General features: G+C 44.0%; 1 protein-coding gene across 3 annotated transcripts; it reads left to right on the forward strand.

Annotated features, from left to right (window-relative positions):
* The first annotated feature begins 28,239 nt into the window (after positions 1 to 28,239).
* On the forward strand, positions 28,240 to 60,722 carry LOC140458894 (sialic acid-binding Ig-like lectin 13). 3 transcript variants are annotated; one of them, XM_072553638.1, is made up of 11 exons: positions 28,240 to 28,378; positions 28,593 to 28,674; positions 40,946 to 41,299; positions 42,698 to 42,991; positions 43,520 to 43,801; positions 46,299 to 46,580; positions 49,096 to 49,377; positions 53,536 to 53,632; positions 54,473 to 54,533; positions 57,212 to 57,319; positions 58,374 to 60,722. In XM_072553638.1, exons 2-11 carry the CDS (start codon positions 28,635 to 28,637, stop codon positions 58,479 to 58,481), a joined length of 1,908 nt encoding a protein of 635 aa, XP_072409739.1. In that variant the 5' UTR covers positions 28,240 to 28,378; positions 28,593 to 28,634; the 3' UTR covers positions 58,482 to 60,722. The 3 variants fall into 3 exon arrangements, with proteins under 3 accessions (XP_072409739.1, XP_072409740.1, XP_072409741.1); XM_072553639.1 differs by having other exon boundaries at positions 49,141 to 49,377; XM_072553640.1 differs by having other exon boundaries at positions 46,344 to 46,580.
* Positions 60,723 to 60,948: the final 226 nt, after the last annotated feature.

The following is a 60,948-nucleotide window of genomic DNA, read 5'->3' on the forward strand; positions in this document are numbered from 1 at the left end:
TGAGAATTAATCTCATGGCTACTCATTTGGACCAGGGCTCTAACCCCCTAAGCCATACGCTGTACATTAGCTACGGTATTAGGTATAAGGAGAGGTTAGATAAACAGACATTATTTTCATTAAAGTGTCAGACCCTGAGGGGTGACCTGATAGAAGTCTATACAATTATGAGTGGCATGGATAGAGTGGGTAGTTGGTGCCTTTTTCCCAGAGTGGAAATGCCAAAGACTAGGGGGTCAGATGTTTAAGGTGAGAGGGGGAAAGTTTAAAGATGATGTTCGAGGCAGGTTTTTTATTACACATAAGGTGGTAGGTGCCTGGAACACACTGCCAGGGAAGCTGTAAAAGCAGATATGATGACAATGTTTCTGAGGCATTTAGACAGGCACATGGACAGACAACAAATAGAGGCAGATAGGATTAGTTTAGAATGGCATCGTGGTCAGCACAGACAGTTGGGCCATAGGTCCTGTTCCTGTGCTGTTCTGTTCTATGTTTGATGTACTACTGGGTATTTCTGAGTGGTGCTATGTGTTGAAAGATTGAGGTGGGGTTCAGTTCAAAATTTAGATTGTAATTTCATTAATTTAAGATGAACAAAATGGAGCTCATGCAGAAAGTGGCAAGGGGTTGGTCACTGACAGCACATTCACTGTTCCCAAAACCACAACTGTCACTTTACTGGTGGTTTCTTTCCCCAGGTTTTCACAACAAATGGCTACCAATCAATCAAAGTCGAAAGCAACTATGAGGCAGACTGAAATGTTAGTGGTTACAAGAAAGGAGAAGTCTTTTTATTTACATGTGGAGCATCACTGACACTTTTTTTTTGTCATGATTCGGAGATGCCGGTGTTGGACTGGGGTGTACAAAGTTAAAAATCACACGACACCAGGTTATAGTCCAACAGGTTTAATTGGAAGCACTAGCTTTCGGAGCGACGCTCCTTCATCAGGTGGTTGTGGAGGGCTCGATCGTAACACAGAATTTATAGCAGAAATTTGCATTGTGATGTAACTGAAATTATACATTGAAGAATTGATTGTCTGTTAAGCCTTTCATCTGTTAGAATACAGTGATAGTTTCACTTCTTTCATATAGACAATATGTTGTGCTATCACCATTGTTAACAGCTAACCCGAGAATGCAACTTTAAAAAAAAGGGTTTTGTGATTTACACATCAAAGAAGTGAAACTATCACTGTATTCTAACAGATGAAAGGCTTAACAGACAATCAATTCTTCAATGTATAATTTCAGTTACATCACACTGCAAATTTTTGCTATAAATTCTATGTTATGATCGAGCCCTCCACAACCACTTGATGAAGGAGTGTCGCTCCGAAAGCTAGTGTGCTTCCAATTAAACCTGTTGGACTATAACCTGGTGTTGTGTGATTTTTAACCTTTTTTTGTATTAGACTCGAAGACAGTGAGTATAGAGAGTTGTTTTTTGGGTATTGTGGTCAGTTGGATTAAATAGGGTATGCTTTCTTGTTAAAAAAAATGTTATTTCTGCAGCTGTGAGTTTTCTGGGTGTGGAAAATGTCACTCGGGGTGTTGTACAGAAAATGAGCAAGGCAAAGCTTTTGGAATTGGCAAGCACACTGAAGTTGAAGTTGCTTGCGTCTGTGAGGAAAGTGCTGATAAATCCAGCAATAACGCTGCATTGCCAACTGCCAAGAATGTAATCAGAATCATTAGAGATTGTTAAAATTCGATTTGCAAATGAAGAAGCTTGATTTAGAGGCAAGGGAAAAAGAAAAAGGAAGAACAGCCCTGGCAGGTGAAAGGGAGGGAAGTGAGGGAGGAAGACAAAGTCTTTGAACTTCAAAAGTTGGCAATAAAAGAGAAAAAAGGAGAAAGTGAGGACTGCAGATGCTGGAGATCAGAGCTGAAAATGTGTTGCTGGAAAAGCGCAGCATCTCAGGCAGCATCCAAGGAACAGGAGAATCGACGTTTCGGGCATAAGCCCTTCTTCAGGAATGAGGAAAAAGTGTGTCCAGCAGGCTTAGATAAAAGGTAGGGAGGAGGGACTTGGGGGAGGGGTGTTGGAAATAAAAGAGAAAAGTCAAGTTAAAAAAGAAAAGGCAGAAATTAGGAGTGGTGATGAAGGCAGTGATGAAGAGCTAACCATCGTGGCCAAAGACCCGGTGGGGCTCAGTTTAAATGTGTACAAGTGTTACCAAGATTTGATGGGAAGGACATCAAAGCCTTTTTCGGTTCATTTGACGAAGTGGCTAAATGAATGAAATGGCCGGTGACCATGTGGACTTTGTTGATTCAAACAAAATTGGTAGGTAGATCCAGTGATGTATTTACATCATTATCAGAAGACATATCTAGGGAGTATGATGAGGTGAAAAAAGCCATCTTAAGCGCATGTGAACATCTGCCTACAGATAGCATTTTAGGAATCTAAAGAGGGAATCTTGTCAAATGTACATTGAGTTTGATAGAATCAAAAAAGTAACTTTGACAGGTGAATGAGGGCATTGAAAATAGACCAAATATATGGTGCTCTTGGAAACAAATGAGAACTGCGGATGCTGGAGAGTCAGAGTCAAAGGGTGACATTGAAAAAGCACAGCAGGTCAGGCAGCATCCGTGGAGCAGGAGAGTCGATGATTCGGGCATAAGCCCTTCTTCGGGAATGTGGAGGGGGCAGAGAGTTGAGAGAGAAATAAGAGGTGGGGGTGGGGGTGGGGCTGGGAGGGAAGCTTGGTGGGAAGGTGATAGGTGATAGGTGGCATTGTGATAGGGAACTGAGGAGGGTGGAGTGGATAGGTGAGAAGGAAGATGGATAGATAGGACAGTCAAGAGGGTGATGCCGAGTTGGAGGGTTGGATCTGAGATGAGGTGAGGGGAGGGGAGATTTGGAAACTTGTGAAATCGATGCTGATGCCATGTGGTTGGAGGGTCCCAAGGTGGAGTTCTTATTTATTACCTCCTGAAGCAGTGAGAACTCATGTGGAAGAGCAGAGAGTTAAAACTACAAGATTAGCAGTGAAGATGGTGGATGCTTATGAGTTATTTTATAATTCAAAGTTTAGCTTTCAACATCAAGTTCAATCTGTGAGGGATAGAAATTGGGGAAAAGAGAAATCCTCAGGTAGCAACAGAAAAAGAGGTCTCATTGAAGGTAATAGAGATAGCCACAGGGTGAAAAGGAAACCATGAAGGTGAAAGAGAATTTTTTTTAAAAAACTTGGGTGTTTTCACTGAAATGCAGTAGGACACTTGAAGTTGCAGTGTTGGTGGTTTAAGAAAAATACTGGGAAGTTGGATATGGCAAAACAGGATAACCCAGTGAGATTATTAAAGTGGAAAGGAGAGCGAATGGAAGCTAAAGATCTGCAAAAGAATGTATAGTCTGGTCGAGGATTGATTATTAAGAAAGTACGAGTTATCTTTAAAGAATTCACTTGTGTAAGGTTCAATCGTGTACCAGGAAGAGTAGGTAAAGAAATTAAATTTTTAAGAGATACAGGAGCAAGTCAATTCTTTAAAGGTGAGAGGTGAGAAGGCGTGTACTTGGGAAGGATATTGCCAGAAAAGGTGAGGTTGGAGTGTCTGGTGAAACGTGGTAAAGTAGGAGTAATAGAGAAATTCTCTGTTCCAGATAGACAGTGTATCCTCAGGAATGAAATAGCTGAATCACAGGTGGGAGTCATGTCGATTATGGTTGAAAGGCCAGTGTAAAATCAGCCAACTGTGGTGTGACAGAAAGTCTATCCTGAGATCTTTCTTGACTGCATGGGAAGAAGGTCATAAAGCCACAGATTGAAACAAGATGAGAAACCAAAGAATGAAGATGAGGAAGTTAGAGTTCAATTAGCAGAAAATGAGTGTTCAGATGAGTAAGAACAACCAAAAACAGGTGGAAATCAAAGTGGATATTTCAAATTCTGAGTGGTTACTTGAATTACAACAAAATATTTTTTAAAAAGTGTCTGGAACATATACAGAAGAAGAATTTGAATGTATCCCAGAGTTTTACTATCCTAAAAATGAAGTCTTTATGAGGAAATAGAATCTATTACACATTCAGACATGAGTTCATTAAATTGTGTTACCAGCGAGTGAGAGAAAAGAGGTGTTCCAGGTAGCATATGAATTTTCTAGCAGGTGGCCCTTTGGGAGCAAGGAAAACTTAAGCCAAAATACAAAAAAAACCCATTTTTATTGGCCTAGACTGCATAAAGATGTGCTTGAGTTTTGCCAGACATGTCACACATGTGAGCTTATAGAAAAACATCAGGCAATGATAAAACCAGCACTGTTAATACCTAATCCAGCATTTGTGGAACCTGTTTGGAAGAGATATAACTGATTGCGTAAGACCACTCCCTAAAACAAAGAAGTGGGAACCAGTATTTGTTGACTGTAATAGATGTGTCTACGAGATTTCCAGAGGCCATTCCATGATGCAACATTATGGCTGAAAGGAGTGTGGAAGAGTTGTTCAATTTATTACTAGATGTGGACTAACCACAGACAGACAATCTGATTTAGGGGTCACATTTTACATCAAAGTTATTCAAAAAAGTTATGGATACCATCCAGAATCACAAGGGGTATTAGAACAGGGGTATCAAACTTTAAAGATCACGTCGAGAGCTTATAATCATGACTATCCGTAGAATTGGGGTAAACAAATTCCATCTTACATTTTCTAATGAAGGATGCACTGGTTGAATCAATTAAACTCAGTAGTTTTTTTGACATGAGATGAGAGAACCTCTGAAATAAATTAAAGAAAAATGGGCAAATCAGAGTTTAGAGAGAACATATTTAGAGTATGTGTCAAATTTTAGGGAAAGGCTAAGAAAAGTGGATGAGATGGCTCGACAGCATTTGAAAGGAGCACAGCATGAAATGAAACAGGAAGTAGACCAGAAATCAAAAATTTGTAGTATTGCAAGAACAGATAAACTGTCAGTATTGGTACCAGTGGTAGGTGGACTTTTAAAAACAACATTTAGTGGGCCTTATCAATATGAAAGGAAATTGATTGATATAAATTATTTGATAAAAATGCCACAGAATGTGTCATGTAAATATGCTCAAAAGTATTTGAATGGGGAAGAAAAGCAAAAGGAGAATTTGGCACTGTTATGGACCAAGTCAGACCCCCTCAAAACATTTCAGGAAAGTAGCCCAGACTCTAACTTGTAACATGGATATCCCAGGAGTAATTTAGATGACCACTTTATACAAAACAGAATTTATTTACAAGATTACCAAATGAAACACAAACGAAAGAGAATAGAATATAGAATAACTTAACCTATCTGAAAAGCCAGCAAATTGTCCCAACTTAATGATGCTGTTCCAAGTACTTTCAACAATCCCCATAAAAACCTCTTGGCCAAAAAAGTGATAAAATCCAACACAGGGTCTTACAGGAGAGATGTCAGAAAGAGAGAGAGAGAGAGAGAGACGATCAGCATGGATCTGCTTGTTTGGGTCCAGCAGCTTCACAGCACTGCCTGCCTGCTAAAACCAAACCAAACCAGAGTAAAGCTGAGCGGGGAGAACTGGCCACTCCCCTCTCAGTGTACAAGTGTTTTTTTTAACTTAAAGGCTTTTTCAAGCAGATCAACCCCAGACATTTCCGAACTTATGTCTTTATGACTTCTGGAAAAACTGAACAAGGCCACCATAACCTAGTTAAAGAAACAGCATCATCACATGGGCGGCACGGTGGCTCAGTGGTTAGCACTGCTGCCTCACAGCACCAGGGGCCCGGGTTCGATTCCAACCTCAGGTGACCATCTGTGTGGAGTTTGCACATTCTCCATGTGTCTGTGCAGGTTTCATCTGGGTGCTCCAGTTTCCTCCCATAGTCCAAAGATGTGTAGGTTAGGTAGATTAATAAATGTAGGGTAGGGGGAATGGGTCTGAGTGGATTACTCTTTGGAGGGTCGGTAGGTTCTTGTTGGGCTGAAGGGCCTGTTTCCACACTGTATATGGATTCTATGATATATACATCTTGCCACTACCACCCTCCCCCCCCCCCCCCACCAAAAAAAAATGAACCATCCATATTCAAAGATGGCTTAATTTTAAAATCCCTCAGTCTTAAATTGTTAGTACACTACAACACTCATATACATAACATTAGGCAATGCTTGAATATACTTAAGCTGTTTCTCACTCGGCATTTGGCTACCATGGGTTTACTCATCCTCATTCTCTTCCTCACTAAGCTTACCTTCATCAGCCTTCATCTCCATCCTTTTAAACTGACTTTCCTATCTAAGTGCCAATTTCTAAAGTTTAAACTCCTCTCTCTCTCCTTTTCTCTCTCATTCTCTTGCTCTTTCTCTTTCTTTTTCTTTTTGTTCTGCTAAGGCGATTCCACCCTTTTCTTTTTGTACTGATGTGGCCTTTCGTTAATTTTCTCTATCCCCTGCTTTTAGTCCTAATTCAAACATTTCTCATTTTTTTCATGTTTTTAAAATTCCTTTTTCCCTTTCTATGTCTTTTGTCTCTAACTCAAGCTGCTTCATTTTTAATTGGACTTCTACCCATCTCTAAAGCTTCTGATGGCATTTCCAACAAATTTAAATGCTCAGTTATTGCTGCAATTATCTCTCCTTTCCTTATGGAAGAAGGCAGCTCCAACTCCAGATTGTCTGCTAATTTCCACCTTTTGCAAAGTCCCCAAAGTCCCCCAGAAAATGCTTGCTGACTGAAAGAGCCATTGCTAACCCAAGCACTGTTTAAACCAATTGAATTCAACACACAGAACAAAAGACATTAACACCTAACATGCACTGACTTCGAGTCCAGCAACCCAACCAGAACTATAGAACAAATCCCAGATGAGCCCCCAGTCTGTTATGGACCAGGCCAAACCCACTCAAAACATTTCAAGAAAGTAGCCTGGACCCTAACTTTGCTAGTTCTTTTAGCAGGTATTCCAGGAGTAATACAGCTGGTCAAACCACTTTGATTTAAACAAAACGTAATTTATTTGCAAGATTACTGAATGTAAAACAGACAGAAATGAACAGAATATAGAAGAACTTAACCATCCGAAAATCCAACAGATTGTCACAATTTAGTGATGCTGTTCCAAATACTTGCAATAATCCCCATAAACACCCCCTGACAGAAAAAAGGCAAAATCAAACACAGGTTCTTACAGGAGAGATGTCAGAGAGGGGTAGGATCAGCATGGATATGCTTGTCTGGTTCCAGCAGCTTCACAACCGCCTGCCTGTTAACACCAACCCAAACCAGAGAAAAGCTGAGCTGGGGGAACTGACCACTGCCCTTTCATTGGACAGGTTTTTTTTTAAACTTAAAAGCTTCTTCAAGTAGATCAACCCTTGATATTTTGGAACCCAGTATTTTTACGATCTTCTGAAAATAAAACAAGGACGACATAATCTTGTTAAAGGAGCAGCATTGTCACCGTACTTGTTACAATTCGTAGTGAATTTGATATTCCTCCAATTAAACTGGATAATGAGGTAGTTCTCAAAACTTTGGATAAATTGTTGAGTAACCCTCCAGACAAAAATCAAAATGACCTGAAAGAGTTATTACAGTCACAGTTGGGAATAAGCTAGGAAGTACCAGTTTAGTTATGCATGATGTCGATATAGGAACGATATAGGAAGTGCTGTTCAAGCTAAACGACATCGTCACAGACTTAACTTGCTAAAATTGACACAGCTTCAAAAATAAACTTAAAGCATGGTCAAAGACAATATAATCAAAGTCAGTTGCAGTGAATGGAACTCACTGATAGTGTTGGTGCCAAAATCAGATGTGTTGATTATCGCAAAGTCAGTGCAGTTACAAAATCTGATTTGTATCCTTTTGTGGCTGGAAGGCTGCATTGAGAAGTTGGGACAAGCAACTTATATATCGAAACTGGGCTTAGTCAGAGGATAACAGCAGGTAACCTTATCTGAGAGAGCAAAGGAAATCTCAGCTTTCATGACACTGAATAGACTTTAACAGTTTAAAGGTATGTCATTTGGTTTGAAAAGTATGCCAGCTACATTTCAAGGACTAACCAGTAAAGTAATTTTGGGATTGCTCAATTGTGTGATGTGCAGATGAGCTGGTGATTTCTGTATTTGTATCATCTATATCTACAGGTGAGGTGCTGGAAGGCTAGAGGGTGGCTAATGTGGTGCCATTATTGAAGAAAGGTGCTAAGAAAACGCCAGAGAGCTATAGACCAGTGAGCCTGACATCAGTAATGGGTAAAATGTTGGTGGAGGTTCTGAGGAACAGGATTTACAGAGGAAACTCGATTATCTGAATACCAATTATCCGAAAATCAGATTATCCGAAGGAAATCTCGAAGTCCCGATAGAAACATGACATCAAAGACATGTTTCCAACAGTGATCGTGTCTTTTGTTTACAGTGATTAAACAGGCACCCTCTCCAAATGACTGTCTGCCCGCCCTCTCTCTCTTTCACCCAACACTTTTCCCCCAACACAGGGGTGTACCCAAACCCCACCCCCGCCTTCCCAAGATAACCTCTCCAATATTGTCCTGTACAGGGAAAAGGTGGAACCTGTCAAAAGGTTACAGTGCTACTTGGAGACTAATCCCACAAAGGCAGCAGTAGCAGTCTTGTTGTTGGTGTCCAGTCCAGCTTCCCCGGAGAGGGGACGGGTGTGTACAGGGATGGGGGGCAGGCGAGGGGAGGTGTTGGACGGGAGCGGGCGAGGGGGGGTGGTGATGGGAGGTATTGGATGGGGGCAGGAGCGGGCGAGGGGAGGTGTTGGACATGGGCGGGAGCGGGCAAGGGGGCAGGTGGGCAAAGGGAGGTATTGGACTAGGTCAGGAGCGGGCGAGGTGGGGGCGCAAGGGGAGGTGTTTGGACGGGGTCGGGAGCGGGGGGGGAGCAGTGTTGCACAGGAGTGGGGGGGGTGGGGTTGGATGGGGTTTGGTGCAGGCCGCGGTATTGAACTGGGTTCGGTGCAGGGGCCCAGTGGGCAGTGTTACACTGAGGGGGGGAGCGGTATTGAACTGGGTTCAGGGCGGGGACCCAGTGGGCAGTGTTACACTGAGGAGGGGAGGGGGAGCGGTATTGCACTGGGTTTGGAGCAGGGACCCAGTGAGCAGTGTTACACTGGAGGGGGGGGGGGGGTGGGGGGCACGGTATTGCACTGGGTTCGGGGCGGGGTTGGAGGCGGGGGTGCGCTGGTTTGGGGGCGGAGCGGTCAGTGGGCAGTATTGCACTGGGTTGGGGGACGGGGTTGGATGGGTTTTGGGGACGGGGTTGGGGGTGGGGCAGCCTGTGTTGGGGGCGGGGGTGCGTTGCACGGGGTTGGGAGTGGGGGGCTGGGGTTTGACGGGGTTGGGGTCTGGGGGGGCTGCCGGTGTTGGGAGCTGGGGTGGGGAGAGGGGAGGGTACGGCCTCTCGCGCTATGTGCTTCTTCAGTCTCCTGAATGGGGAGCAGATTTTTTAAACTCCGAGCTCCAGAGGAATGGCATTTAATCAATTATCCAAATGAAATAGTGCCCGCCCATCATGTTCGGATAATCGAGGTTCCCCTTTACATGTATTTGGAAAGGCGTGGATTGATTGGGGATAGTCGATGTGCCTTTCTATATGGCAAACTATGTCTCACTAACTTGATTGAGTTTTTTGAAGAAGTGACAAAGAAGATTAATGAAAGCAGAGCAGTGTACATTGTGGATGTCACTAATGCATTCGGCAAGGTTTCGTGCTGGTCCACTACTTTTTGTAATAATATATAAATGATTTGGATGTGAATATAAGAGATGTGATTAGCAAGTGTGCAGATGAAACCAAAATTGGAAATGTAGTGGATCGTGAAGAGTACAATGGGACCTTGGTCAGTTAGGCGACTGGGCCAAGGTTTGGCAGATGGAATTTAGTTTAGGTGAGTGTGACGTACTGCATTTTGGAAAGGTAAATCAGGACAGGACTAATACACTTAATGGTAAGGTCCTGGGGAATGTTGCCGAACAAAGTAACCTTTGAGTACAGCTTCAGGATACTGAAGAGGGCACTTGGTTGCTTCTATTAGTCAGTGCATTCAGTAGGAGTTGGGAGGTCATGTTGCGGCTATACAGGACTTGGCTAGGCCACTTTTGGAATACTGTGTTCAATTCTGGTCACCCTGCTATAGGAAAGATGTTGTGAAACGTGAAAGGATTCAGAAAATATTTGAAGGGATGTTGCCTGGATCGGAAAGTTTGAGGAGAGGCTGAGAAGGGTGGAGCTATTTTCCCTGGAGCATTGGAGGCTGAGGGATGATCTTAGACAAGTTTATATAATCATGAGGGGTGAATAGTCAAGGCCCTTTCACAAAGTAATGGAGTCCAAACCTAGCGGGCATAAGTTTAAGGTGAGAGGGAAAAGATTTGAAAGAAAGACCAAGGGACAAATTTTTCACTCAGAGGGTGGTGCTTGTATGGAATGAGCTGTCAGAGGAAGTGGTGGAGGTGGGGACAATTGCAACATTAAAAAGAGTATATGTATAGGAAGGGTTCAGAGTGATATGGGCCAAATGCTGACAAATGGGACGAGATTAATGTAGAATATCTGGTTTGCATGGACAAGTCAGACCAAAGGGTCTGTTTCTATGCTGTATATCTCTATGACTCTATAACTGAATGCATTCACACACATGCAGTGTAACCCTGCTTTAGAATTCATACTTTCTGCCTTCATCTACATATTAACTGACTAATTTATACTTTAGTTCTGCCTGCCTCTCCCAGTATCCCAGTATTTTATGCATACATGTAATTCATGTGAATATTCTCTCCTGGTCTCCACACCCCTGTTCAATGAGTATTAACCCTCCCAAGCAGCACAAGCAAAATGCCCAACAAAGAAATCACCCCTGGCTCAGTTTTAGATGCAGTCCATCAGGCTTCGACAGATACCATCTCCCTCAGAGCCAGTCCCAGTGTCACAGCAATCTAAAACCCAACCTCCTGCATCATCTTTCCAAGTACACAGTTATCTTTCTCACCTTCTACTTGCACTTAACACTGGGAGCAATTTTGAAGTTCCTTCTGTGTTCCTCTGTTCATTTTTTCTCAGGATCACCAAATTCTGACTGTAGGACCTCATCTCCTTTCCTATCGAAATAGTTTGTACTACACTGTTTGTGACAATGTGGACCATGTAAGGTGTTCACAGATTCCCAACCTGCCTGCTTATCCCTAATCTGTACTATGACCAGCTCTATGAATGTGCTATCCACATTGTTCTCTGCCTCATAGACAGCTCAGTGACTGTAGCTGCTGCTTGAGCTCTGAAACCCAGAGACTGAGTTTGTGCAGTCACTGTAACTTCCTGTACTTTGGCTTGTCCAGACCAGAGGGAAGGTCCATGACTCACTGTACACCACAGGATGGGGCATTGTCTTGGATCACAGAGTGTATCCAAGTGGATCTTTGGATTTGATTAAATGTAGTTAAGAGAAGGCTGGGCAACAGAAATTTACTTAAATATAAGCATTTATTGAGTAATAATAAAAGATGATAAACTCCTCAATCACTGGCTGATCATGGGTGTGCAGGAGACAAATCTCTTTCTGGTGTAAAAAAAAAAGAAACCTTATAGCAGAACAAGCTGTGCAGATCTCTCCCACAGTGAAATATTTGTGGGAGCCTGAGAAAATTCCAGTTATCAGTATTTCTGACAATTTCATCAACCATGAAAGTGGATTCTTATTTTTACTCAAAAGCGAGCATGAGAGGTACAGTTAGTAAGTTTGCAAATGACACCAAAATTGGAGGTGTAGTGGACTGTGAAGAGGGTTACCTCAGATTACAACAGGATGTTGACCAGATGGACCAATGGGCTGTGAAGTGGCAGATGGAGTTTAATTCAGATAAATGCAAGGTGCTGCATTTTGGGAAAGTAAAACTTAACAGGACTTACACACTTAATGGTAAGGTCCTAGGGAGTGTTGCTGAACAAAGGGACCTTGGAGTGGAGGTTCATAGCTCCTTGAAAGTGGACTTGCAGGTAAATAGGATAGTGAAGAAGGCGTTTGGTATGCTTTCCTTTATTGGTCAGAGTATTGAGTACAGGAGTTGGGAGGTCATGTTGTGGCTGTACAGGACATTGGTTAGGCCACTGTTGGAATATTGTGTGCAATTCTGGTCTCCTTTCTATCGGAAAGATGTGAAACTTGAAAGTTTTCAGAAAAGGTTTACAAGGATGTTGCCAGGGTTGAAGGATTTGAGCTATAGGGAGAAGCTGAACAGGCTGGGCTGTTTTTCCTGGAGCGTCAGAGGCTGAGGGGTGACCTTATAGAAGTTTATAAAAGTATAAGGGGCATGGATAGGATAAATAGGCAAAGTCTTTTCCCTGGTGTCGAGGAGTCCAGAACTAGAGGGGCGTAGGTTTAGGGTGAGAGGGGAAAGGTATAAAAGGGACCTAAGGGGCAACTTTTTCACACAGAGGGTGGTACGTGAATGGAATGAGCTGCCAGAGGATGTGGCGGAGGCTGGTACAATTGCAACATTTAAGAGGCATTTGGATGGGTATATGAATAGGAAGGGTTTGGAGGGATATGGGCCAGGTGCTGGCAGGTGGGACTAGATTGGGTTGGGATGTCTGGTCGGCATGGATGGGTTGGACCAAAGGGTTTGTTTCCCTGCTGTACATCTCTATGACTCTATGACTGTATAACTGACTTTCCATCTGTCTGAAGTCTGATCTGTATGTACTCCATTATTTTATGGTGGCTCCCATTGACAGGAAACTCATTTCATCCTTTGATTTTGGATACTGAGCCCTTGGATGCTTTCCCTCTTTGGCATTTAAAGTAATGCCATCTCTTTTGAGCCAGATGCTGGTTGTCATGTAAATGTTTCTGTTTGGGGTTAAGATGGTATCATTTAATTCCAGATTGTAGCTTAGTTGTTGATTGGAACCAGGTGGATGTCATTGATAATGTGATACTTCTTCTGGGCTGTTAACCTGGGCTAGTCAGGGAGCCCTGGCTGACAGATGAAATCAGGGGATTCAGGGGATTCAGAGAATTCCACGATTTCATGGACTGACTCTGAGCTGGCCAGTCACTGCATGTGTACTGTGTACATATCAATGAAGGGTGAGTTGGTGACAGGATATCAGCCTTGCTGCAGTTATTTCAATTTTTCCAGTTTATTTAAACAGTACAGTCTGATTACAACAAACAACCTTTTTTCAAAAAGCTGGTGAAAGTCATGAATGATAATGTAGTAATATGGTGATTTAAATCAAAACTTTTACACCATTGGTGCAGCTTGTGGAATAGAGTGATACTTGTGGGGTGAAATATACTGACACAAATTAATACTTCCACAAAACCCATGAATCAAGCATGAGGTTGTGTAGCTTTCCACTGAATGATGGCTGTGAACTGTTGAACAATTATGATGTATCGCTAACCAGAAATGTGAAGTTTGGCTACAGGGTGTTACTTGTTTTTATTCATGTTGATGAATTCAATTGTGAAGAAAATAAGGTGCTGCATCTTCCCGTCTGATGTTGTTTCCAATCAGGGAACAGTGGCCATCTTTCATGTTTCCAGGCAGTTGGGTCCAATGATAAAACCATTGCAATTCTTGACTGCGATCCTTGGAGTGAAAGGCTATCGACCTGTTTCTTGTTATGAAACAAGACTCTGACTCATGAATGCTTTGCCAAATGTGAAGGGTAACTGTGTCAATATGGAATCTGTGTACAGGAACCTTCCCATGCTGTCAGCTCACTTGTGGTATTAACTTTCCACTTTTGTGCCAGTCCAAATGGGGAGAGAAATCTCAGTATTTAACACTGGAGGGCCTGTAGATCCACTCCTTCCATCCCTGATACACGTCTACTGGACACACAAGAAACTCCCCAAGGTTATACAGCAGATGGAAGGGAAACCCGGACGCAAGAGAAACCTATTTCAGGATCGCAGGAAGTCACATGAACTGAAGAAAAGCATGATCAAGTTAATGCAGAAATTTGCTGAAGTGAAATTAGTTATAGTTGCGCCAGCTGAAGAAGGAACTTTAAAGGGAGGTGGCTCTTCACTGAGTGGAGAGTCGATAAGTTGTTACTGATGCAAATAGGAATGAACCTTTCTTTCTGAACTTAACAGGGATGATATCAAATAGTTCTTATATAATGTAACACTTTTTTTTCTCTTCTGTGAAATACATTTGTATGTTGCTTGCTGAAAGTACCTTGTCAGCTTCATGTGAATGCGTTCAGTGACTGACCACCATGGCAAACAAAAAGAGGAAAATAAATCTGATTGTCAATCAAAATAGGATTCCTTCTGGAACCTGACCTGTATAGTAATTCTATCACCTGCACCACAACAAATGATCGAAGAGAAAGACTGACCACCCTTCCGAAATTTTCAGTGTCTGCAGACGAAAGAACGATAGACCGTCAGAGTTGGCTCCTTCAAACAGTACATCCAGGAGCACCTCTAAAAGAAAAAAGGAAAAGATTTTGTGGAGCTTTACAGGGAAAAGGTGTGGATGGGCCAGAGAGTGGGATCAATTGAATTACTCAACCAGAAGGACAGAACATGGCCTGATCGGTTGTAACAGTGCTGTAACAGTCTGGAGTCCTGTGGGTTTGAACTCCTCTGTAGATCAGAGACACACAGCGAATATCGGTACAAGGCCCGCTTCGAATGAACTGATCCTTCCGATGTTTTGCCTCTTGACGGTGCTTGTTTTGGTGGTGAGGCTGGACAGAAAAATTCACTTTTCCAGTGAATAATAGTTATTGATCCTCTGAGCTGGATTGTGATCTTTGCTTTGTCTGTCCAACCGTTCTTCACTCTTTTTGGGCTCTATCACCACCTATTGTTTACTCCTTACCCCCTTGCCTCACTGTATCTTCTCCATATAAGTTGGCATTTTCCCATCTACTATCAGTTCCAAGGAAGGGTCACTTGACTGGAAACGTTAACTCTGATTTCTTTTCACATATGCCACCAGACCTGTTGAGCTTTTCTGGCAATTTCTGTTTTTGTTTGTGATTTACAGCATCCATAAAACTTTTGGTGGTTATTTAGGAAGTGTAGTGTTTGACTGTGCACCATCAGCTTTGCTGATTTCTAGTCGTGACAATTTCTAAATAAATGCAAATCATGGATCATAGAATCACACAGAACAGGCCCTTCAGGCCATAGTCTCAATATCTTTGAAAATACTCGAGTAGAGCTTCGTGAGTACCTCTTTCCCACACTCGGCCAATCTGATCTCCTCCTGTTCTGACCTATTGTTCATCCCGAGATTTAGAGAGACATTCCAGAACTTGAGACCCAGGTAGCAGAAGGCTGCTGGACCGATGGAAATCAGGGAATGGACAAGGACTTGGAGGCTGCAGCAATGTCAGAGTATTGTAAGAGTGACATCGGAGGACACGAGGAGACTGTAGGGGTGTGGTATGAGAACAGGAGGAGACTGTAGGGGTGTGGTATGAGGACACGAGGAGACTGTAGGGGTGTGGTATGAGGACACGAGGAGCTTGTAGGGGTGTGGTATGAGAACACGAGGAACTTGTAGGGGTGTGGTATGAGAACACGAGGAACTTGTAGGGGTGTGGTATGAGAACACGAGGAACTTGTAGGGGTTTGGTATGAGGACACGAGGAGCTTGTAGGGGTGTGGTATGAGGACACGAGGAACTTGTAGGGGTGTGGTATGAGGACACGAGGAGACTGTAGGGGCGTGGTATGAGAACACAAGGAACTTGTAGGGGTGTGGTATGAGAACACGAGGAGACTGTAGGGGTGTGGTATGAGAACACGAGAAGACTGTAGGGGTGTGGTATGAGAACACAAGGAACTTGTAGGGGTATGGTATGAAAACACGAGGAGACTGTAGGGGTTTGATAGGAGAACACAATGAGCCTGTAGGGGTTTGGTATGAGAACAACAAGGAGCCTGTAGGAGTATGGTAGGAGAACACAAGGAGGTTGTAGGGTGTGGTGTAAGAACACGAGGAGCCTATAGGAGTGTGGTATGAGAACACATGGAGCCTGTAGGGGTGTGGTATGAGAACACATGGAGCCTGTAGGGGTGTGGTATGAGAACACGAGGAGACTGTAGGGGTGTGGTATGAGGAGACGAGGAGCCTGTAGGGGTGTGGTATGAGAACAACAAGGAGCTTGTAGGGGTGTGGTATGAGAACACGAGGAGACTGTAGGGGTGTGGTATGAGGAGACGAGGAGACTGTAGGGGTGTGGTATGAGAACACGAGGAGACTGTAGGGGTGTGGTATGAGGAGACGAGGAGACTGTAGGGGTGTGGTATGAGGAGACAAGGAGACTGTAGGGGTGTGGTATGAGAACACATGGAGCCTGTAGGAGTGTGGTATGAGAAATCCAAAGGCGTCAATTTTTTGAATCTGACTGTAAAGGCTAGAAATCTCATCATCAACAAAATTAGGTTAGGTGGATTGGCCATGCTAAATTGCTGATTGTGTCCATTGATGTGCAGGCTGGGTGGATTTACCATGGGAAATGCAGGGTTACATGGATAGCGTCAGAGGGTGATTCTGGGTGTGCTGGTCTTTGTAAGGTCAATGTGGACCCAATGGGGCCAAATAGTCTGCTTCCACTATGTCGGAATTCTATGTATCTATGAAACATGATGTTGGTCATGGAAGTGCGTTCCTGTCACTCCATTACTTACCCTTGAGCTGATCTATTACTTGCATGGGGAATAACTGCCCACATGTCTGCCTGAGTGGAATGGCCTCTTCCTGTGCTGCAGCCCCTGCGTGTTTGATAACTAAATGTCAAGATGATTCAAGTCAGGAAATGAGGAAATTGTGAGAAAACAGCGCCATAGCTATCACTGCAAACAAACTGTAAACTGCTGGAAAGATCTTTGATGTTATTTCTGTGTAGACTAGACAGTCATTGTCATGGCTCACAGGAACAGGAAGAGGCTCATTCAGTCCCCACCTTGAGCGTGTTTGCAGGAACAGGAGGAAGCCATTCAGCCCCAGGAGCCTGTTATTTCGGAACAGGTGGACATGATTTATCCTGTCACACTGAAACGGAAGGAGACCATTCAGCCCATTGACCCTGTTACATTGGAATGGGAGGAGACCATTCAGCCCAAAAACACTGTCCCACTGGAATCGGCCATTCAGTCCATCAACACTGTTACACTGGAGTGGGAGGAGACCTTTCAGCCCATTGAACCTGTTACATTGGAATAGGAGGAGACCCGGCAAAAGTGAGGACTGCAGATGCTGAAAACCAGAGTTTAGATCAGAGTGGTGCTGGAAAAGCACAGCAGGTCAGGCAGCATCCGAGGAGCAGGAAAATTGCTGTTTCAGGCAAAAGCCCTTCATCAGAAATGCCCTTCAGCCCTTCAGTCCCCTCCTTGAGCGTGTTTGCAGGAACAGGAGGAAGCCATTCAGCCCCAGGAGCCTGTTATTTCGGAACAGGTGGACGCCATTCATCCTGTCACACTGAAACGGAAGGAGACCATTCAGCCCATTGACCCTATTACACTGGAATGGGAGGAGACCATTCAGCCCAAAAGCACTGTTGCACTGGAATAGGAAGAGATCATTCAGCCACTTTGAACTATGTCAATAGCTGCCCAGGTCTGCAGAGTAAAATTGCCAGGGTCATGCACCACATTCACAGGTTGTTTATTGTAAGGCTGTGTATTCAGCCACTTTGACACTCTGTACCTATTTCCTGAAGCCACACACAGTAATATGTCAATCCTTTTGAATTAATATACAGCGTGAACAGCACAGGATGAAGTCATTCAGCCCAAGCAGAGTGTGTTGCCAGTTACTCTCCAGGTGAGCAGTCGAACAACAGTCGTTGCTCCAATGCGTCTCGATAATCAGTGCCATGACCAACATCACCCTTTGTTGATGTTGTGACTGTACAAAGACTGATTCCAATCACTGATGTATTTGAAATGTTTCTACTTCATACTGACCTCTGGACTAAAGGCAGATCATCTTTCTAGATATAGAATGAAGGAAGTGCAGAGACGCGAAGCTTGGGACTGAAAACAGGAAATACTGGAGAAAGTTTGTGAGAAGACTTGTAGCTCGGGTGCTCGTTGTTGTGGTTCTTATCGCCGAGCTGGGAATTTGTGTTGCAGACGTTTCGTCCCCTGTCTAGATGACATCCTCAGAGGCATGGCACACATCCACAGATTCAATCAATAAGCACATCAACCTGGACCCAATATACCGATCACTGCAGCAGACAGCTGGAACTGACAACCGGAAGCGGCAGATACAAATCACTCTCAATGCCGGAGGAAACATCACAGAAGCGCTTCACAGGAGGCTCCCAAGCACTGAGGATGTCACGTAGACAGGGGACGAAACGTCTGCAACACAAATTCCCAGCTCGGCGAACAGAACCACAACAATACTGGAGAAACTCAGCTGGTCTGGCAGCATCTATAGACAAAGAAAAATAGAGTTATCTTTTAAGTCCAATCTGAATGTTCTTCTGAAGTAAAAGAGGTTGATAAATGACAGTTGTTACGTTGTTGACAGAGGGAGAGGACGACCAAGTGGGACAGATGGTGATTGTGCCTGGAGGGAAAAACCAAGGGATTGTTAACAATGGGGAAAGAGGGATTGAAATGTAAACCAGGTGTCAATGATGGATGTGAATAGGAGAGAATTGGTCTGCCGTACTGGGAGGAAAACCAACAAAGCACTAACAAAACCTGCGAGCTGTGTAATCCAAATGGTGGACTGACGTTGTTGAACTCAGTGCAGAAAGCTGCAAAGAGCTCAATGGAAGATGAGGTGTTGTTCCTCTAACGTGCATTGTGCTTCGCTGGAACGAAGAAGCAGTCTTGAGCATGGGGCTCAACTTTGTGCTCAGTAACATGAGAGCTTGCTCTCTGTCGTACATATTGATCAAACCACCCTCCCCCATCACCAACATGTGTCCAAGCGGAGAGGACCCATTTTCTCCTCTCACTTGTAACCATTTTATATCTCAATCCTTCCTTTACCACCATTAGCACTGCCTCTGTCTTTTGCTCTGGGAACCTTCACCATCTCTTCCATTCATCATTCTTTCCCCTCTGTCAACAACATGAAAAGCACAATTTTTCATTCTCTTTCAGTCCGAAGGAAATGATATTGTACTCAAACTGTTAATTTTTTTTCTCTCTCCAGACCTGTTGGGTTTCTCCAGCACTTTTTGATTTGATTTATAATTTACAGCATTGACAAAATTTGTTTTAAATTTAAGCTTCTGATTGCACTGTGGCAGTGAAAAGCTCTGTAAAAGTACAATTTTCTCAGAGGTTTCATTTTATCATTGCTTGCAACAGTCTTTGGAGCGCCTATCATCTCAGAGGGATTAGGGTAGCCTATGAGAACATTGTGTAAACGTTGCTGTGATCTATTGAGTTCTGTTGGACAAGAGAACTCAATACCAACTTCTTTCTTTTCACAGATTAAGGGGGAGAAGCTGATGAAATCTGGCAGTGGCCAGTGAGCAGGACATCTTATTATAATTCAGCTCCCTGAATTATAATCTCCCAGATCTTCCAACTCTAACGCCAATGCTATATTCTCTTCCAGCTCCTGCCCCATCATTATTCTCTCTAACCTCCTCCAGCTCCAACGCATCTCTATAATCACCTCCAGCCTTGAAATCCCTTCCTATCTCTGTGACATCCTCCAGCCCCTACATTTCCTTATTTTGTAACCTCTTTCAACCCCTACAATCTTCCTGATCTCTGTAATCTCCTCTAGCCCCTACACTCCTCCATATCTCTGGACCCTCCTCTAGCCCCTTCAACTCTCCCTATTGCTGTAACCTCCTTTAGCCTCTTCAACCCGCCAGGTCTTTGTGATCTCCACCGGCCCCTATACCCCTCACTATCTCGAACTTTCTCCAGGCTCTCCACTCCCCCCCGTCCACTCCTGATCGTTGTGATGTTGTCCAACTCCCTGAAATCTCTGTGGTCCGCCATTTCCAGCCTCTTGCTGATTCCCCAATTCCCACTGTGCCCCACGAATGACTGTGCTTTCAGCTATTGGGACCCAAAGCTCTTTAACTTATTTCCCTGAAACTTGAGCATGAACATTAGGTTTGAATTCAAGAAGTTGAATTCTGTTCAGTGTGAGGTTATTTTGATGACAGCTCAGCAGTGTTCAAAATAGAAAGTGAACAGTCAGCTCTCTCACTTCCTGTCCAATCTCACTATTTTAGCAACTCTGAAAAAGTGAAATTACTGAAAGATAAAGAGAAAGCATTGCCAAAAGTGAATAAAAGTGTCAAGCTTTCAGAATTTGCCTGTTTGCGTCTCATCCGATGTGAAACTAAAACTCATAATATCAAAGAATGAAAAGGTAGAGGAGCCCATTTTGCCCATTGTCCTTAGTTGTACTGTCCAAACAGACTCACACCTCTACTCTGTTTGTATTTCTCCGACTCCCCCTTTTAGTAGTTCACATGGAATCTGCTTCCATTGCTCTTTCAGGCAGCAGGTCCCAGATCACAACACTTCACTGCTTCAAAATACAAATTCTCCTCCTTTCCACCCAATCCCACCTGGTTCTTTTCCCAACTCTCTTCAATCTGTGTCTCTTTGATGACTGACAGTTCTTCCCCTGGAAATTGTATCTCCCTTATTGATTCAATGGAAAGTTCCGGTGATTTTGAACTCAATTCAATCTCCCCTCCACCTTCCCTTCTCCAGTGAGAACAATCGCAGCTTATCCAAGCTCTCCACATTGAGTCAAGCCCCTCATCTCTGCAAGAATTCTCATGTATCTTTTCCACACCCTCTCTAAAGCCTTCACATCTTTGCTAAACTGCAGTGCCCTGAACGATATTCCAGATGAGGCTGAACCAGTGTTTATCAAGGTTACACTGACTTTCTTGCTCTTGTACTTTATGCTGTGTTTATAAAGTCCAGGATCCTGTCAACTATATTTGCCATTTTCTCAACTGCAAATTGGAGATATATTTGAACAGGAAGCATTTTCAGGGCTATGGGAAAGGGATATAGAGATGGGACTAACTGGAGAAGCCTTTCAAAGAGCCAACGCAGAGACAATAGATAGAATGGCCTCCTCCGGCTCTATAATATTCTAAAATTTGATTTTCTTATCATCAACTCTTTGTCTCTTCTGTTGAAATTAGAAAGATTGCAGAGGAGCAAGGATGTGTTCCTCATGAGATTTTAGAGTGTGGTTTGCTTCACACTTTAACCGAATATCATGAGACCATCTGTAAATATCAATAACTTAAAACAGAGGCTTATCTGACACATGCAGAGCTCAGGCTAGAGGTCCCGTGCCTGTGCGTTTCATAGTGCCTGCTGAGATAGGGTCAGTACAGAGCTTTCGGATATCAGACGCTCGAGGTTACTAGTCCCATTGACAATACCACTGTGCCGTCACCTCCTAGGGGTATTGTCACTAGACTAGAAAATCCAGTGATTATTTTAATGTTCTGGGAACATGGATTTGAATCTCAGCATGGGAGATAGTGAAATCTGAATCAATGAAAATTTGGAATTAAAAGCGAGCCAAATGGCAATCGTGTAACCATTGTTGATTGTCATGAAAACCCATCTAGTTCGCTCATATCCTTTCGGGATGAACATCTGCCAACCTGACTTAGTCGGGCCGACATGTGGCTCCAGGCCCACATGCAAAGGTGTTGCTAAGGCCAGTCAGAGGGCACACTTAACTGCCCTCTGACTGGCCTTACCAAGTCAGTCAGTCCAAGTGGCAGCTAAGGGTGGGCACTAAATGCTGGCCCAGGTAGCATTGAGAAATAGTTCGCTAAGACCATAAGGCATAGGAGCAGAAAGTAGGCCATTTGGCCATCATGTCTGCCCAGCCAGTCGATCATGGCTGATAGGTTTTTCAACCCGACATTCCCACTTTCTCCCTGTGATCTTAGATCCCGTTGGCAATCAAGAACTTATCTATCTCTGTTTTAAGTATACTCAATGACCTGAACTCCACAGCCTCCTGTGGCAGTGAATTCCACAATTCCTCACTCTCTGGCTAAGGAAGTTTCTCCTAATCTCCATTCTAAAGTGTCTTCCCCTTCCTCTAAGACTATGTCCTCAGGTCCTAGTCTCTCCTTCCAATGGAAATATCGTCCCAATGTCCACTCTGTTCAGGCCATTCAGCATTCTGTAAGTTTCAATCAGATTCTCCCTTATCCTCCTAAACTCCATTGAATATAGTCCCAGAATCCACAAATGTTCCTCATGTGTTAAGCTTTTCATTCCTGGGATCATTTTCGTGGAACTCATCTGAACCCGCTCCAGGGCCAATACATCCTTCCTGACGCATGGAGCCCAAAATTGCTCACAATTCTCTGAATGCGGTCTGGCCAGAGCCTTATAATGCCCCAGAAGTACATCCCTGATTTTGTATTCTGGTCCTTTTGAGATGAATGACAGCATCATATTTGCCTTCCTAAATACGGACTCAACATGCAAGTTTACCTTAAGAGAAATCTGGACTACGATTCCCAAGTCCCTTTGCACTTCAGATTTATGAATTTTCTCCCTATTTAGAAAATACTCCATGCCTGTATTCTTCCTACCCAAGTGCAAGACCTCACACTTTCCCACGTGTATTTCATCTGCCACTTCTTTGCCCACTCTCCTGACCTGTCTAAACCTTGCTGCAGCCTTCTCACCTTCTTATTACTATCTGCCCCTCCACCTATCTTTGCACTATCTGCAAACGTAGCCAGAATGCCCTCAGTTCCTTCATCCAGATCAATAATGTGTAAAGAGAAATGTGGTGGTCTCAATGCTGAGCCTTGCGGAACACCACTTGTCACCAGCTTTCATCCTGAAAAGGGCCCTTTTATCCCCACTCTATCCCTTCTGTCAGACAGCAAATCTTCAGTCTGTGCTAGTTCCTTGCCTGTGACGCTATGGGACCTTTTCTTACCGCACCTTATCAAAGGCCTTCTGGAAGTCCAGATAGATAACATCCGTTGTCTCTCCTTCGACTAACCTTCTCATTATCGCCGCAAAGAATTCTTACAGATTTGTCAGGCATGACCTCCCCTTGATGAAACCATGACTTTGCCCTATTTTACCATGCACTTCCCAGTGTTTAGAAATCTCATCCTTCACAATGGACTCCAAAATCTTACCAATGACTGAAGTCAGGCTAATCAGCTTATTATTTACAATCTTTTGCCTTACTCCCTTCTTAAACAGGAGTATTACATTGGTGATCTTCCAGTCCTTTAATCGGGGGGCGGGGGGGCGGAGGGGGTGTTACATTAGCGATTTTTCAGTTTGATAATGTTGCATCAGTATGGGTTTGTTTTGAAATAATCCCTTGGACAATGATAACCCAAAGAGATTCCTCAGACATTCAGGATGAAAAAAGATTCCTGAAACAATGGGGATCCAAAGAGATTACAGTGAGGATCATGATTGCTCATCTGTTGATTCCAAGGAAGAAGCATCAATCCTGCTGGCTTGCTCTACCATTACTGCTACTATGAATATACTCTTAATATGCTTGATCGTCTATTCTGTGTTCATGTTGTATTCACTCTTTTGTCTCCTGACAGTGCTAATGGTATCAGAATGGTCTTGGTGGCAAAGAGGAATTAAATTCATTTTCTGGTAAATACTGACAGTTCTCGCCGCAGCTAACACAATATTGGAAAGTCAGCACTCCACACAAGGTGACAACACAGGAAGGTTCCTGTGCACAGATTCCGTATCTTTATGGTTACCCTTCTAATCGGGAGTCAGAATCTGGTTAACAACGTGAAGTGGGGAATATTGTCAACAGTCTTTCACTACAAGAATCACAATGGTGAGTTTGGCATGGTTCTGCCATCGGACTCGGCTCTGTGTAGACCTGAACGATGGAGACTGTTCCCTGATTATCAACAACATCAGATAGGGCGATGCAAGACAATTATTATTTCAGAGGAGAATTTAACACCTGGAATGATTTTAGCTACTGAATAGCTACAGTTACTTCCTTGCAACCTGGCTTCACATTTCTGGCAAGTGCAGTACTATAATTACGAACAATTCACATCCACCACTTAATGGGAAATAACACGAACCATGACATTGATATGAACATACCACACAATATTAACAATCCCAAATGTAATTCTCAATAACCTGGTGATAGCTTCCAGTACAGTCCTGGAACAACCTCTAATACTTTAATATCAGTGATTGAATATCTTGGCTGCCTCCATTTTTATTTTTTGTTCTTTCATGGATGCGGTTGTCACCGGCTGGACATTAATTGCCCATCCGTAATGGTTCATAGGGAAATTAGGAATCAACCATATTGCTGTAGGTGTGGATTCACAGGTTGGCCGAACTGGAGAAGGATGACAGATTTCCCTCCCTAAGGGACATGAGTGAACCAGTTGAGTTTTTGCACCAATCAACGGTGGTAGCATTGTGGACATTTGGCCAGCTTTTTTATCCCAGACTTTCAGTGAATTCAAGTTTTACTTGATATTCAAACCCACCTCAGAACATTATCCTTAGTCCTCAATTCCTATCAGGTTATCCACTTCCAACCATCACAGCTTAATAACACAGTGTCTGGTTAACATTAACCTGGTGATAGGTTCTAGTTCCATCCTAAAATAATCTCTAATGCTTCTTTTAATATCAATGATTAAATGCATTGTCTATGTCCAACCATGTTATCAACTTATTCGCTTCCATCGATCTCTCTAATCCTGTTTAAAGTTTAACATTGAGATAGAAGAAAGGCCAAGGTAACATCCCTGTTTAAGAAGAGAGGAAGGCAGAGGTTGGAACTATAAGCTGGTTAGCCTGACCCCGGTTGTTGGTATGATTGTAGATCCATTCTTAAGGATGAGATTGTGAAGTTCTTGGGTGTGCATGATAAAGTCGGGGCAGAGTCAGCACAGCTTCATCAAGGGGAGGTCATGTCTGACAAATCTGTTAGAATTCCTTGAGGAGGTCATGAACACGTGGGACAAAGGAGAACCAGTGAACATCATCTATTTGGATTTCCAAAAGGCCTTTGTCAAAGTGCTGCACAGGAGGCTGTTCAATAAGATAAGAGCCCATGGTGTGAGGGGCAAGGTACTGGCATAGACAAAGGATTGAGTGACTGACAGAAGGCGGAGAGTTGGGATAAAGGCACCTTTGCCAGGATAGTGGCCTGTGACTAGTGAAGTTCTGCAGGAGTCAGAGTTGCGACCACAATTATTCATGACCTACACTACCAATCTGAATGAAGGAACTGAGGGCATTGTTGCTCAGTTTGCAGATGACAGAAGAATAGGCAGAGGGATAGGTCCTATTGTGGAAATGGGAGGCTGCCGAAGGATCGATAAAGAGGTGGCAGATGGAATACACTAACAAAATGTAAGGTTATACACTTTGATAGAAAGAATAACGATGTAGACTATTTTCTAAACGGGAAAAAGACTTCAGAAATCTGAAGCATAAAGGGATTTAGGAGTCCTAGTTCAGGATTCTTTAAAGGTTAATATGCAGATTCACTTGGCAGTTAGGATGGAAAATGAATTGTTAGCATTCTTTTCAAGAGGTTGAGAATACAAAAGCAGAGGTGTACTGCCAAGGCTATATAAGGTTCTGGTTAGGCGCAGTTGGAATATTGTGAGCAGTTTTTGGCTCAGATTGAAGGAAGGATTCGCTGGCTTTGGAGAGGGTCCAGAGGAGGTTTAGAAGAATATTCCTGGGATGAAGGGCTTGTCATATGAGAAACAGTTGAGGACTCTGGGTCTGTAATAAGTAGTGTTTAGAAGGATGAAGGAGAATCTGATTGAAACTCACAGAATACTGAGAGGCCTGGATAGAGTTGACATGGTGAAGATATTTCCATTTCTAGAAGATATTAGGACCCAAGGTAATAACCTCAGAATGAAAGGATGAATCTTCGGAACTGAGATGAGGGAGACTTTCTGCAGCCAGAGGGTGATTAATCCATGGAACTCATTGCCACAGAGGCAACGATGGCCAAGCCACCAAGTGCATTTAAGACAGAAATAGATAGGTTCTTGATGAGTAAGAGGATCAAGGGTTACAGCGAGAAGGCAAGAGGATGGGATTGAGAAACATAGCAGCCGTAATCAAATGGTGGATCAGACTCAATAGTCTAATTCTGCTCCTATATCTTATTGTAATATCGAACTTGCATTTCTCCAGCACCTTTCTCCACCTCAGAATATCTCAATAAACTTTGCAGACAACAAAGTCATTCTTCGTATGCCATAATGTAGCAGTCACAGCAACCAACTGCTGCACAGCAAGATCCCACAAACAACAACAGCTGCTCATAACGGTTGGATGCTAGGTGGGGGATAATTTCAAACAATTTGTGTCCTACTGTGGACAAGAGTTAATTTGTAACTGACTTTAAGAATCTAATGAGCCAGTTTATACCCAAGCTGTGAACTGCTGTTTCACCCTGACCAGGTGCAGTCCTTACTGTTTTCAGCTTCACATCTATTTACTCGATCAATTCGAGACTGTCAGAGCGAATGTGAACTAAGGGTCAGAGACAGACCCTTCCCAATGTATATGTTCTTACCCTGATATGGAGCTACACAGATTCGTGCTGTCGGCAGGCAGAAATAGGGTATTCAGTCCATCTGCTCCATGCCAATGTTTATGCTTGTCACAGTGTTATCAGATACAGGATACTGATTTTTAAATTTCATCACTCTGTTTGACATCTTGCGTGTCCCTGCACTCAAAGTGTTTGGAAACGGGACTAAAACAGTGACATGAAATGGCTACAGCAATCACTTGAAGCCAATGTCAATTCAACAAAAGGCAGTCTGAGATGAAAGCGACATTCTATCCCAGGGCAATTCAAGTAGTCAGGCAGGTCATCCCTTGCAGGTATGCAAAGTTCCTCACTGTCTATTTCATATCCATCATGAGAAGAATCTTCGCTTGTTGGAGATGAAATATCACTTACAAATACTAAACCTACAAAAACATAATTCAGCAGCTACAAACGTGCTGCTCTTTTTAGCAGTTTGTTTGCAGCAGATGTAAGAGAGGGAGTATAGACCACAGAGCAAAACATATAGGGTGGCACAGTGGCTCCGTGATTAGCATTGCTGCCTCACAGTGCCATGAACCCAGGTTCAATTGTCACCTCGGGTGTCTGTCTGGGTGGAGTTTGCACATTCTCCCCATCTCTGCGTGGGTTTGCTCTGGGTACTCCGGTTTCGTCGCATGATCCAAAGATGTGCTGGTTAGGTAAATTGACCATGCGAAATTGCCCATAGTGTTAGATGCATTAGTCAGGGCTAAATGCAAGGGTATGAGTCTGCGTGGGTCAGTGTGGACTTGTTGGGCCAAATGGCCTGTAGAGTTTCCCCACTGTAGAGAATTTAATAAGTGGATAGAGAAGCTTGTCTCTGTCTGAACCTTTGTGCCTCTGCCTCCTGTTATGCAGAGACAGGAGGAGACCATTCAGCCCCCTTCTCAAACCTGTTATGCAGGAAGAGTAAAAGGCCATTCAACACCCACCCCCCCCTCCCAATTGAGGCTTTTACACCAGAACAGGAGAGGCCATTCAGCCCCGATGAGCCTGATACATAGGAACAGGAGGAGGCCATTCAACCCACTCCTCAAACCTGTTCCACAAAAACAGGAGGAGGCCATTCAGTTCCTTCTAACATATTGCGCAAGAACAATTTGAATCCCAATCAACACCTCGAGCTTGCTATACAGTAAAATAAGTTGCGGCCATAGCAATGTGGTTGACTCGCAATTGCCCTCTGAAATGGCCTAGAAAACCACTTAGAAGGATAAGGGCAGCAGATATATGAGAACACCATCACTTTCAGGTTCCCCTCCAAATCACTCACGATCTTGACTTAGAAACATATCAGTATTCCTTCACTATTGCTGGAATTCCCTTCCAAAGGGCATTGTGGGTCAACCCACAGCAGAAGCCCTGCAATCACTTCAGAAGGCAGCTCAGAACCACTTTCTCAAGGGCAACTAGGGACCAGCAATAAATACTGGCCAACCAGGGATGCCCACATCTCACAAAATGAATAAATAAGTAAGCTCAAAGGGTTAACATTTTTCTCGCAGAGGCAGCTTATAGTGCTGCTTTCTCACATCAACGCAACTTCCTGAATTGACTCACAGCAAAACACCAACTCCTTCTGATGAAGTTAACAGAAGCAGCACATAAACAGGCCAGTCATGATACACAGGTTGTGACAGTGGCTACTTTCCTGGCGAGCAGTTGGACAGGTCCTGGGTCAGTTACACAATGATTGGAATTTGCTTCTGTGATCAACATTATCCTTTGCTGACATTGTAACTTTGTGAAGACAGATGCCAATGACTGATGCCTTCGGAAGATTTCAATTAATGATTGAGTTCTGGTGGAGACGGTGAGCTCAAGTCTGTCTTCGAACAGCGCATCTTTCTTGATCAAAGGATGAGAGAAATACAGAGACAGGAACTTTGGCACATGCTTTGTTTTCTTAAAGCCTTGAACCCACAGAGAATCAACGTGGTCTGTGTGGACAATGTCAAAAAGTAGTTCTGATTGCTTGAGAGCTGTTGGACAAGAGGCAAGATCTCATCAACTACTTTTTCTTTCAGAGCTTGCGAGGGAGAAGCTGACGAAATACCTGGGAGCGAACAATGATCGAGAAATCTTATTTCCTGCTGTCGCTTCTCCAAGGTAATGTCATTGTCAGCTTGGATAGATATATGCTTAATGTAAATATCAGTCTTACTGAGCTCTGCTTGTATGCTGCCTGACCTGCTGTGCTTCTTTCAGTCCTACACTTCTTGACTCTTGACTCTCCAGCATCTGCAGACCTCACTTTCTTCTGATTGGGAGCTAATTCAACAATACGCCAGTTATAAAGACCACATCTTTTAATAACGTCGAATATAGAAGCAGAAGTAGGTTATTTGGCCCTTTAAGTCTACTCCATTCGTCAATATGATCATGGCTGATCATCCAACACAGTCCCCTTGTCTGGCTCTCTCCCCCAGAACCTTTTATCCCTTTAGTCCTAAGAACTACTTCTAACTGTGGCAGAGAATTCTACAGGTTCGCCACTCTCTGGGTGAAAAACATTTGCCTTATCTCAATGCTAAATGGCCTACCTGGTATCCTTAGGCTGTGACCCTGTCATTGGGAACATCCTAGCTAGTCCTCTGAGAATTTTGTAGGTTACTATGCGATCTCTCTCACTCTTGTAAACCCTGTTCAATGTAGTTTAAAATTTGTACCTTTTGCTAATGTTGTTGTATTCCCCATGGAGTCAACACAGCAGTTACTAAAATGGACATGCTGTTCAGTATCACCCTTGCTGTCCATTCTCACTGAACTCGAAACCTCACTAAGATTACTGATTACAGGGAATGAAGGCAAGCCAGTTCATGGATACAGTTCAAGGAACGGCGATATATTTCCAAGTCAAGATGTTGAGTGGCTTGGGGGAGAACTTGCAGGTGATGGTGTTCCCATGTATCTGTTGCCTTGTCCATTTGGATTGAAACAGTCGTGAATTTGGAAGGAAATTCCATTTCCATATTTGCCTTTGATCTCAATACATGCAGAGCTCAGTCTAGAGGCACTTTCATAGAATAGAATCCCTACAGTGTGGAAACAGGCCCTTCAGCCCAACAAATCCACACCAACCCTGCAAAGAGTAACTCACCCTGACCCATTCACCTATCGCAATATCCTATATTTACCCCTGACTACTACACCTAACCTACACATCCCTGAACACTATGGGTGATTTAGCATGGCCAATTCACCTCACCTGCACATCTTTGGGTTGTGGGAGGAACCTGGAGCACCTGGAGGAAACCCACACAGATGCGGAGAGAAGGTACAAACTCCACAGAGATGGCTGAGGCTGGAATCAAACTTTGCTCAAGTTTTTCATGATGCCTACAAGAGTCAGGTCAGTGCTGACATTGGGGATCCGTCAGTCTCCATTGCTGTATTACCATCAACAGTACAGTGCTTTAGTCAGATATAATCCCTGAGACAATAAAAGAGATCTCTCAGACAGAGGAGTCAAGGAGGTTCCTTGGACAATGAGGATTTTTCTTTATTCTTTTGTGGGACATAAGTGTTTGGCCAGGATTTATTGCCCGTCCCTAGTTGCCCTTGAAAGGTGAAGATGAGCTGCCTTCTTGAACAGCTGCCGTCCACCTAATGTGGGCTGACCCATAATACCCTTCGGAAGGGAATTCCAGGATTTTGACTCAGCGACAGTGAAGGAACGGCGATATATTTCCAAGTCAAGATGTTGAGTGGCTTGGGGGAGAACTTGCAGGTGATGGTGTTCCCATGTATCTGTTGCCTTGTCCATTTGGATTGAAATAGTCGTGAATTTGGAAGGTGCTATCGAAGGATCATTGGAGAATTTCTGCAGTGCATCTTGTAGATTTTACACACTGCTGCTACTGCTAGTGGTGGAGGGAGTGGATGCTGTCGATGTGATGCCAATCAAGCTTTGCCGTGGATGGTGTCAGGAGCTGAGTGTTATTAAAGCTGTGCCCATCCAGGCAAGTGGTGTGGATCCCATTACACTGCTGACTTGTGCCTTGTCGATATAGTCAGGAGGTGAGTTACTTGCCGCTGACCTGCTCTTGTAGGCGCGGCGTTCATTAATTCGTCCATTTGAGTTTGTGGTCAATGGTATCCACTAAGAATGCTGATAGTGGGGGATTCAGTGATGGCCAAACCATTGAATGTCAAGGGTGGTGGTTAAATTATCTCTTATTGGTGATGGTCATAGCTTGACATTAATGTGGAATGAATGTTACTTGCTAATCGTCAGCCCAAACCTGGACATTATCCTGATCGTGTTGCAGTTGGATATGGTCTGCTTGAGGATCTGAGGAATCGCGAATGGTGCTGAACATTGTGCGCTCATCGGTGAACATCCCTGCTTCTGCCCTCACGATGAGGGAAAGTTTGGGTGGGATGCTCTTCAGAGGGTTTATGTGAACTTGTTGGGCCAAATGGCCTGTTTCCATACTGTAGGGATTCTAATTAGTGGCGGCATGGTGGCACAGTGGTTAGCACTCACAGCGCCAGAGACCCAGGTTCAATTCCCGCCTCAGGCGACTGACTGTGTGGAGTTTGCACGTTCTCCCCGTGTCTGCGTGGGTTTCCTCCGGGTGCTCCGGTTTCCTCCCACAGTCCAAAGATGTGCAGGTCAGGTGAATTGGCCATGCTAAATTGCCCGTAGTGTTAGGTAAGGGGTAGATGTAGGTGTATGGGTGGGTTGCGCTTCGGCGGGGCGGTGTGGACTTTTTGGGCCGAAGGGCCTGTTTCCACACTGTAACTAATCTAATCTAATCAAATTATTTAATTCAAAGAAGAAACTTTGGGTGCTTCTGATAAATAATCATGTTTGATCTTAATTTATGTACAAACTAGGGAAATCAGATCGTCAATCATATCCAGGGTGAGGAATTTCTTACAGCAACGAGTTCTGGAACCAACTAGAGTGCAGGTTATAAGACACTTGGTATTGTATAATGTGACAGGATTAATGAATGATCTTGGAGTTAAGGCATCCCTAAGTAGCAGCAACTACAATGTCATAGGATTTTACATCCAGTTTTAAAAGGAGAAGACTGGGTCTAAGAGTAGTATTTTAAACCTAGTATTTTAGTAAGGACAACTATGTGGGTGTGACAGTGAAGTGAACAGCTGTAACAGAATAGAGAATATATCAATAGAGACACAGTGGTAAGCATTTAAGGAGATATTCCAGAATATTTTCTGACTGTAAAAATAATCTAAGGGGAACACTCATTGCTATATTCAAGGAAAAAAATGAACAACCGTGCAAAGATGAATGTCAGATCAGAAAGATTGATGAGAATGTAGGGAACAGCAGGGAATGACTAAATGGTTAATTAGGAAGAGGAGGAAGCTGGCTAGAAATGTAAAATAATGTATAGCAAGAGTTTCTACAGATAGTTACAGAGGAAAAGAGTAAGTCTGAAGAGTGATAATGGGAGTTCATGGAAGTTAATAAGGAAACAGCAGATGAAATTAACATTTTGTTTCTGTCTTCAACACAGAAGATTAAAAAACTTCAAATAGTAACTATAAATCAGGAGATGAAAGGAAGAAGGAATTTAGGAAAGTTACAATCTCAAGGGAACTTGTAATAGACAAACAAATTACAGAAATGTGCGAGGCCAGCATTGAGTGCTCACCCATAGCAATTAGGAGTCAATCAGATTATTGTGGTTCTGATGTCATGTGTAGGCCAGACTAGTTAAGAACATTAGTAAACCACATTGGCTTTTCCTGACAACTGACAGTCACCATTATGGGTGGCACGATGGCTCAGTGGTCAGCAATGCTGCCTCACAGCACCAGGGATCCGGGCTCAATTCCTGCCCTGGGCAACTGTCTGCGTGGAGTTTGCACATTCTCCCCGTGTCTGCATGGGTTTCCTCCGGGTGATCTGGTTTCCTCCCATAGTCAAAAGATGTGCAGGTTATGTGAATTGGCCATGCTACATTGTCCATAGCGTTAGGTGTCTGGGTGGGTTGCTCCTTGGAGGGTTGGTGTGGACTTGTGGGAAACTAATCTCATCATTAGACTATGATTTGGAGATGCTGGTGACAAGCAGCATCACCACTACACCAGCACCAACCCTATGGTGGAAAATAGCAAAACTAACTCTTCTATTCAAGAAGAGAGGGAGGTAGAAAACAGAATACTGTAGGCCAGTTCGACTGGCGTCTGTCATATGGAATGCATTCAAAATGATGGTTAGAAAGATTATATTTCTGCCATCAAGGTAATCAAGTAGAGTCATGGTTTTGGGAAAGGGAAATCATGTTTAATCAATGTATTGCAGTAATTGTACTGTACTTTGATTTCAAGAAGGCAACGAGGGATACATTGGCTTCCAAGAGATCAATTGTGTTAGGGGATTCTGTAGTCAGAGGTACAGACAGACGTTTCTGTGGCCAGCAGAGAAAAAGCAGAATGGTGTGTTGTTTCCCTGGTGCCAGGATCAAGGATATCTCAGAGAGGGTGCAGAATGTTCTCATGGGGGAGAGGGGCCAGCAGGAGGTTTTTGTCCACATTGGAACCAAAGACATTGGAAGGGAAAAGGTTGAGACTCTGAAGGGAGATTACAGAGAGTTAGGTAGAAATTTAAAAAGGAGGTCCTCAAGGGTAGTAATATCTGGATTACTCCCAGTGCTACGAGCTAGTGAGGGCAGGAATAGGAGGATAGAGCAGATGAATGCATGGCTGAGGAGCTGATGTATGGGAGAAGGATTCACATTTTTGGATCATTGGAATCTCTTTTGGGGTAGAAGTGACCTGTACAAGAAGGATGGACTGCACCTAAATTGGAAGGGGACCAATATACTGGCAGGGAAATTTACTAGAACTACTTGGGAGGATTTAAACTAGTAAGGTGTGGGGGGGGTGGGGGGTGGGGGGGTGGGGTGGGGTGGGGGTGGGGGGGGGGGGTGGGGGTGGGGGGGGGGGGACCCAGGGAGATAGTGAGGAAAGAGATCGATCTGAGACGGGTACAGCTGAGAACAGAAGTGAGTCAAACAGTCAGGGCAGGCAGGGACAAGGTAGGACTAGTAAATTAAACTGTATTTATTTCAATGCAAGGGGCCTAACAGGGAAGGCAGATGAACCCAGGGCATGGTTAGGGACATGGGACTGGGATATCATAGCAATTACGGAAACATGGCTCACGGATGGGCAGGACTGGCAGCTTAATGTTCCAGGATACAAATGCTACAGGAAGGATAGAAAGGGAGGCAAAAAAGGACGGGGAGTGGCATTTTTGATAAGGGATAGCATGACAGCTGTGCTAAGGGAGGATATTCCCGGAAATACATCCAGGGAAGTTATTTGGGTGGAACTGAAAAATAAGAAAGGGATGATCACCTTATTGGGATTGTATTATCGACCCCCCCAATAGTCTGAGGGAAATTGAGAAACAAACTTGTAAGGAGATCTCAGCTATCTGTAAGAATAACAGGGTGGTTATGGTAGGGGATTTTAACTTTCTAAACATCGACTGGGACTGCCATAGTGTTAAAGGTTTAGACGGAGAGGAATTTCTTAAATGTGGACAAGACAATTTTCTGATTCAGCATGTGGATGTACCTACTAGCGAAGGTGCAAAACTTGACCTACTCTTGGGAAATAAGGCGGGGCAGGTGACTGAGGTGTCAGTGGGCCAGCGACCATAATTCTATCCATTTTAAAATAGTGATGTAAAAGGATAGACCAGATCAAAAAGTTGAAGTTCTAAATTGGAGAAAGGCCAATTTTGACGGTATTAGGCAAGAACTTTTGAAAGCTGATTGGAGGCAGATGTTCGCAGGTAAAGGGACAGCTGGAAAATGGGAAGCCTTCAGAAATGAGATAACAAGAATCCAGAGAAAGTATATTCCTGTCAGGGTGAAAGGGAAGGCTGGTAGGTATAGGGAATGCTGGATGACTAAAGAAATTGAGGGTTTGGTTAAGAAAAAGAAGGAAGGTACAGACAGGATAGATCGAGTGAATGCTTAGAAGAGTATAAAGGAAGTAGGAGTATACTTAAGAGGGAAATCAGGAGGGCAAAACGAGGATATGAGATAGCTTTGGCAAATAGAATTAAGGAGAATCCAAAGGGGTTTTACAAATATATTAAGGACAAAAGGGTAACTAGGGAGAGAATAGGGCCCTTCAAAGATCAGCAAGACGGACTTTGTGCGGAGCCACAGAAAATGGGGGAGATACTAAATGAATATTTTGCAGCAGTATTTACTGTGGAAAAGGATATGGAAGATATAGACTGTAGGGAAATAGACGGTGACATCTTGCAAAATGTCCAGATTACAGAGGAGGAAGTGCTGGATGTCTTGAAATGGTTAACATTGGATAAATCCCCAGGACCTGATCAGGTGTACCCGAGAACTCTGTGGGAAGCTAGAGAAGTGATTGCTGGGCCTCTTGCTGAGATATTTGTATCATCGATAGTCACAGGTGAACTGCCGGAAGACTGGAGGTTGGCAAACGTGGTGTCACTATTTAAGAAGGGCGGTAAAGACAAGCCAGGGAACTATAGACCGGTGAGCCTGACCTCAGTGGTGGGCAAGTTGTTGGAGGGAATCCTGAGGGACAGGATGTACATGTATTTGGAAAGGCAAGGACTGATTTGGGATAGTCAACATGGCTTTGTGCATGGAAAATCATGTCTCACAAACGTGAATGAGTTTTTTGAAGAAGTGACAAAGAAGATTGATGAGGGCAGAGCAGTAGATGTGATCTATATGGACTTCAGTAAGGCGTTCGACAAGGTTCCCTATGGGAGACTGATTAGCAAGGTTAGGTCTCTTGGAATACAGGGAGAACTAGCTATTTAGATACAGAACTGGCTCAAAGGTTGAAGACAGAGGGTACTGGTGGAAAGTTGTTTTTCAGACTGGAGGCCTGTGCCCAGTGGAGTGCCACAAGGATTGGTGCTGGGTCCTCTAGTTTTTGTCATTTACATAAATGATTTGGATGCGAGCATAAGAGATACAGTTAGTAAGTTTGCAGATGACACCAAAATTGGAGATGTAGTGGACAGTGAAGAGGGTTACCTCAGATTACAACAGGATCTGGACCAGATGGGCCAATGGGCTGAGAACTGGTAGATGGAGCTTAATTCAGATAAATGTGAGGTGCTGCATTTCAGGAAAGCAAATCTTAGCAGGATTTATACACTTAATGGGAAGGTCCTAGGTAAGGTCCTAGGGAGTGTTGCTGAACAAAGAGACCTTGGAGTGCAGGTTCATAGCTCCTTGAAAGTTGAGTCGCAGGTAGATAGGGTAGTGAAGAGGTGTTTGGTATGCTTTCCTTTACTGGTCAGAGTATTGAGTACAGGAGTTGGGAGGTCATGTTGCAGCTGTACAGGACATTTGTTAGGCCACTGTTGGAATATTGTGTGCAGTTCTGATCTCCTTCCTAGCGGAAAGATGTTGTGAAACTTGAAAGGGTTCAGAAAAGATTTACAAATATGTTGCCAGGGTTGGAGGATCTGAGCTACAGGGAAAGGCTGAACAGGCTGGGGCTGTTTTCCCTGGAGTGTCGGAGGCTGAGGGGTGACCTTATTGAGGTTTACAAAATTAGGAGGGGCATGGATAGGATAAATAGACAAAGTCTTTTCCCTGGGGTTGGGGAGTCCAGACCTAGAGGGCATAGGTTTAGGGTGAGAGGGGAAAGATATAAAAGAAACCTAAGTGGCAACTTTTTCACACAGAGGGTGGTACGTGTATGGAATGATCTGCCAGAGGATGTGGTTGAGGCTGGTACAATTGCAACATTTAAGACGCATTTGGATGGGTATATGAATAGGAAGGGTTTGGAGGGACATGGGCCAGGTGCTAGCAGGTGGAACTAGAGTGTGTTGGGATATCTGGTCGGCATGGACGGGTTGGACTGAAGGGTCTGTTCCATGCTGTACATCTCTATGACACTATGACTCTAAGATATTTGGTCAGGCAGCATATGAAAATCTCTTGTGGAAAATAAAAACTCATGTTACAGGTTGTACCATATTAGCATGGACTGCAGCCAATTGGTGCACAGTAAAGGCTTCCAAGGATTAAAAGTGTTGTTGATATGGAGGAGTAGATGGGACCTGAAGGCAGGAGAAGAACCTATGTCATGATTTCTTTCCCTGGCTCCAGTTAATCCTCTGAACTTTTCTTCGAGGCTATGTTGCTGAAAATATTCAAGACTGAGTTAGAGTAATTTGTGATCAAAAATGGAGTCAAGGATACAGCGAAAAGGCAGGAGAGGAAAGCGAAGGTCATGATTTTACATCAGAACTCGGAGCAGGAGTAGGCCCACCAGGCCCTCGAGCCTGCTCCACCATTTTATATGGTGTCCTGAAGAAGGGTTGCACCCGAAATGGTCAAGTTCTCCATCTCCTGATGCTTCCTGGCTTGCTGTGTTCTTCTAGCCTCCTGCCTGTCTACATTCGATATGATTATGGCTCATAATCACCTTGGCCTCAACTCTACTTTCTTGCCTGCTCCCCACTCCGCTAACTCTTCAATGCATTGCTCATTCTAAATCTCTCTATGTTCTCTTTAATTTTACTCTAGGTCCTGGAATCCATCTGTGGTAATGAATTCCAAAGATTCATGACCCTTTCAGAGAAATAACTTCTCCTCATCTCTGTTTTAAATCTGCTCCCCTTTATCCCATCACATGAGATGCAATGAGAACTAGCCAATTCAATACCAAATTGGCTTGACAGAAGGAGACAGAGGATGGTAGTTTAGGGTTGTTTTTTGGACTGGTGTGGCACTGTAATTGAAGGACAGTATTATGGTTGCAGAAAGGACGTTTGAGGACTCGTCTACAGAGGTAGTGTGGGCTGAGATTAGAAACAGGAAAGGAGAGATTAAACTGTTGGGAGTTTTCAGTTGGCCTCCTCACACTAGAAAAAGACAACGTGATCAAGGAGAATACTGAGATACGGGCTGCTAGACTAGATGTGATTGACATTTGCAGGGAGGAGATGTTAGCAATTCTGGAAAGTGTAAAAATAGATGTTTCTTGGGCCGGATGGGATTTATCCGCAGATTCTCTGGGAAGCTGGAGGGAGATTGCCGAGAGTTTGGCTTTGATCTTTATGTCATCATTGTCTACAGGAATAGTGCAAGAAGACTGGAGGATAGCAAAGGTTATTCCCTTTTTCAAGAAGGGTAGTAGAGACAACCTTCGAAAATATAGATCTGTGAGCCTTATTTCAGTTATGGGTAAAGTGCTGGAAAGGGTTATAAGGGATAGGATTTATAATAATCTAGAGTGGAATAAGTTGATTAGGGATCATCAACATGGTTTTGTGAAGGATGGGTCGTGCCTCACAAACCTTATTGAGTTCTTTGAGGAGGTAACCAAACAGATGGATGAGGGTAAAGCGGTTGATGTTGTGTATATGGATTTCAGTCAGGCATTTGATAAGGTTGCCCATAGTAGGCTATTGAACTAAAATATGGAGGCATGGGTTTTAGGGTGATTTAGCAGTTTGGATCAGAAATTGGCTAACTGAAAGAAGACAGAAGGTAGTGGTTGATGGGAAATATTCATCCTGGAGTTCAGTTACTAGTAGGGTACCACAAGGATCTGTTCTGGGTCCACTGTTGTTTGTCATTTTTACAAATGACCTGTTTGAGGGCAGAGAAGGATGGGTTAGTAAATTTGCGGATGACACAAGGTCGGTAGAGTTGTGGATCGTGACGAAGGATGTTATTGGTTACAGAGAGACATAGATAAGCTGCAGAGCTGGGCTGAGAGAAGACAAATGGAGTTTAATGTGGAAAAGTGTGAGATCATTCACTTTGGAAGGAGTAACAGGAATGCAGAGTACTGGACTAATGGTAAGACTCTTGGTAGTGTGGATGAGCAGAGAGATCTCGGTGTTCAGGTACATAAATCCTTGAAATTTGTCACCCAAGTTGATGGAATTGTTAAGATAGCATACGGTGTGTTAGCTTTTATTGGTAGAAAAATTGAGTTTCGGAACCATGAGATCATGCTGCAGCTGTACAAAACTCTGGTGTGGCCACATTTGGAGTTTTGCGGGCAGTTCTAGTCACTGCATTATAGGAAGGATGTGGAAGTTTTAGAAAGGGTTCACAAGAGATTCACCAGGCAGTTGCCTGGTTTGGAGGCATATTTTCTTACAAGGAAAAGATGAGGGACTTGAGGCTGTTTCATTAGAGAGGTGACTTAATTGAGACATGTAAGCTAATCAGAGGTTTGGATAGGTTGGACAGTGATAACCTTTCTCATTGGATGGTGATGGCCTGCAAGAGGGGACATAGCTTTAAATTGAGGGGTGATCGATAAAGTACAGACGCCAGAGGTAGTTTCTTTAGTCAGAGAGTAGTAGGAGTGTGGAATGCACTGCCTGCAACAGTAGTAGACTTGCTAATTTTAAGGGCATTTAGATGATCATTGGATAGGCATATGGATGAGAATGGAATCATGTAGTTTAGATGGGCTTCAGATTGGTTCCACAAGTCAGTACAACACCAACGGCCAAAGGGCCTGCACTGAGCTGTAGTGTTCTATGTTCTATATTCTCTCATTTTTTTAAACTCCAGTGTACAGACATGAACTGCTCAATCTCTCTTCATAAGGCAGATCCCTCATCTCTGAAATCGATTTATTGAACCTCCCTTGAATTGCTGTTAATACAACTACGTCCCTCTCAAGTAAGGGGACCAAATCTCTGTGCAGTATTCCAGGCGTGCTTTCACTAATGCCTTTTACAGTTGCAGCAATAATTAAAGTCAGAGAGATATACAGCATGGAAACAGAGCCTTTGGTCCAATTTCTCCATTCCAACCAGATAACTTCGATTAACCTCGTCCCATTTGTCAGCATTTAGGCTCATATCTCTATAAAGCCTTCCTACTCACGTACACACCCAGATGCCTTTTAAATATTGTAATTGTAACAGCCTCCACCACTTCCTCTGGCAGCTCATTCCACATATGCACCACCCTCTGCGTCAAAAAGCAGCTCCCTTTTAATCTTCCCCGTCTCACTTTAAACTAAAGCCTAGTAGTTTTGGACTCCCCTATCCTGGTGAAGTGACCTCCTATCCATGCTCTCATGATTTTATTCATCTCTATAAGGTCACTCCTCAGCCTTCTCTACTTTGAAACTATTCCTTCAATAATAAATGCCAAAATTCCATTTGTCTTCCTTATCATCCGCTGTACCTTCATACCAGTTTCCACAATTCCTGCACAAGGGTACCCAAATTCTTCTGCATCAAAGCACTCTGAAGATTTTCTCCGTTGAGATAACAAGTTTGCTTTTTACACCTCTGACTGAATTAGTTAATTCTGCTAATCTATGTTAAACTCCATATGCCAAATTTTATCTTATTCACCTAACGTGTTCGGAACTGATCATAAATTTCTTATTGCTCATTGCAGTTTTCTTTCCCACCTATTTGACTGTGATTTGCAAATTTGGCAAGAGTACCTTTATTGCCTCATTCAAGTCATGGATGTACATGGTAAATGGTGCCTGCGGACTTTTCCCTGTGGCACACCACGTGTTGCATCTTGCCAACAACAAACAGACCTATTTATCCAAACTCTTTGCTCCTGTTGGCTGGACAATCATCTATCCAAGTGAATAAATTAGCCCTAGCCCCATGTGTACGCAAGTCTTCAGGAGGATCAAAAGATGAATAGTCTTGCCCCACTTTTGTTTCTTGTTACTTCCGCTATGACATATCATTAAGAACAAAGCGTTATTCCCCAATTCATCGCTGTGGTTGTGAGGTCACCACCATCTTCTTGAAGGTACTGAAGGATGAGCAATAAATGTTGGCCCAGCCAGTGACCCACCCATCCTGTAAACGAATTAAAAAAAGAATTTTCACCAATTAAGTTGAATCAATCAGCTAATCGGCTGGGTTCAAGTCGAAATGATGTGAGAGTGATGTAAGTTCTGAGAGTTCCTCATCCATTGTCCTTCTTTAAAAATCAGCATTGAAGTGTCCTCTTGTGGTGGAGTGGTAGTATCCCAACCCCTGGACTAGGAGGCCTGGGTTCAAGTCTCACCTACTCCAGAGGCATGTAATAATTTGACTGAACAGGCTGATTAGAAAATAGATAAAAGGATTTTTTTCGTAAATCAGAACTGAATGCATCTCAAATTGTGCATCGTATAGACATTGTGTTGAGTGGAAGACTTGCTTCACTAAACAGAGGTCCATGAGCCTATATAGAATGAACTTGTTCATGCCTGTGCCCCACGATTCCCCTCCATCTGCTATGTAACCTTATGGAGTTCCTTGTATGCGCTGTAGATGGTCCACACTGCAGCCAATGTGTACCAGTGTTGGAGGGAGTGGAGATCAGTCAAGTGAATCTACAGGTCATTCAATGGTAAATACTGATATTTCTCTCCCCAGCTGGACTGGCCCAAAACTGGAAAATCAACATTCCACCTCGGGTGACAGCGCAGGAAGGTTCCTGTGCTTGGATTCCATGTCATTACAGTTATCCTTCACATCTAGCAAGCCAAACACGAATTGGAATCTGGTACCAAGGGAAAGATTCCATAGCTTTTCATTCCAAGCATCATGAGAAAATGTTGCAACGGTTCCGCAATCGGACCTGGCTGCTTGGAGACCTGAAAGGTGGAGACTGTTCCCTGATTATAAACAACATCATACGGGAAGATGCAGGATCTTATCACTTGAGAATAGAATTTGACAATGTGAATAGTTACAGCTACTCTTCTGCAACCAACCTTCACATTTCTGGTAAGTGCTGAGTTACATTTATTCAATAATTTACACCCAGCTCTCAGTGGGAAATTACAATGACACAGTTTATTACTATCATGGCAATCACTGGGTAATAAGCATGATTGGACACTGATGAAAATCTGGGTTAGGTGTGTGTTGAATAATGTGGGAATGCCTTTGCAATTCAGCAGAAATCAGCAGGTGAATTTTGATAATGAATCTCTCTACTGCTGCAGCTGATATTTGTCTCATAGCCATTGATATCACACAGGTACGGGCGGCACAGAGGCACAGTGGTTAGCATTGCTGCCTCACAGGACCAGGGACCTGGGTTTGACTGCAACCTTGGGCGACTGTCTGTGGAGTTTGCACATTATCCCCGTTTCTGCGTGGGTTTCCTCCGGGTGCTCCGGTTTCCTCCCACAGTCCAAAAATGTGCAGGTTAGGTGAATTGGCCATGCTAAATTGCCCGTTGTGTTAGTGAAGGGGTAAATGTAGGGGCATGGGTCTGGGTGGGTTGCTTGTCGGTGTGGACTTGCTGGGCCAAAGGGCCTGTTTCCACGTTGTGAGTAATCTAATAAAAAAAAGGTATCTTCCACCTGAATGGCCGTTGACAACAGGTTTTTGGATTGTGCTTTGTCTAGTTTCTTCTCTCTGACCTTACCATCATGGGTGACACTGTCAGGAGTTCAGAACTCTGACAGTATCACTCTTGGATCAATGGAACACTCGAGCCTCTCCTCCACAGCATTCCACGGAAAGCACAGCTTATTGAAACACTGTGTGTATCATCAATTAACTGGTGATAGCTTTCAATTCAGGACAGCACTGTGGCTCAGCAGTTAGCACTGCTTCCTCACAACACCAGCGACTCGGGTTCAATACTAGCCTCGGTCGACTGTCTGTGGGGTTTGCACACTCTCTCTGACTGTGTATGTTTCCTATGGGTGCTCCAGTTTCCTCCCATAGTCCCAAGATATGTAGGCTAGGTGGATTGGCCATGCGAAATTGCCCATAGTGTCCAGAGGTGTGCAGGCTGGATTAGCCATGGGTTACGGGGATTGGTATGTGGATCTGGGTGGGATGCTCTTTGGAGATTTGGTGTGGACTCGATGGACAGGATGCCGTGCTTCCACACTGTCAGGATTCTAAGAATTCTGTCCTGAAGGAACCTCTAATACAGACTTTGATATCAATGATTAAATACATTGAATGATTAAATGTATCAATTCTATCTGGTTACTGACTGCCTCTATCTCTAATCCTGTTCAAAAGGAATTCCTTCATTATTTTAACCTCTGAGCTCATATCATGAGTGCTTGTAAAAGTGTTTTCTTTCATGGGAATTTGATTCTTTTTGAACTGATGATTCCCATTTCATTTATTTAAAATGATGCATTCTCTCTATCTTAGATTTCACCGATAAACCCATGATATTCCCTGTGGAAATTATCGCGGGGAAGCGTGTGAACCTAAGGTGCACCTTCAACACAACGTGCAATGGAACAGCTCCTGCCTTAACCTGGGACACTCCCATTGCCGTACCTGGATCAGTGTCAAACACTGTAACTCAGAATGGTGTCACTCTGACCTATACTACTGTTCTGAGCCTGATCCCATCACCCAGACACCAGGGACAAACTCTCACCTGCAGAGTGAGTTATCCAACTGTTTCATCAGAGCAGACCTTCGTTCTGACAGTGCAATGTAAGTGTCCTCTGAAAGAGCAAAGCTCGCACAGTACTAACTCTCTGGCAATACAGCAAGCCCTCAGAGCTAATCCTCTAATGCTGCAGTACTATTATCACTACTGACACTTTGACAGTACTCCCTTAGTACTAATCCTCCAACTGTGCAGTACTCCCTCATTCCTGACACTCCAACAAAGCAGCCCTCCCTCAATACTAACCCTCTGACAGTGCGGCACTCCCTCAGTACTGACCCTCTGACAGTGCGGCACTCCCTCAGTACTGACCCTCTGACAGTGCAGCACTCCCTCAACACTGACTCTCTTGAAAGTGTGACACTCCCTTATTACTGACCCTCAGACAGCATGGTATTCCCTCAGGACTGAACATCTGACAAAGTGGCACACCCTCAGTGCTGAATTGAAGCTTGTGTCTAGATGATCTGTTTTCTGATAAAGGAAGCTGCATTGATATCACTCCTTTCACATTGTCACTGCTTTTCACTGCTTCACAGTAATTGTGACTGAATTTGTTTTAATTGTTCTAGATCCACCACAGAATCTCTCAGTTGCATCCCTTAATGTGATGAAAGATTCATTAATCAATATAATTGAGGGGAATTCTGCAGTGATAATCTGCTCTGTCAAGAGCTTGCCAGCTTCCAACCTTACGTGGAGACATCTTAATGTCACAGTGAACAGAACACATTCCAACAATGAGCTGTGGTTGGAGATTCCTCACATTACGCACAGGGAGACTGGAGACTATCAGTGTGTGGCAGAGAATGAACATGGAGCAGTGGAGGGTTCCATAACCATCACGGTGGAATGTGAGTGTACAGACTTTCTAAATTCCTGTCAGAAATATATATGAAGACACAGAGACACACACCCACTTGTGAATTATCTGCCCCCTCTCATTTGTACAGTGCAGTGTCAGTGTTCACTCTGACTCTGTGTTGAAGGAGTGCAAATGTTATAGATTAGAAGGACCTGTAATAATTGAGCAGCCTCCTCTATGGAAAATTGTAGATTTATCTCTCAATACTCCATTGATCAAAGACATTTTACTGGCTGCCACATTGTTTGGCAACTACCTGAGACAGTGAAAGGCACTTCCTTTTTTCTGCAATGTTGAGTGTTTTCACTGATGAGACAGTGTAAATACAGCATGACAGCTTAAATAGACAGAAGAGTGTGGAGTCTTGATGTGCACCAGGGGAACTGTATTCCTCACTTCATCCAGCCTTGGCTCAAACATCGGAATTTCAGAGATTGAGATGGTTGCCTTTAATGTCAGGCCCACACTTGACTAAATATGGCTCAAGGATCCTGAGCAAAACTGGAATTAATAGGAACCAGCAGAAAACTTGCTATTGGTTGGATTCATACCTGGCACAGAGGAAGATGGTTATGGTTGTTGGAGATCAGTTATCTCAGCTCCAGGACATCTCTGCTGGAGTTCCTCAAGGAAGTGTCCTCAGCCCAACCATCTTCAGCTGGTTCATCAATGGCCTTCCCTCCATCATTAGGTCTGTTGCACAGATACTGAAGCAATACATATGTGAATGTAACAGAGTTTAGACAAAATCTAGGTTTAGTCTGACATTTGTCAAGTGCCATTCATGCCATACAATTACCATTTGCAGAAAGAGAGAATCTACCATTATCTCTTGACATTAATTGGTGCCAACATCACTGAAACGCCTACAATCAACATCCTTGGGGCTTACCATTGATTGGAAAGATAACTGAACCAACCGTATAAATATAGTGGCTCCAAGAGCAGGTCATAGGTTAAGAATCCTGGTGTGAGTAACTCACCTCCTGTTTTCCCAAATTCTGTCCACCATTCACAAGGCACAAGTCAGGAGTGTGATGGAATAATCCTCACTTGCCTGGATGGATGCAACTCCAGTAACACTCAAAAATCTGCCCAGGACAAAGCAGCTGCCTGACTGGCACCATATCTACAATCCCATGTTTAGAATACAGCATACAATTCTGGTGGCCCTTCTATTGGAAGGATGTTGTTAAACTTGAGAAGGTACAGAGAAGACTTATAAGGATGTTGCCAGGATTGCGGGCTTGAAATATAGGGAGAGGCTGAATGGACTGGGTTTTTTTCTCCCTGGAGCATTGGAGGCTGAGAAGTGACCTTATGGAGGCTGATAAAATCATGAGGGGCACAGATAGCCAAGGTCTTTTCCCCAAGATTTGGGAGTCCAAAACTGAAATGGCATAGTCTTAAGGTGAGAGACGAAATATTTGAGAAGGACCTAAGGGGTAACTTTTTCATGGAAAAGAAGATGCATGTACAAAACGAGTTGTCAGAGGAAATGGTGGAGGCAAGTACAATGACAGCACTTAAAAGACATGTGGATGGGTATATATATCAGAGAGCTTTCCAGGAATATGGGCCACAAGCTGGCAAATGGGATGCGTTTAGTTTGGGATGTCTGGCTGGCACAGAAGAGTTGGAGCGAAGAGTCTGTTTCCATAATATATGACTCTATGGTGCATTCACTCCCTCCACCATGAACATTCAGTAGCAGCGGTGTGTACTATTGACAAGAGGCACTGCAGAAATATGGGAAGGTTCATAGACAGCACCTTCAAAACCCATGACCACACCGTGGGCGGCACGATGGCACAGTGGTTAGCACTGCTGCCTCACAGCGCCGGAGACCCGGGTTCAATTCCCGCCTCAGGCGACTGACTGTGTGGAGTTTGCACGTTCTCCCCGTGTCTGCGTGGGTTTCCTCCGGGTGCTCCGGTTTCCTCCCACAGTCCAAAGATGTGCAGGTCAGGTGAATTGGCCATGCTAAATTGCCCGTAGTGGTATGGGTGGGTTACGCTTCGGCGGGGCGGTGTGGACTTGTTGGGCCGAAGGGCCTGTTTCCACACTGTAAGTAATCTAATAGGGGCTACATGTACATGAGAATCTCCTGCAAATTCCACTCCAAACCACTCATCATCTTGAGTTGGAAATATATTGCTTTTCCCTCAGTGTCACTGGGACACACACACACACACACACACACACACATACACACAACCCCTTCCCTCTCCAACCATCCCCCGCCTTCAACTGTGACATTCTGAGGATGTGTACCGTACTTACTTTCTTCATCTTTTGTCCACTGGGGTGAGAGTGAAATGCAGCGTGATGATTCAGACAGGTAGTGTCCACCAGAAATGTCACACAGAAACTTAGATTGCAGAAATGTTACTGCTAATGCATAATGACATTAGACAGAGAGAGAGATGAGCAGGGAGTCTTGCTGTGCGCTGGTAGCTCACAACAAATTTTTTCTTTGCTTGTAGACACACCACGGAATCTTGTGATCACTTCTATTCATGTCATTAAAGATTCATCGATTGGTGTAATTGAGGGGCATTCTGCAGTGATAATCTGCTCTGTCGAGAGCTCCCCTGCTTCCAACCTGATGTGGAGACATCTTAATGTCTCAGTGAACAGAACAAGTTCCAGCAATGAGTTGTGGTTGAAGATTCCTCACATTACATACAGGGAGACTGGAGTCTATCAGTGTGTGGCAGAGAATGAACATGGAGCAGTGGAGGGGTCCATAACCATCACTGTGGAATGTGAGTGTACAGACTTTCTAAATTCCTGTCAGAAATATATATGAAGACACAGAGACACACACCCACTTGTGAATTATCTGCCCCCTCTCATTTGTACAGTGCAGTGTCAGTGTTCACTCTGACTCTGTGTTGAAGGAGTGCAAATGTTATAGATTAGAAGGACCTGTAATAATTGAGCAGCCTCCTCTATGGAAAATTGTAGATTTATCTCTCAATACTCCATTGATCAAAGACATTTTACTGGCTGCCACATTGTTTGGCAACTACCTGAGACAGTGAAAGGCACTTCCTTTTTTCTGCAATGTTGAGTGTTTTCACTGATGAGACAGTGTAAATACAGCATGACAGCTTAAATAGACAGAAGAGTGTGGAGTCTTGATGTGCACCAGGGGAACTGTATTCCTCACTTCATCCAGCCTTGGCTCAAACATCGGAATTTCAGAGATTGAGATGGTTGCCTTTAATGTCAGGCCCACACTTGACTAAATATGGCTCAAGGATCCTGAGCAAAACTGGAATTAATAGGAACCAGCAGAAAACTTGCTATTGGTTGGATTCATACCTGGCACAGAGGAAGATGGTTATGGTTGTTGGAGATCAGTTATCTCAGCTCCAGGACATCTCTGCTGGAGTTCCTCAAGGAAGTGTCCTCAGCCCAACCATCTTCAGCTGGTTCATCAATGGCCTTCCCTCCATCATTAGGTCTGTTGCACAGATACTGAAGCAATACATATGTGAATGTAACAGAGTTTAGACAAAATCTAGGTTTAGTCTGACATTTGTCAAGTGCCATTCATGCCATACAATTACCATTTGCAGAAAGAGAGAATCTACCATTATCTCTTGACATTAATTGGTGCCAACATCACTGAAACGCCTACAATCAACATCCTTGGGGCTTACCATTGATTGGAAAGATAACTGAACCAACCGTATAAATATAGTGGCTCCAAGAGCAGGTCATAGGTTAAGAATCCTGGTGTGAGTAACTCACCTCCTGTTTTCCCAAATTCTGTCCACCATTCACAAGGCACAAGTCAGGAGTGTGATGGAATAATCCTCACTTGCCTGGATGGATGCAACTCCAGTAACACTCAAAAATCTGCCCAGGACAAAGCAGCTGCCTGACTGGCACCATATCTACAATCCCATGTTTAGAATACAGCATACAATTCTGGTGGCCCTTCTATTGGAAGGATGTTGTTAAACTTGAGAAGGTACAGAGAAGACTTATAAGGATGTTGCCAGGATTGCGGACTTGAAATATAGGGAGAGGCTGAATGGACTGGGTTTTTTTCTCCCTGGAGCATTGGAGGCTGAGAAGTGACCTTATGGAGGCTGATAAAATCATGAGGGGCACAGATAGCCAAGGTCTTTTCCCCAAGATTTGGGAGTCCAAAACTGAAATGGCATAGTCTTAAGGTGAGAGACGAAATATTTGAGAAGGACCTAAGGGGTAACTTTTTCATGGAAAAGAAGATGCATGTACAAAACGAGTTGTCAGAGGAAATGGTGGAGGCAAGTACAATGACAGCACTTAAAAGACATGTGGATGGGTATATATATCGGAGGGCTTTCCAGGAATATGGGCCACAAGCTGGCAAATGGGATGCGTTTAGTTTGGGATGTCTGGCTGGCACAGAAGAGTTGGAGCGAAGAGTCTGTTTCCATAATATATGACTCTATGGTGCATTCACTCCCTCCACCATGAACATTCAGTAGCAGCGGTGTGTACTATTGACAAGAGGCACTGCAGAAATATGGGAAGGTTCATAGACAGCACCTTCAAAACCCATGACCACACCGTGGGCGGCACGATGGCACAGTGGTTAGCACTGCTGCCTCACAGCGCCGGAGACCCGGGTTCAATTCCCGCCTCAGGCGACTGACTGTGTGGAGTTTGCACGTTCTCCCCGTGTCTGCGTGGGTTTCCTCCGGTGCTCCGGTTTCCTCCCACAGTCCAAAGATGTGCAGGTCAGGTGAATTGGCCATGCTAAATTGCCCGTAGTGTTAGGTAAGGGGTAGATGTAGGGGTATGGGTGGGTTACGCTTCGGCGGGGCGGTGTGGACTTGTTGGGCCGAAGGGCCTGTTTCCACACTGTAAGTAATCTAATAGGGGCTACATGTACAAGAGAATCTCCTGCAAATTCCACTCCAAACCGCTCATCATCTTGAGTTGGAAATATATTGCTTTTCCCTCAGTGTCACTGGGACACACACACACACACACACACACATACACACAACCCCTTCCCTCTCCAACCATCCCCCGCCTTCAACTGTGACATTCTGAGGATGTGTACCGTACTTACTTTCTTCATCTTTTGTCCACTGGGGTGAGAGTGAAATGCAGCGTGATGATTCAGACAGGTAGTGTCCACCAGAAATGTCACACAGAAACTTAGATTGCAGAAATGTTACTGCTAATGCATAATGACATTAGACAGAGAGAGAGATGAGCAGGGAGTCTTGCTGTGCGCTGGTAGCTCACAACAAATTCTTTCTTTGCTTGTAGACACACCACGGAATCTTGTGATCACTTCTATTCATGTCATTAAAGATTCATCGATTGGTGTAATTGAGGGGCATTCTGCAGTGATAATCTGCTCTGTCGAGAGCTCCCCTGCTTCCAACCTGATGTGGAGACATCTTAATGTCACAGTGAACAGAACAAGTTCCAGCAATGAGTTGTGGTTGAAGATTCCTCACATTACATACAGGGAGACTGGAGTCTATCAGTGTGTGGCAGAGAATGAACATGGAACAGTGGAGGACTCCATTACCATCACTGTAAAAAGTGAGTGTACTCAGACTTTATCAGCTTTTATTGGTCTACGTGATGTGTGCATTCCTGATAGCACTGACATTTCTTGACCATCCCTAATTGCTCTTTGAGAACCTAGCCGCTAGCTACCTTCCAGACATGACTGTGGTTCAGAGGGTTGGGGTTATACTGTATTGTTTGGAAACAAGATCCAAGATTTTGACTCAGCAACACTGAAGGAATTGTGATATAGTTCCAAGAAAGGATAATGTGGAAACATGGAGAATAAGATGAGTAATAGGCAATTCAGCCCATCAAATCTGCTTTGCTGTTCAACATATTTTTGGTTGACCCTCTATCTCATACTCCCATTCCCATCATACACAATGACACCTTTAGCCTTTGGAAATCTACTTTTTTCTGAAACATATTCAGTGGCTTGGATTCATAGCCTTCTGTGGCAGACAATTGCTGTAGGTTCACCTCTGATCAAAGAAATCTCTTCATGCTTCAGTCCAAAATAGCCACAATTTGAATCCGTGACCCCTTGTTCTGGATTCCTGATGAAAGGAAATATCATCCCTGCATCCAGTCTATCTAGACCTGCCAGATTTGTACATATGTCATCGAGATTCCCTCTCATTCTTCGAAAAACCCAAACAACAAACCTGCCATCCCAGAAATCCAGTCTGGTGAACCTTCTCTATAGGTATATCTTTTCTGAGGTAGGGGGACCAAAACTGTGCACAATATTCCAGGTCTGGCCTCACAAAAGCCCTGTGCAGCTGCAATAAGACTTCTTTGCTCTGTTTTCAAATCTTCTTGCACTGTATGCCACCGTACCACTTCCTTTCTTCATTGCTTGCTGCACCTGCATGCTTGCTTTCAGTGCCCAGTGCACAAGGATACCCATGTCTCTTTTTATATTAACCTTTCCATCTGTTTAAATAATACTCTGCCATTCTGTTTTTCTGATTGCAGTTGACAACTTCACCAGTATTCACATTCTACTGCATCTGTCATACATTCATTCACACACTCAATTTGTCTAAATCATCTTGAAAGCTCGTTGCATCCTCCTCACCACCTCATAACCCCAACTAGTTACTGTTGATGGATTGTGTTGTGGAAATATTGCATTTAATTCCCTCATCCAAATCATTGCTGATATGTAGTGAATAGCGAGGACCCAAGCGCTGCTCCCTATGATATCCTATTTGTCACTGCCTTTCTTCTGAAAATGACTGATTTATTCCTAATCTCTACTTCCTGTCTGCTAACCAGTTCTCAATCCATATTACCGCCAGTCCAACATACTTTGATTCTTACACCCTAGCCTCTTGTTTGGAACTTTATCAAAAGTTTTCTAAAAATCCAAATTCAAATTCATTGATTCTCTCTCATTATTCTCCTAGTTAGCTCCTTAAAAACTGCAACAGGTTTCCTATTCATATATATGTTGAGTTTGTGTAACCCTGTTGCTATTTTCTAAATTTCCTGTTGTCAGTTTGACACAGAGTCGTTCAGAAATCCAGCACAGAAACAGACCCTTCGGTCCAACTCATCCATGCCGACTAGACATCCTAAATAAATCTAGTTGCATTTGCCAGCATTCGGCCCATATCCTCTAAACCCTCTCTATTCATATAACCAGCCAGATGCCTTTTAAATGTTGTAATTGTACAAACCTCTACCACTTCTTTCAGCAGCTCACTCCATACACGCACCACCCTCTGCGTGAAAAGTTTGCCCCTTCAATTCCTTTTAAATCCTCCCCCTCACCTTAAATCTAAGCCCTCTAGTTTTGGACTTTCCCAATCTGGGGAAAAGACCTTGTCAATTTACCCTATCCATGCCCTTCATGATTTTATAAACCTCTACAAGGTCATCCCTCAGCCTCTGATGCTCCAGGGAAAATAGCCCCAGTCTATTCAGCCTCTCCCTGTAGTTCAAACCCTTCAACCCTGGCAACATTCTTGCTAATCTTTGATGAACCCTTTCAAGTTTCACAACATCCTTGCGACAGGAGGGAGAGCAGAATTGCAAGCACTATTGTAAAAGTGGCCTAACCAATGTCCTGTATAGCCACAACATGATCTCCTAATTATCTACTTGCAACTCCACTTTCAAGGAACTATGAACCTGCACTTCAAGGTCTCTTTGTTCAGCAACACTCCCCAGGACATTATCCTTAAGTATATAAATCTTGCCCTGATTTGCCTTTCCAAAATGTGGCACCTCGCACTTATCTAGATTAAACTCCATCTGCCATGCCATGGCCCGTTGGCCTATCTGATCAAGATCAATATCCAGTTGTAACCTTCTTCGTTGTCCAGTGCACCTCCAATTTTGGTGTCAATGCAAACCATAGCTCCACATGCACATCCAAATTATTTATGTAAATGACTAAAAAACAGTGGAGCCAGCACTGATCTTTGTGGCACACCACTGGTCACAGGCCTCCAGTCTGAAAAGCAACCCTCCATCACCACCCTTTTCCTTCTACCTTTGAGCCAGTTCTGTATGTATGTAAATGTCTCCAGCATTTCCCCTATTACTGATGTTAGGCTAACCAGTCTGTGACTCCCTACTTTGTTCAGCAGCAGGGTTACATTTGACAATTTCCAATCTCCTATTTCTCCTCCACCATTTCTATGATCACATCTTTAGTGTCTTGGCTGTAGATTATCAGGCCCTAGGCATTGATCAGCTTTCAGTCCCATTAATCTCACTGGAGTTTTTTTAAACTAATGCCAACCTTCGATTCCTACTTCCGAAAACATCTTGTGTGACTTAAGGAGAACTTGTGTTTCCATGCAGCATTCTTCCAAGTGACCATGGTTATAGGTTTGACCAGTGCTGGCGAAGGAACATTGATGAGATGCATATTGAATTTTGTAATGTGCATGGCCCTCACCTGTGCATATGTGGTTGAGAAAATGAACGTCAGTTAGGGTGAAAGTGGTGCCAACCAAACAGCTGCTTTGTCCTGAATGGTGTTGAGCTTCTTGGTGTTTGAGCTGCACCCAGCCAGGGCAAGTGGAGAGGATTCCATCACACTCCTGACTTGTGCCTCATGAATAATGGACACATTTTGAGGAGACAGCAGGTGAGGTCCTCACCGCAGCATTCCTAGCCTTTGATCTGCTCTTGTCGCCACACAATTAACAATTGCCAGACTGTTCTCAGGGCTCACAGCTGTTAATGTGCCCAGTGTCTTTAGCCATTTCTTCACATCGTGTGGAGTGAATCGAATTTGCTGAAGACTGGAATCTGTGATGCTTGGAACCTCTGGAGGTGGCCAAGATGGATCTTCCACATGCCTTGTCTTTTGCACAGAATAACTGGGCTCTCCCATCGCTGAGGATGGGATATTTCTGCAGTCCCGTCCTCCAATTATTGTTTGATTTACCTCCAACTTTCATGGCTGGATGTGGCAGCACTGCAGAGCTTCATTCTGTTCCATTGGTTGTGGGATTGCTTAACTCGGACTATCGCTTCTGTTCTTCTGCATACAGACCTTTGTATCATCTCATCAGTTTGCCAACTCCATGAAAACAATTCTTTCTGATTGTTTTGTAGTATGTAAATATTATATTCATAAACATTCCTTGTATAGATCTTACACGTATGGACAAATATCGCTTCACCAGGTTAGCATGAGGAGACCTACTTCTGAACGCAATATCCAAAAATAGTATTGGAGCCATTCATAGAATCATGCAGAGCCATTACACTGGAGGGGGTGCAAAGGCAATTCACCAGGATGTCGCCTGGTATGGAGCATTTCAGTGATGAAGCATTTCAGTGATGAAGAGAGGCTGTCTAAGCTTGGGTTGTTTTCTTTAGAACAAGGAAGGTTGAGGGGGAAACCTGATCAAGGTAATATTTAAGAGGGGTATGGATAGGATGTATAGAAAGCAGCTGTTCCTCTTAGTTGAAGGGTCAATATCAAGGGGCTATCGTTTTGAAGTTGAAAGGCAAAACATACTTGGATGAACTCATGCATTCAAGGGAATAGGCCTCGTGCAGTAAAGTGGAGCAAATGCGGGTAGTGGTATAAACATGATTGACCAAAGGTCCTCTACTGTATGATTCCATGAGTCTCTGAGTACAAAAAAGGCTCTTCAGCCGATCAAGTCTGTACCACTAAAACTATGCAAAATCTAAATTCATTGGCTGTTTTTCCAGGTCAACATTTTAGTGCTTGGAAGGAAGGATTGCTTGGAGCTGGAATCATTTTGATTGTCGGACTGAGTGGGTTCTTCATCTTCAAGTGTGTGAGAAAGTAAGTGCCAAAGGTTCATTTGCTGCCTTTGAGCTCACAGCAGCTCCTCAGCACCTTTCACATTTCAAAAATACTGACAAGATACTGAAGGGCTTTGATGTTCAGTCACTGTTTCAAACAGTATTATCTGGCTTTAAAATGTGTTTTGATCTCCTCAGGTTGTGAAAGGAGCCATCTAACTGTAGACCGGGAATACTGGAGAAACTCAGCAAGTCTGGCTGCAGCTGTGGAGAGGGAAACAGAGTTAATCTTTACAGTCCAATACGACTCTTCTTTGACAGTCATTCATAGATTGTCCCAACTACTGACCTGAAGGAGATGAAGAGCCATATTGAACTCCAAACGTTAACTCTGTTTCTCTATCCACAGACTCTCCCAGACCTGCTGAGATTTTCCAGTATTTGCTGTTTTCATTTCAGATCTCCAGCATCAGCAGCATTTTGCTTTTATATAAATGCAAACCTCTCTGTCATCAGTGGATGCATCCCTTTCCATTTTCGTCTTCTCATTTCCCCTCTCCTTTATCTACTGATCCTCTCTATCTCATTCTCTTTTTCATTGTCTTGCACATTGTTCAGTTTCTCACTGTTTGAAAGAGCGTGGAGTAACATCTAGTCCTGCAGAAGTTCCCTCTTTGTCCTCTGGAGGGAGCAGTGAAGTAAATCTCAATGTCAATAATTGCCCGCCCAACCCTGCAATATGGTTAGGAAACAGGACACAAAGAGTTAATGATTTACTAGCAATGAAAGATGAAGGTCCTGCATTTCAGAAAAAGTACCTTCATACTCTTCCCTACTCCCTGATCTGACCCATAGTGACTATTTCTAATTAAATACACAGAGTGAAAAGCACAGAAAGAAGCCGAACAGACACCTCAAGGGAGCAGTCTGACAAGTCCAGGGTAAGTAAAGTATTTGTCGGAATTCAATTCCTCGACCAACATTTTCCTGTATTGATGTTGATGACTTTATAAAGCAGACTCCAATGACTGATACCTTTGAAATAATTTTGCTTAGTGTTAAGATCTGGGTAGAAGGCTCAATCTGCAGTATAGAACATCTTTTAATCAAATTCTGAGGGTAGGCTGCACAAGTTAAGCAAAACTTGAGGTTCCTCGAGACTAGAACATTAAAGGCTGAACAAAATGGTTAAGATAATAAAAGGATTGTTTTGTAGTACAGAAGTTTATTGTTGCTAAAAGGAGATAGGGCAAAACTACCTAGCATGATAACAGCTCGCCGATCATCTGTGCATTGTGAACATTCATCAAAGGACCACTGCCTTGTGCGGTGCCCAGTCTAATTCAGAATACTCTGGAAGGGGAAGCTGGTGCAAAGAGCAGTATGAACAATATGAGAAGCTCGCTTTCTCACACTGCTACTCTGCTGAAAACCCACGAGTGGTTTGCCCCACTAACAAGATCAGGAGTCAAACTGAAAAGATGTTTTGCCTACCACACTGTACAGCAGGTTAGTGATGCAGAGTGATGCTAATAGTGAAGCCTCAATTCCTGCACCAGCTGAGCTTACCATCATGGTACGACCTTTGCAACCTTGACCCTGGCCTGAGCTGTGACCAACCCTCAGGTCAAACTCATTGTGAGTCATCTCTCTCTGTCTGTCTGTCTGTCTCTCTCTCTCTCTCTCTGAGAGATTGGGACTATGGTCACTTTACCTTTTTACAGCAATGTAATGTATGCATTTTGACACCAGGTATGCAGGCTGTACAGCCCAACAAATGGCAGTCTGATGCAAACGCATCCTATTTGGGGTGGTTGAAGGTGTATAACCTGCGAGCCTCAGGAAAATATCTCCAACATTAAATTTGGTCGATCAGGGCAGTCAGGATTGTGAAATATGGGTAAGAGGTAGAACTGGGCAGTGCGGGGTTCCAAGACAATGACATTGATGGCTGTGCATGGGCAATCCTCTGAGGTGATGAGGTTGTGGATGGTCTGGGAGATGATAGTTTTGTGATGGGAAGTGAGGTCATGTTCGAGAGGGCAGTAGGAGAAGGTGTCTGTCAGTTGGCGCCTGGCTTCAGCAGTGTGCCAAAGTATCACTGCATCCCCCTTGTCCGCTGCTTTGATGCTGAGGTTGGGGTTAGAGCAGAGGGAGTGGAGGGCTGCACATTGTAAGGGGTAGAGGTTGGAGTGGGTGAGGTGGTGGACAGGTTGAGGTGGTCAGTATCATGGTGGCAGTTGAGTTGAACAGATCGAGGGTGCAGCACGGGGTGTCCAAATGGATGGAGTATGTTGGAGGTAGGCGAAGGGGTCCTCAGAGGGCAGCTGGGAGTCCTGATGACAAAAGGAATCAGGGAGATGAACGAAAAATTTGATATTGCAACGTGTGAAATTCATTGATCTTGAGTGTAGTGGGATGAAGGTGAGACCTTTACTGAGGACTGATCGATCATCCTCACTGAGGGGGAGGTCTGTGGAGGAGGTAAAAACACAGCAAGGTTGGGACCTAGGACCTAGTGTAGATCTGGAGTTGGGAGTGGGGCAGAGACTGTCTCTGGAGTGGATGTGGTCATGGTGTCATCAGTAATATCACCAAAGGAAGTGATGCACACCGTGGGGGTCAGGGGACAGAAGCGGTGCATTCGGTGCCACCCTCAGAGGCGGAGGTGATGTGCCAGCAAGTCTTCATGGTGGTTTCGGCAGTGATGGATCTTGCAGCGGTCGCGGAGGCAGTGGTACTGGCGAAGATCACAGAGGCAGTATAGTTGGTGGTGGCTGCGGTCTGTAGGGCAGTGGAGGTAGGAAGTGGCATCATCATTTGCCGTGTTGGTGGTGGCTGTAGCTGCCACATGGCTAATGGTGTCCAAGTGGTTCCGGAGGCTGGGAGAGGGTTCTAGAATGATCGAGGAATCCCGAGTTTGGAGGTAAGTATGTGAAGGTTTGGTGTACTTAAGTTCTGTGATGTCCAATAAGCTGGAGAAAAAGTGTTTGTTAAATGTGTGGATTCTTCTCAGGATGAAGAACAGCAGAGGTCCTTTGCAGGTCTGGAAGAGTGTGGCCTCGAGCTGGGGCAAGGCTGACTGCAGGGAGGGTAGGTGTCGACGCATGGTTGTGAGCGTGGGGCAGAGGATCCGGTGGGATAACCCTTTCTGGAGGCTTTGGATTTGCTGTAGGTAGGAGTTGTCCTGGTCCAAGCCAATGACAGTCCAAAGAATCGGCACTGACATCTCCTGCTTATAAATTTGTGCCCCACTGTCCATGGCTGTTTCTTGAACCCTCGTCCTGATGAGTGTCGATCTAAATCTCTGATTTTATATCTCCTGTTAGGAATGGTTCACAGATTTGGTAGAGTTAGAGAGAGAGAGAATTACTTCTGACCGAATGATATTGGGGCTGGGGGCAGTGATAGGTGAGGGGGAGGGAAGGGGGCAGAAGGTTGCATTTCATAACAAGGGAGACAGGGACAGCAAATCCTCAAAATTATAGCCAAGCTGCTCAGGATTGACGTCGGGAAACATTTCTTCAAAAGTTGGATAATCTGGAACTTGCTCCAACAATAATCAGAGCAGATCCAGATGCTGTTCATCCTCCCTGTGCCCGTTCTGTTTCCAATCCAGGAGAGAAAGAAGATGAAACAAGAAAATGAAGCTAAATATGGTGTCAGTGCATGCCAATGTCCTACTTATGAAAGCTGTGAGCGTGATTGGGCTTTGAGAAGTCACAAGGTGAGCAACATACCACCAAATGCACAGGCACACCTCCTCCACTGGTTCCAATACTAACATGTCTGGTCCAGTCGTGTCTCTGCAATCACTTATACAACCAAACCCCTGAACCCAAAAACTGCACAACTCCCACCATTCAGTATCGAGAGTCAAACCTCACACTATTCAGTGCCAATAATCAAATCCCACACAGTTCAGTATCAATAATCAAACACAACTCTGTTCAGATAATTTGAGTCATAGAGTCATAGAGATGTACAGCACAGAAACAGACCCTTCAGTCCAACTCATCCACGCTGACCAGGAATCCTAAATTAATCCCATTTTCCAGCACTTGGCCCATATGCCTCTAAACTCTTTCTATTCATGTACCCATCCAGATGCCTTTTAAATGTTGTAATTGTAGCAGCCTCCACCACTTCCTCTGGTAGATCATTCCATACACGCACCACACTCAGCGTGAAAAAGTTGCCCCTTAGGTCCCTTTTACATCTTTCCCCTCTCACCCTAAACCTATGACCTCTAGTTATGGGCTGTCCCACCCCAGCAAAAAAGACTTAGTCTATTTGTCCTATCCATGATTTTATAAACATCTGTAAGATCACCCCTTAGCTCCAGGGAAAATAGCACCAGCCTTTTCAGCCTTTCCCTATTGCTCAAATCCTCCAACTTTGGCAACATCCTTGTACAATTTTCTGAACCCTTTCAAATTTCACACCATCCTTCTGATAGGAAGGAGACCAGAATTGCATGCAATATTCCAACTGTGGCCTAATCAATGTCCTGGGCAGTCGCAGCATGACCTCCCAACTACGAAACTCCGCACTCTGACCAATAAAGGAGAGCATACCAAACGCCTTCTTCACTATCATATCTACCTGCGACTCTACTTTCATGGAGCTATGAACCTGCACTCCAAAGTCTCTTTGTTCAGCAACACTCCCTAGGACCTTACTATTAATGGATCTATTGGGGGTAAAATTTCTATTCAGGTGAATAATGCGAACATTGATCCCTCTGATTATTGTTCTGTTCATTTCCATTTTTATTGCAGAGTAAAGTTGAAGAAGTAAAATCAAATCATAATGTCCATGTGCACCAAAAAGATGACCTCTACGCAAACTGCAATTTTGATGACGAGGCTGTGTATGCGAACACCTAAACTAAATAAGATTGAGAAATGTTCAGCACGGGGACAACACAGATGGAGGGAATATTTTTAAACTCCAACTTATTTTCTAAAATCCACAGGAATCATTCCCAAGAACGACTTTGAAATTTCTCAATATCATGTGCTGGCGTTTCTCGGAGGTGATGTGTCAGAGTTGAGTGATGAGGTGTCCAAGATGTTTTGGGTCTGGATTTAATTTTAAACGTCCTTTCACTACATTATCTCCAACAGCAAGGAATGTCCTTATGTCCGTTGTGATTGTCAATGTCTTTCGATCTTGATCAAACTTCTGCCAAGACTGAACAGACGTATTCAATTTTGCGCCAGTTCCCTTCCTTGCACTCATCCACTGGGTCAACGTTCCTTGAATCCTCACCTCCGCCCTAGCCCAGAACTGTCATTTCTGCCCACTTACTGTTCTATCACCTCTCATGCTCTCTCCAAGCTCACTCTGTCAATGACAACTGCCTCCTTTCCCCTCTGTCCAGTTCCCACTAAACGTTGATCACCCAACATTCCCTCCTGGCTCTCATGTTAGCCAACTGTTATGATGGTTCACTCTCTTCAGTAACTGGTCTCCTCTCTCTTTGAAGTCTCCCACCCACACCGTTCCCCTCCAAAAACAACCCTTCACTCCTTAAACCGCCTGCTTCAGATGCTCAGAAAACCCAATCTCTTTGATCAAACTCTTATCCACTAGTATTAAATCATATTCCCTTGCCCAATTCTAACCAAGACAGACTTACATTTGTGTAACACCTTGGACCACTGCAGAACTTTTCAAAAGCGCTTCAGTGAATTAAGTAGTTTTGAAGTGCTGCCATCTTTGCAATGTAGGATTGACACAGCAAGATTCCATAAAACATCATGCGATTGTGAGACATAAAGTTTGCTTTTATTGATGCTGATTGGGAAATAGATGTTGGTTGCAGGACATTGGGAAGATGAACACCTGCTCCTTTTCCAAATATATCGCCATGGGATTTTCCACATCCACTTGAGCAGCCCTCCCTCAGCACTGACCCTTTGACAATGCGGCAGTCCCTCAGCACTGACCCTCTGACAATGCGCCGATCATTCAACATTGACCCTCTGACAATGCAGCACTCCCTCAGCATTGACCCTTTGACAATTCGGCAGTTCCCTCAGCATTGACTCTCCGGCAATACAGCGCCCCCTCAGTACTGACACTCCGACAGTGCTCCTTCAGTACTGGCCCTCTGATAGTGCAGCGTACCTTCAATGCTGACCCTCTGACTGTGGTACTCCCTCAGTCCTGACCCTCTGACAGTGCAGCACTCCCTCTTTACTGACCCTTCAACAGTATGGAACTGCCTCAATACTGATCCTTTGACATTGTGGCACCCCCTCAGTTTTGACTCTCCAGCAATGCAGGACTCCCTCAGTAGTGATCCTCCGACATGTTGGCACTCCCTCAGCACTGATGGTCCAGCAGTGCATCAGTCCTTCAGTATTACCCTCAGACAGTGCAGCAATCCTTTTGTATTGACTCTCCAACAGTGCTGCACTCCCTCAGTACTGATCCTCTGAAAAGTGCAACATTCCCTCAGTACTGATGCTCGGACAGTGCAACGGTCTCTGAGTCCTGACACTTTAATAGTGCAGCATGCACTCTGTACCACATGGAAGTTTGAACTGGATTAATTTTGATGGATGATGCACTTTTTGATGTGTAATTATATTTGGATCTTTTCTAAGTGTGGGTTCCAGCTGCTGCTGCTGTATTTGAATCCATTTTCATTCTGTCGTACACTATGAAAGTTTACAGAGTTCTCTCAACAAAACCCAAAGAGAGCAGAGTCAGAGCAGAATTAGAACACGTTAGTATAATGTCCTCGCCACTTTCTAGTCCAGCAGTCTTATCATATTTCCATATGATAGTCCCGATTTTGTATTGTCAGCCTTGGTTGTACAAACAAACAGAAGATGATATTATTTGTGAAGTTGGGAGACTCTGTACAGCACAGGCTGAGGAATTGGGAGATGTGAATCACAGATCATACTGAACCACCATTGGAAAAAGGGTATTATTACAGTATGACCTGTTTACATTGACATTACCATTGCAATACTGAAGAGCAGGAGAAAGTGAGGACTGCAGTTGCTGGAGATCAGACTGGAAAAGTGTGATGCTGGAAAAACACAGCAGTTCAGGCAGCATTCAAGGAGCAGGAGAATCAACATTTTGGGCATAAGCCCTTCATCAGAGATGTTGGGGGCAGGGGGTGATGGAAGGGGGCTGAGAGATAAAGAGTAGGGGAGTGTGGGCCTGGGGAAGGTAGTTGGTAAGGCGATAGGTAGATTCAGGTGGGGGGGGGGGGTGATGGTGATAGTTCAGAGCAAAGAGTCGTGGAGATGAGTGGGAAAGATGCTGGGCAGATAGGACAATTCAAGAGGGTAGTGCCTGGGCGGAGAGTTTGATCTACGATCAGGTGGG

This window comes from Chiloscyllium punctatum, chromosome 34 (genome assembly GCF_047496795.1).
Source record: "Chiloscyllium punctatum isolate Juve2018m chromosome 34, sChiPun1.3, whole genome shotgun sequence".
Taxonomy (NCBI): domain Eukaryota; kingdom Metazoa; phylum Chordata; class Chondrichthyes; order Orectolobiformes; family Hemiscylliidae; genus Chiloscyllium; species Chiloscyllium punctatum.

Bases quoted from the DNA above. Each gene is read 5' to 3' on its own strand.
- LOC140458894 (XM_072553638.1), top strand. From the start codon at position 28,635: ATGATCGAGAAATCTTATTTCCTGCTGTCGCTTCTCCAAG. The intron at 42,992-43,519 runs GTAAGTGTCCTC...TAATTGTTCTAG, and splicing joins CTTCGTTCTGACAGTGCAAT to ATCCACCACAGAATCTCTCA. The intron at 49,378-53,535 runs GTGAGTGTACTC...CTGTTTTTCCAG, and splicing joins CATTACCATCACTGTAAAAA to GTCAACATTTTAGTGCTTGG.